The sequence below is a fragment of the Triturus cristatus genome, chromosome 2_1, assembly GCF_964204655.1.
Source record: "Triturus cristatus chromosome 2_1, aTriCri1.1, whole genome shotgun sequence".
Lineage (NCBI taxonomy): Eukaryota > Metazoa > Chordata > Amphibia > Caudata > Salamandridae > Triturus > Triturus cristatus.
The window spans coordinates 549,633,516-549,705,604 of record NC_140581.1 but is presented as its reverse complement, the minus strand read 5'-3'; positions in this window follow the sequence as shown (position 1 = coordinate 549,705,604).

Genomic DNA, 72,089 nt, shown 5'->3' with positions numbered 1-72,089 from the left:
TGCCAAGCCATGTCTTCACTGGACCAGAATCAAGCATCCTAGGACCAGTTTCTGGCTATCAGCCGTCATCAGCCAGGATAGCTTGACTCCAGTGGCGTAGGGAGCACGGGTCCCACGTCTGGGAATACCCATCCCACTTAGGGCAAAAAGCGTTACAACAAACAATTGATGGACGGAATGCTGACAATGCAGACATTCTCCCCCAGTCAAGAGATCTGGGTTAAATCCATCGTTCTTTTGCCCACTACACCACCCCAGTTTAGACATGGCCATATGCAAATCAGTCTTGACCCTGTGCCTCATGGGAACAGTCCAGCCCGAACTGCCAAGCTATGTCTTCACTGGACCAGAATCAAGCATCCTAGGACCGGTTTCTGGCTATCAGCCGTCATCAGCCAGGATAGCTTGACTCCAGTGGCGTAGTGAGCACGGGTCCCACGTCTGGGAATACCCATCCCACTTAGGGCGAAAAGCGTTACAACAAACAATTGATGGATGGAATTCTGACAATGCAGACATTCTCCCCCAGTCAAGAGATCTGGGTTAAATCCATCGTTCTTTTGCCCACTACACCACCCCAGTTTAGACATGGCCATATGCAAATCAGTCTTGACCCTGTGCCTCATGGGAACAGTCCAGCCCGAACTGCCAAGCCATGTCTTCACTGGACCAGAATCAAGCATCCTAGGACCGGTTTCTGGCTATCAGCCGTCATCAGCCAGGATAGCTTGACTCCAGTGGCGTAGTGAGCACGGGTCCCACGTCTGGGAATACCCATCCCACTTAGGGCGAAAAGCGTTACAACAAACAATTGATGGACGGAATGCTGACAATGCAGACATTCTCACCCAGTCAAGAGATCTGGGTTAAATCCATCGTTCTTTTGCCCACTACACCACCCCAGTTTAGACATGGCCATATGCAAATCAGTCTTGACCCTGTGCCTCATGGGAACAGTCCAGCCCGAACTGCCAAGCCATGTCTTCACTGGACCAGAATCAAGCATCCTAGGACCGGTTTCTGGCTATCAGCCGTCATCAGCCAGGATAGCTTGACTCCAGTGGCGTAGTGAGCACGGGTCCCACGTCTGGGAATACCCATCCCACTTAGGGCGAAAAGCGTTACAACAAACAATTGATGGACGGAATGCTGACAATGCAGACATTCTCCCCCAGTCAAGAGATCTGGGTTAAATCCATCGTTCTTTTGCCCACTACACCACCCCAGTTTAGACATGGCCATATGCAAATCAGTCTTGAACCTGTGCCTCATGGGAACAGTCCAGCCCGAACTGCCAAGCCATGTCTTCACTGGACCAGAATCAAGCATCCTAGGACCGGTTTCTGGCTATCAGCCGTCATCAGCCAGGATAGCTTGACTCCAGTGGCGTAGTGAGCACGGGTCCCACGTCTGGGAATACCCATCCCACTTAGGGCGAAAAGCGTTACAACAAACAATTGATGGACGGAATGCTGACAATGCAGACATTCTCCCCCAGTCAAGAGATCTGGGTTAAATCCATTGTTCTTTTGCCCACTACACCACCCCAGTTTAGACATGGCCATATGCAAATCAGTCTTGACCCTGTGCCTCATGGGAACAGTCCAGCCCGAACTGCCAAGCCATGTCTTCACTGGACCAGAATCAAGCATCCTAGGACCGGTTTCTGGCTATCAGCCGTCATCAGCCAGGATAGCTTGACTCCAGTGGCGTAGTGAGCACGGGTCCCACGTCTGGGAATACCCATCCCACTTAGGGCGAAAAGCGTTACAACAAACAATTGATGGACGGAATGCTGACAATGCAGACATTCTCCCCCAGTCAAGAGATCTGGGTTAAATCCATCGTTCTTTTGCCCACTACACCACCCCAGTTTAGACATGGCCATATGCAAATCAGTCTTGACCCTGTGCCAGAAACCAGTCCTAGGATGCTTGATTCCGGTCCAGGGAAGACATGGCTTGGCAGTTCGGGCTGGACTGTTCCCATGAGGCACAGGGTCAAGACTGATTTGCATATGGCCATGTCTAAACTGGGGTGGTGTACTGGGCAAAAGAACGATGGATTTAACCCAGATCTCTTGACTGGGGGAGAATGTCTGCATTGTCAGCATTCCGTCCATCATTTGTTTGTTGTAACGCTTTTCGCCCTAAGTGGGATGGGTATTCCCAGACATGGGACCCGTGCTCACTACGCCACTGGAGTCAAGCTATCCTGGCTGATGACGGCTGATAGCCAGAAACCGGTCCTAGGATGCTTGATTCCGGTCCAGGGAAGACATGGCTTGGCAGTTCGGGCTGGACTGTTCCCATGAGGCACAGGGTCAAGACTGATTTGCATATGGCCATGTCTAAACTGGGGTGGTGTACTGGGCAAAAGAACGATGGATTTAACCCAGATCTCTTGACTGGGGGAGAATGTCTGCATTGTCAGCATTCCGTCCATCATTTGTTTGTTGTAACGCTTTTCGCCCTAAGTGGGATGGGTATTCCCAGACGTGGGACCCGTGCTCACTACGCCACTGGAGTCAAGCTATCCTGGCTGATGACGGCTGATAGCCAGAAACCGGTCCTAGGATGCTTGATTCCGGTCCAGGGAAGACATGGCTTGGCAGTTCGGGCTGGACTGTTCCCATGAGGCACAGGGTCAAGACTGATTTGCATATGGCCATGTCTAAACTGGGGTGGTGTACTGGGCAAAAGAACGATGGATTTAACCCAGATCTCTTGACTGGGGGAGAATGTCTGCATTGTCAGCATTCCGTCCATCATTTGTTTGTTGTAACGCTTTTCGCCCTAAGTGGGATGGGTATTCCCAGACGTGGGACCCGTGCTCACTACGCCACTGGAGTCAAGCTATCCTGGCTGATGACGGCTGATAGCCAGAAACCGGTCCTAGGATGCTTGATTCCGGTCCAGGGAAGACATGGCTTGGCAGTTCGGGCTGGACTGTTCCCATGAGGCACAGGGTCAAGACTGATTTGCATATGGCCATGTCTAAACTGGGGTGGTGTACTGGGCAAAAGAACGATGGATTTAACCCAGATCTCTTGACTGGGGGAGAATGTCTGCATTGTCAGCATTCCATCCATCATTTGTTTGTTGTAACGCTTTTCGCCCTAAGTGGGATGGGTATTCCCAGACGTGGGACCCGTGCTCACTACGCCACTGGAGTCAAGCTATCCTGGCTGATGACGGCTGATAGCCAGAAACCGGTCCTAGGATGCTTGATTCCGGTCCAGGGAAGACATGGCTTGGCAGTTCGGGCTGGACTGTTCCCATGAGGCACAGGGTCAAGACTGATTTGCATATGGCCATGTCTAAACTGGGGTGGTGTACTGGGCAAAAGAACAATGGATTTAACCCAGATCTCTTGACTGGGGGAGAATGTCTGCATTGTCAGCATTCCGTCCATCATTTGTTTGTTGTAACGCTTTTCGCCCTAAGTGGGATGGGTATTCCCAGACGTGGGACCCGTGCTCACTACGCCACTGGAGTCAAGCTATCCTGGCTGATGACGGCTGATAGCCAGAAACCGGTCCTAGGATGCTTGATTCCGGTCCAGGGAAGACATGGCTTGGCAGTTCGGGCTGGACTGTTCCCATGAGGCACAGGGTCAAGAATGATTTGCATATGGCCATGTCTAAACTGGGGTGGTGTACTGGGCAAAAGAACGATGGATTTAACCCAGATCTCTTGACTGGGGGAGAATGTCTAAATTGTCAGCATTCCGTCCAACATTTGTTTGTTGTAACGCTTTTCGCCCTAAGTGGGATGGGTATTCCCAGACGTGGGACCCGTGCTCACTACGCCACTGGAGTCAAGCTATCCTGGCTGATGACGGCTGATAGCCAGAAACCGGTCCTAAGATGCTTGATTCCGGTCCAGGGAAGACATGGCTTGGCAGTTCGGGCTGGACTGTTCCCATGAGGCACAGGGTCAAGACTGATTTGCATATGGCCATGTCTAAACTGGGGTGGTGTACTGGGCAAAAGAACGATGGATTTAACCCAGATCTCTTGACTGGGGGAGAATGTCTAAATTGTCAGCATTCCGTCCATCATTTGTTTGTTGTAACAATGATGTGATATGACTCACAGGGACAGCATCTAAAAATCACAGAAACAGCATCCAGACAAAGGCCCACAACAGCAATACCAATGCACTGGTGTAGATGCACAAACACAAACAGGCAAACTCACACTGCACATCTGACACAGCATGTGTGTGTGTGTGTGTCACAGTATCCCCAGGCAACTACACAACACATGAGAGGGGCAGAACCACAGTGACACAGATGTGGACACAGTGCCATACAAAAGTAAACCATCATTGGGACACCCTTAGTGGGCAATCAGGCATTGGGAGATGAGAGGGAGCACAACAGACACATGTGACACAAGCTGGAATGAACACCAACTAACACAGCAAGAGACTGACACACAACAGCACTACCCCCAGGGACCAGACATTGGGGGGACACAAGCATGCATGACACCTCCACTGTGATGACAAAGGCAGATGTCGTACAAACTGGGAAACCCAGACATGTGTCCTGTTCCACAAACGTACATCACACATACACAAACACAAATCACTCAGCATGGCCCCTCATCCATGGACAAACGGGAGCTAGGGGACCATCCATGCAAACATTCACATCAGTCCACCCTCAACACCACACACCCTGAACTGCAACAATGTGTATCTGTGAAGCCCACATGGGCAGGTGACATTGCACATGCACCCATGACAAACACAGGAATGTTGGGAGGAACTAAGTTGCACAGACACATCACACAAGAACAGTTTACAACCCTGGGTAATGACAGACATACTGCACAGTATGCAGTACATGGCCATGACTTGAAAGCTCACGTAACCTCCAGAATCCGTGCCACAGTCCCAGGACAATGCAGAAGCCAAGGAGAACCACAAGGCACACATGCTGACACCTGCCAGCATTGCAGCCATGAACCCGACAAGTGGGAGTAGTCACACACACATACAAATGTCTCAGTCACTGAAAGGTACCACCTAGGGACAACTACATGATTTAGCAAATAAACAGGTGCCTTGAGGAACCCTGGCTGTGTCCCATTTGTGCCTGACAACATCATCACCACTCAGAACTGACAAATCCCAATGATGATACACCAATTAACAGTAGTGTTTCATGCACCCACACATCTGGTAGCCCATTCGAAAAGTAGTGGGATGAACCCAGTACCACTCTGCAAGCATCAACAATAGGAACATATCAAGGGAACACTGTCTGTGTATGAACAGGGATGTGGACACACACACATGCTCATACAACACACACCATGGACCCAGGCCATGTCACTGGACAACACACTTACTTGAGGGGTCCCAACTCCTGTGGAAGCCCCGCTGTGCCAAACATATTCACCGCAAGTCTCACTCATGTCTGCAGAACACTTGGTCAGTCAGCCATCAGTTACCACACAATGAAGGCTCTGGTCAGAACAGCCTGGGTACGTGAGTCTCCCCTAAGTCATCTGCACATACCCAAAACATATGTCTAGCAAGTTGCACAGAGGACCCAGTTGCTCCTATTACAATGATGCCCACACCTGTAGGTCCAGTGTTGATGAATACAAAGTATGTGGAAGTGACAAATTGGACAATGGGAAGCACATCATATGTGCATGGGTGCAAGCCAGAGATGTGACCATGCAAATTAAATGCTCACAGAGAGATGTCCACAAATAGTTGATCCTGACACACCCAGGTAGCTGCAAAGGATGACATGGATACCCACCAGAATAGGATACATATCTCATGGACCACAGGGAGTACCTTACAGCAACATATCAGTATTCAACATTGTAAACAAAGCATCACAGGTGCAAGGGCATGTTAAACATCATCAACATAATGTACAGCTAAATCTAGTTCACAGGGAGAAAGAAAAAAGCTTTATTCAGCATTTTAAAAGTTAAACGCCTGTGCAAACAAAAGGCCAATGGCCAGTCCATGTCCAAATGCCAAGGAGTGAAGTAGAGTGACAACTATCACACCTTGCTTGCCTGCACTGCTAAGGACCGGGGTTACCCCTTCGGAGGGGCATACATGGGACAGGATCAGGGCGCAGCAGAAGGAGACAGTGAAGAGGTGGTGGATGCAGGTGAGACATTTGCAACTGCAGAGGAGCTGACTGAAGTGGTGGGTGCTGTCACAACTGTGGGGCACAAGTCAGATGGTGTAGGTGCCGGCACAACTCCAGTGGGCAGGTCAGATGGAGTGGATTGGCTCACCACTGCAGTGCCCAAGTCAGACGGGGTGGTGGTGGTGGACTCCAAAGCAGTGCCTACATCCATGGGAGTGGAATGGGGGACAGGTGAGGTCAGCAGGGCAGGGGGGGGACACGGTCCCCACATCAGTGGCACTAACTGTCTGACCAGGTGTGGAGGAGCAAGCGCTAGGGGGGGATGGCCTTAGCATTTTGGGGATGGTGTATCTGTGGGTGAGGGAACCCAGGGCAGAAAGTGGAGGGGGAACCTCTGGAGTGGGGCCTGGGGGATGGAGGACGGAGACTTTGCCTTGGAGCTGCATGGTGGCGGGGGGTTCTTTCTCTTCTTGCGCCGGGGAGACTTGCGGGTGGGGGTCTCTGTCTGACTGTGCCTGGGGGAGGGTGTCCGGGTGTGAGGGGCACTCCCCTCTGTGTGTTGGGACTTCCTCTTCCCCTTGAAATCAGGATCTGCAGGGTCGGTGGGGAAGAGGCCAAGGTCACAGAGGAAGAGCTTCTGGGGGGATGGGTTTGCAGGTGAGGCAAGGGAAGGGGGCTGGGAGGGAGAGGTCTCGGAGGACTGCAGAGTGGTTGTGGATGACTGTGTGTGTGTCTGCAAACCAGCCCCTGTGAGTGTGGGATCAGTCCCCTGAGCTTGCTTGTGTGCATGTCTAGACCTTGGTTTGGGGGTTTCTGTGCTTGGGACATGTAGGGTGCTAGGAATCGTGGGTGGTGCAGGGGTAGGAGGGGTGCGGGACTGTTGGAGGAGGGACACTGCTGCTGTCAGGGAGGAGGCCACGGACTGATTGGTCCTCTGTAGGGCAGACATGCCCGAGGAAATGTCCTCCATGAATGACACCAGTTGTGTCAACAGACCTGTGTGTGCATGGAGGACCTTCAGCATCAACGTCTGCCCTATATGGATCTATCTAAGTAAGTCCACAGACTCCTCACTCAGGGCAGCAGAGGACACAGTTGCAGGGGGTGTGGTGCCTGGCACAAAGGAGACATTCTCACAAACACGGGAGCCCACAGGGACCTCTGGGATGGGAGCCGATGGGAGGGTAGTAGTGGTGGCGGTGGCAGGGACAGCCTCACTAGCTGGGGTTTGGTGGCTGCTAACACCCGCCTCCACAAGGGAGTCATCCTCAGAGCTGCTGTGACCCTCAGCTGGGGGTGATGGTGCTGACGACTCCTCTGTGTGGCTCCACTCGCCCTCTGTGCCACTGAGTCCACCCGACTCCTCTCCTTCTGTCCCTGTCACGCTCTGTGGCTCCTCCTGGTCCATGGAACTGTCCCCTCCTCTGGCCGTGGATGTATCTGGATAGGAATAGGAAGTAAGAGAACAACATCAGTCACCTGCACCGACTGCATATACCACAGTGAGTACATCACATCACAGGGCAAGCCCTGGCATCATCAGCTGAACACAGCTCAAAGTGCCAACACTGTTTAGAATAAGACAATTGTCATTCTCAACATCAACCATGGCAAACATATCCCTCCTTGACTTTTACACATATGTCCATTGCATGTTGGATGCAAACACCCCAATGTGCCAACATGCACCACCCACACATTAGTTGTACATACAAGTGAACATGTAGGAGTATGTCACTATACACACAGCACATCTCTTGCTACTGACTCAGTACAGGTGTCCGGATGAAGGGATGGGCAGAGACTTATTTCACATGCTTGTGATGCATGACAGCAACACACACTATGATGTACCCATGTCCTGATGGGCAATGCCACAATGGGGTGCATGGTGCACACCTGAACACAATGCAGGATCACTCATAGCAAGTTCAAGGCCATGGCACTGGGATGCCCTGAAAGTCAGTAAACACTGTCTCCTGTCACAGGGGCAGGGCATCCAGACAACAACAATATGCACTGACTCACAATCCTAGCTCAGGGGTAAAGCTAGCTCTGCAGATGATTGGCGCACTTGCCCATCCCCTGCAAACAACATATCCAGGACCCAAAAGACCCCACATCATGCAAATCATACATATGAGTCTCTGCATACACAAATCCCTGTACACTAACACATCACAGTCTGCCATGCATGTAACCCAGCTGCATGAAGGACACAGTTGCATACACCATTGTGCGCTGTCAGATGATCACACACCTATATGTCACACAGGTCTTGTCTCTCACAGTCTCATCTCAAATGTCATGCTGACACTCTGAATCGAATCATGGACACCCTAGTTGTACATAACAACAAGCCACACCCTAATGACACAGAGGCAGACACCTGAGGACACATGTCACTAAGCACAACCTGCAATTTCATACACAGGAGTGGGGTTAGAGAGTGTTTCTAAAGGCCCTTGAAGAGCCATGGCTGGCCAGGTGTACATGAAACAGTGTTTGGCCCTGGACAGTAGTCAGGTGGCTAAGCAAGTGTGACATACTTGATATACATACTCCTGAGGCCCCAAAATTGGAGTCCCCTGCTGCATGGGTTTGTTTGGAATACCCCAGCCACATGTTGCGAGTCAGACCAGCAATTGGTACACATCTCAAGGGCACACACAGATCACATGTCAGATCTCAGGCATTGTGTAAACAATTGACCCACCCATGTAACACAGAACAGAGTCACGGGACCAGATGCTGACCGGTAGCTGAAGCATAGCTTCACAAGAGAATCACCTTCCGACTCCTCACCCACGCACACAAAGCCCTACACAACCAAGGCCCAGGATACCTCAACAGCCGCCTCAACTTCTACGCTCCCAAACGCCAGCTTCGATCGACCGGCCACGCCCTCGCCGCCGTCCCCCGCATCCGAAGAGCCACCACAGGGGGACGGTCCTTCTCCTACCTCGCCGCCAAGACATGGAACTCCCTCCCGACCCACCTCCGCCTGACCCAGGACCATCTCGCCTTCAGGAAGCAACTCAAGACCTGGCTGTTCGAGCAGTAGCGGACCCCCCTCCCCCAGCGCCTTGAGACCCTCTGGGTGAGTAGTGCGCTATATAAATGCTTTGATTGATTGATTTATTGATAGCTGACTGCAGGGACACAGCGCTCTAGTGACACAAGCAACAGACTGTAGGGGCCACACCTGTGGAACAGATGAGGAGGGTGCATCACACAATTGATGGACCTGAGTATTGGACTACAAGACCTACGTAATGTGGAAATGTGACCAGGTCAAAAGACTGCAATTAGCATGTCAGACATAGTACACAGATTAGGCATGGACTTACCCCCTTCCTGCTGCTGTCTGGCCTTCAGCCTATCCAGGTCTGGGAAGACCACTGCCAGTATCCGGAGCATGTGGGGAGTCAGGGTCTGGTGTCCGCCCCTCCTGCGTGGAGGTGACAGCTTCAGCTGGACTCTAGCTATCCTCCAGGTCCAGCCCCGAAGGTCCTGCCACCTCTTCTGGCAGTTGCGGATCCGGCACTTGTAGACCCCCACAGAACAATGGTCAGCCAGACCTCCTGCTTCTGGTGGGCATCAACCTGTGAGGATGACAAAGTGAAAAGTACATTAACACACATGCCCCATATTTGTGCAGCACACATTTGGATATACATGTCATCATCATAAAGGGAAATTAATTACACAGGTTGTGCAACCATGGGGAAGGAGTAATCACCTACATGTCTGACATGTTAACCATGCCTGGATAGTTTAAGCTTGCAATAATGCACTTTAGCAGCAGGAAACCTATTTATTACATGTACCCACACACTTTGGGGGATGAAAGTAGTCATTGAGAATGCTTGCCACTGGTGTACACACTGCTAGTACTGCTAGTCAGCCAACATGCATAAATAGGAAGTCAGTAGACTGCACACTCACCTGCTCCCCTGGTTTCCCATAGAGCTTGCTGTACTGTGGAAGGAGCCCGTCCAGCAGGGCCTGGTTCTCCTCCTCAGTGAAGGCTGGGGCCCTCTACAGAGTACGTGCCATAGCAGGAGCCAGAGGATGCAGAGACAGCAGCAGTGGTAGCAGGGATGTGGTCCAGGAGCATGTAGTGCAGGCAAGTGAGGTCCCTGGGGGACAGCCAGCCTTATATCTGTTCTGTAGAGGCAGAATCTGTGCCACGTGTCCCAAGTGATAGGTCCAACATGGTTGCATTCTATGAATCTGGCCAATCCATTTAAAAGTACGACTCGTACACGTCTTCCGCATCGTTCAAATCTTCACCTTCATGGAACACTTGAAATTGCAACATTGTTGTAGGCATCCAAATGAATTTCCAGTGCTCAACTCGTACAAGTTTTGAATCTGCATCCATCTCCATGACAGTCCGGAGCCAATGGGTGCACCCGGCTCGTTCAACTGACTGTACAACGCGTATTTTGAATATACACATGCACCCGTCTCCATACGATTCAATGGCCAAGGCGTATGCCTGTCTCGGACCATGCCTGTCCGACGCGTATGCATGAAAGTCACCCGCGTCGAACCTCATTGCATTCAATGACAAAGCGTACGCACGGCTCGGACATGACACGTGCAATGCGTACGCATTGTCACCTGCGTCGGACCTGATTGCATTCAATTACAAAGCGTACGCACGGCTCGGACATGACCCGTGCAATGCGTACGCATTGTCACCCGCATCGAACCTCATTGCATTCAATGACAAAGCGTACGCACGGCTCGGACATGGCCCGTGCAATGCGTACGCATTGTTACCCGCGTCGGACCTCATTAGTGTGACTATTATATGGATGCAACACACATATACTGGCCAGGGACACCTGTGCACACCTACCACACCACAGCATTGGCCACACAGTGTTCCATGGCATGTAAGGCTGCATTCCCTAGGTGTTTGGGGGGCCACATCTGTTTTTTGGCTGGCACTTTGTGCAGCCACTCCCAGGCTGTGCACGTGTATATGGGGGCAGAATCCTCTGTGTGTTGTGCACATTACCACTGTGATGTGCAATTAGACAGTAATGGGCATGAGTCACGGACACAGTGTCAGGTTGGATATGTTTAGGACAGGTCACTCACATACACCCTGAGTCCTGGGGGTGATGGCATGTACGTCACAGTGATACCTGTAGCCACAATACTGATGTGCACCCACAGTCTGTGTGCATGTTGTGTCTCAGATGTGTCTGATCAAATGTTCCCAATGGGTGACAGTCTCCATATCCATGTGGAATATGCATCAACCTTGATGGGGTGTGTGTCTAAGAGACGCCACGCGATTATGCCGGCAAATAGAAACGGAAAAATAGATACCTACTGACTGAGGGATGGCTGATATTGACTAACCTAACGAACCGGGAAAATAAATGAAACTGAATCTTCTAATCGCCATATCACTCCGTCAGATATCGTAAGAGTACACACAAAAATTAGACTGCAAAGACAAGAATACTGCAATCTTAACGATAGAGCACAGACCACAGAAAAACAAAGTTACTAATCAATGCCCTGAAGAAGTCCGCGAGGATGAAACGCGTTGGCTATGGTCTGTTTTAACATGTTGAAAGAAAATTTCTGAATAAAGGATCAAAAAAGAAAAAAATCAACTCTGCTGAAAGTCCATGGTTTTTATTTGAAAGATAAACTGCCGACAATTACTTATGTCACAACAAATGTTTAATACTTGTTGCATTTTGGGTGCTGGACCATTGGATTGTGTTATGGTTGTTTGAAGCGTGGAGCTTCAGGAGATTTAGAGGCTTTGGATCTCCGGTCAATAGCACCATACCTTTATATAATTTCACTAGGGATAGGTGCGGTTGTGCTTTGCCCCAAATCCTCTCTTTTTGCTCAAACACAGTGTGTCTAAGAGACGTACATGTCGTGCTGGCAGGAACAACAGTGGCCACTACCTGTGGGACTTACGCTTGCCTTGTGGTGTGTACGTGCTACGCCATGTCCATTGCTGTGTTGATGTGGCAATACAGGGAGCCTGGGTTTCTGCATGGCAAAGATCTGTGATGCCTGGGAGACATGAGGCCTCAATTGTCACTGTGGTGTGTGTTTAGAACGTTGCAGCAGCACATAGGTTGGGTGACACAGCCAAATGATTGACCATTGCACTACATAGGACTCATGTGGACATGTGGAATTGAGATGTGAGGTGGTGGTCTTGTAGGTGACATACGTGTCCATGACCAACAGCACACACCTCAGTACATTGTGTAACGTCATGAACTAGCATGTGATATTGATCGTGGTAATGGCCACATGGGTGGATGAACTGACAATCTTCCTTTGTGCATCTCTGTACTGCAGGGCATCAGCTGTCCATCGGCCATTCCCAGACCTTGCAACCATGTAGGAACGTGACTGCATCAGACGGTACCGCTTCACCAGGCCACTGATTGCGGAGTTGGCGGAGCAGTTCGCGCCATATCTGCTACCTGGCCGGACATACCCTACAGCACTGACCCCAGAGGTAAAGGTGATGGCAGCCCTGCACTTCTTTGCTACTGGTACCTTCCAGTACACTGTGGTTACTGCTGGTGGGATGTCGCAAACGATGTTTAGTCGGGTGCTACGCGATGTCTTGGAGGAGATGTTGCAATTCCTCGACCTGTATATCAAGTTCCCGGGCCCAGCGGAACTTCCTGAAATAAAGTATGCCTTTTATACACTGGGGAGGATGCCGAACGTCATCGGATCTATTGATGGGACACATGTTGCCCTGATATCACCACAGGCACATAAGCAGGCATACCGTAACAGGAAGCACTACCATTCAATCAATGCTCTGGTGGTCTGTCTTGCTGACATGTCAATCACACATGTGTGTGCACTGTTCCCTGGTTCTGCACACTATGCCTACATTATGAGGAGTAGTCGCATTGCAACGCTGATGTCACAGATGCCAGCTCAGCATGCCTGGCTTGTCGGTGTGTACTGACGGTTTCTCATTGTGTGTGTTTGTCAATGTTGTATTCTGCACTCCTACAAACCTCAGCTACTTGTTAATTGTTGTGTGTGTTGGTGACTCCGGATACCCCAACATGCCGTGGTTGCTGACACCCCTCAGGAACCCTGTGACACCAGGCGAGCAGCGCTACAATGAGGCACATGGTCAGAGTAGGAGGGTGATTGAGCGGACATTCGGCCTCCTGAAAAACCGCTTTCGCTGCCTGGACAAGACCGGAGGGGCCCTCCCATATGAGCCTGCAAAGGTGTGCAAAATAATCCTTGTCTGCTGCATGCTACACAACATGTCGGTGCTTAAGGAGGTGCCTCTCATCCAGGATGACGATGACCAACGTCCGGCACCTGTGGAGGATCCCAGCCTGGGCCAAGATGCCAGTGATGATAAAGATGATGGTGACGTCCGCTCACAGCTCATCAACAACTTCTTCACCTGAATGTGAGTTTCCATGGCTGTTATGTGAATGTATGGAGGTAGCCTGGAATGTGTTGTGCCAGCTCTGTTGCTGTCTGAGTGTGTCTGTGTGCCACTTGACTGGATGCGTGCTGTGATATGTCGATTCAGGTGGTGTGTACTCCACAATAGGGTAGTACTGCTAACTAGTGTTTGTGTAGGTGTCTTGCAACATGTTTTGTGCATGTGTATTGCATTTCTCTCCTGTTCTTCTGTGCTTTTGACTGTATCTTGTCTGTCCTTCCCAGGGTACTTTGCCTGTTGTGTGGTCAACACTGACCCCCAACACCCAGAAGACAACACCAGTGTGGAAGTTGACAATTCCCATCAACTGATGTACCACACATCCCTGGACTTCCATCCTCCAACACATTGGGAGCGTGTGTCTACTGTTACGTAGAATTACCGTGCAACTAGTGAGGAATAAACGTGTTGCTGATGTGTGATGAACCTGTGATAAACTTTGTTATGTGCGTTGTCTGTCTTCCCACATCTGAGTGACATCTGCTTACCTCACCTGTGGACTTGTTACCACTGACTGGGGTTGGTGTGCATGCCAATGCGTTTCAGGTCAACATCATTGTGTGTGATGAGTAACATGGCCATGGTGAGTATGTTTTGTGTTGCCATAGTGGTGTATCTCCCTCACATGTGTCACACCCCCATGACTTACCTTACGTTGGTCACATTGTTGCAGTATTTGGCATGCACTGTGTTGTGTAGCAGATCGACATCTCCCTGAACATGACAAGTTGGAATCACAGCAGAGGCAAGTATGGTGTACTGGTGAGTTTATTTACAAACATGTGTGAGTGAAGTGCACAGGATGGTGAGTGCTGTACAATGGTTTGAGAATCCAAAGTTCACATTGGAGTTGGAAGTGCTGGTAGATGAAATGTCCAGAGTAAAGTCCACAGTCATCTGATACATTGGCCCAACATGAACCCTCCATGTCATGTGGGTGAGTTGTTTGCGATTGGACAAGATGAAAGGGTTGCGCACAAAGAACATTGTCCAGAACAGGTTTAGAGTAGGCCTGGGCGAAGCACTACGCTACGCTCGCGTAGTTTGTGAAGTTCGCGCTACTTCGCGCTACGCGAACTGCACGTAGCACAGTGCGAACACGCGTAGCGTAGTGTTGCGTAGTGCTGCGGTCATTTTTTGCTTGCTCGCGACCGCGAGCAAGCAAAATGACATCCTGGCGAGACTTTTTCCTTGTTTGCGATCGCGAACATGGAAAATAAACCTCCCGGCGAGATTCCCAACGCGAGGAGGTCAGGTTTCTCATTGCGAGGGGTCGCGTATGCTCGCGACCGCTCGCGATGAGAAACTACCAGTTCGCGTTGAGAAAGCTGCAGCTCGAGTAAAAATCTACTCGAGCAGCAGAAAACTACAGCTCGCACTGTGCAAGATGCCATTTTCAATGATTGCACAGTGCCGGTTGCTTGTCCGCACTGTGCAATCATTGAAAACAACATCTTGCACAGTGCGAACATGTTACTACGCAGTTCGCGAAGTGCTACGCGTAGCTCGCGTAGTGCGAACTTCACTTTGCGTAGCTTCGCGAAGCGCTACTTCGCGAACTACGCCCACCCTTAGTTTAGAGGCCCTGGGGATGTGCTGAGACATATGCCTCTCACATGTCCTTCTTCGGACGACCCCTCTTCTTCCGGGGGGGATCCTCATGTGCAGGCCCCTGCAGTGCAGGGGACTCTCCGCCAGAGTCTTCCTCCCTCCCTGTGGCACTGGCAGATGGTGTTGCGACAGATGTTGTCGGCACAGAAGGGTGTGTGGACAGGTTGGTGTTGATCTGGCGGAGGCATTGTAGTATGTCACGATGCACCGCAGTAATGTCATCCCACTTGGCCTCCATGCGGGCATGGTGGGTGACCTGCTCGTGTTGCATGTCCTTGAGGATCCCCACTACCTGGCCAAATCCTCCGGTGCTATCCTGGTATGCATCTAAGATGCGTGCCAGGTGGGGGTCATCATGCAGTCCAGACCCCTCTGCAAGGTGTGCCCTGTGCCTCCCACCCCTCCCAGCACACCTCTCCACACGGGCAGGACCAGCAGCGGGACAAACAGGTGACACTGGGACCCCTTGGGTGGTGTTGCTGGTGGTGTTTGCTGTAGCTTCCGGGGGGTCCTGTGTCCCTGTGCTGTGGGTGTTGATTGGCCTTGGTCTGTCCGTGTTGGCGGGTGTGCCCTGTCAGTGTCCAGATGCTGGAGGCGTGGGTACAGGGGGGGGCAGATGTTGATGCTGCTGGTGCTGCATGATGGCTCACACCGGAGGGGCTAGGTTGGTCGTTGTCATCCGAAGAGGACAGTGAGAGAGTCAGACCAGAGAGCTCAGTGTCCACCAGAGTCTGGGACTGGGTATCCTCATCAGTTGGTGCTGGGTGCACAGCACCACCTGTGTTTGGAGGAGACACACAATGTGATTTATGTTTCTACATGCATCGTTGGTTCACAAACATGACATTTTCTACTTTTTCGAACAGATGCCTGCCTGTACACTGCTTTTTCCCAGCTTGTCACGGACAGAGTTTGATATTGTTGGTGGCCATTTCCCAGCATGGCCTTGTGCTCCCGATGACAGAGACCAGTGTCAGACATCTTGTCAGTCCCTTCCCACTCCCTGTGAGGCGAGCATGTTTCAGTTTGATCTTGCTGGGCCATGTGGGTGGATGTAGGCTGTCTGTGACTGCGAGTCCCATCATACTCTTGGCTACACCCCCCCTTCCTTGCATGCCCATACTTCTTCCCTCTTGACTCTGCTTCTCTGTGAGGGGGTGTGACAACAATGGCAAGATGGCTGACTGTGAAGTCCTGATGTTTGTTGTTGGACATTTCCCAGCATGGCCTTGTGCTCACCACAATAGAGCCCAGTGTCAGACATCTTGTCAGTCCCTTCCCACTCCCTGTGAGGCGAGTATGGTTTAGTTTGATCTTACTGGGCCATGTGGGTGGGTGTAGGTTGTCTGTGACTGTGAGTCCCATCATACTCTTGGCTATACCCCCCTTCCCAGCATGCCCATACTTCCTCCCTCTTGACTCTGCTTCCCTGTGAGGGGGTGTGACAGCAATGGCAAGATGGCTGACTGTGAAGTCCTGATGTTTGTTGTTGGCCATTTTCCAGCATGGCCTTGTGCTCACCACAACAGAGCCCAGTGTCAGACATCTTGTCAGTCCCTTCCCACTCCCTGTGAGGCGAGTATGGTTCAGTTTGATCTTGCTGGGCCATGTGGGTGGGTGTAGGTTGTCTGTGACTGCGAGTCCCATCATACATTTGGCTACACCCCCCTTTCCAGCATGCCCATACTTCCTCCCTCTTGACTCTGCTTCCCTGTGAGGGGGTGTGACAGCAATGGCAAGATGTCTGACTGTGAAATCCTGATGTTTGTTTGGCTACAAGTCCAAAGTGAGCCCCTGTGCTTCTCACAGCAGCACCCAGTACGGGGTATCTTTTGCTGATAGTTCAATGAGGTGTGTGTTAATGCATTGTACCCGGTGAGTTGTGTGGAGTTTGTGTTGAGGGGGGTGTCTCCCCATGCTGATAAGTATGGTCAGGGCTGTCAGTCCTCCTTCTCCTCATGAAATGTGCTTCCATTGTAGGGCGTGCATGTTGTCTTTCAGGATGTCATTCAGTGGTGTCCTGCTTCTGATTTCCACACAAGCCCTAGCAGGGCCTTGTGCTCCCCACAGCAGGAGCCAGTGTCAGCCATCTTGTCAGTCATTTTCCACTCCCTGTGATGTGGGCATGTTTCTGAGAGGGCTTGATGGGCCAATCAGGAGGGGGAGCATTATCTGTGACTACAGGCACCATCATGCTTTTGGCTACACTCACTTCACCTGCATCCCCACTATTCCTTCCTGACAGTCAGCTGCACTGTGAGGTGGTGTGTTTGTGGTGGCAAACTGTCTGGCAGGGTCTATTTGGCTTTGTGCCACTGGCTTGCTCTATTTGTTTGTAGGTTGGTGCATGTCATGGCACAGTTCCCAGTCACTCTGAGATGGTAGGTATTGTGTTTGTCTGACTGGCATACACATCTTGGGCTGATTATCTATTGGTAAGTGTATCTTTGCTTGCGGTGCATGGTTTCACAGTCCCCTTGCCACACAATCTTGGGTATGTTGTTTATGTACTCACCAGGCTCTGGGATGTCTGTTAGGCCATGGACGCTCTCTGGTGGTAGGATGTCCTGCACCTTCTCCTCCCAGGTCCTGAAGTAGACTGGTTTGGCAGGAGGGCCACCGCTGGTGCACTGACTCAGGGCGTGATCTTTTTTGATGAGTTTCTTGACCCTCCTTCGCACGTAATACCACCTGTTCTGGATATCGTCCTTTGTGCACCTTGCTGGTGCTTGGGCGTTCACCTTGTCCACAATCCTTGCCCACATCTTGGTTTTTTGTGAGAAGGGGGTCCTCCGGACCAATGTACCAAACAAATGTGCCTCTACTCTGATGATCTCGTCTACCAGCACTTCTAACTCACTATCTGTGAACTTTGGATTCTTCTTTGGGGGCATGGCGATGGGTGGTGGTGGTGAGGGATGTGTGTGTGAGGGTGCAAGTGATGGTGGGTTGGTGTTGGTTTTGCTGGGTGTATATGTGTGTGCTTTTGTATGATGTGCTGATGATGTGTGAGTTGTGTGATGGGTGAGTTGTGAGGGTGTCTGTGGTTGCTGGGTAATGGTGTTTGCTGCTGGCTGTGTCTCCTGTTTGCAAGGGAGGATGGTAGTGATTGTAGTCCTTTATATAGTTGGAGTGGTGGGTGTGTCTTTGTCCCATGTTTTTTTTGGTATTTATTGGCTTTGTCATTGCTTGTTTGGTCATTTTTTTGTCTTTTTTCCTTTGTGTTTTGTAGGCATGAAGGAGACGTTCATGTGACGGAAACGGACGCTGCTGTTCTCTTGTGCGGGCTTCTCCGCCTCGTTCATGCTGCCTATCTTCTGTGTTTGGTACGCGTCGGTCGCGGCAGTCTCTATTGCTTGTGTGCCGGGTTGTCTGTGCGTGTCGGTAGTGCGGCTTGGTCTCCGTGCAAGTCGGTCTGGTTTTACACGCATTGCATCGTACTGCGCAAATCGTACATCACGGGTACGGGTAGGTCGGGTTCATTCCGGGTTCGTGTCGGTCGGTGAAAATCGCGTCGGTTTTCCGGCCGGACCACTATTTTCCCTACGGCTCGGTCGTACGGCTTGTACTCCGTATGTGTCGGTTGTAATTCACACGCATTGCATCGTACTGCACAGGTCGTACGACACTGGTCCGTGTCGGTCGGTATTCGGTCCGGGTCCGTGTCAGTCGGTTCGTTTTGCGGCCTGAATCGGAATCGGCCCCTTAATGGTGTTCCAACATAGAGTCGGAAAATATGTCAAGAGTTAGTAGATGTCACCAAAGTTCAAAAGGCTACGTTTTATCTCATAAAAAACAATCTTTATTACAAAAAGGTATATCTGGAAGAAGAAGAAATAGCCTTAGGAGATGATAGCGAAATTTCAAGTGGACAAATCGAAAAAGTGGACATCTCCAGGACTGAAGAAATTTATGCACATTATAGTGTACATCCTTTACATTCAAAGGAAGTGATTGGAAATACTATTGAATTATTCCAAATGAAGAAAGCGAAGGGAACTCCTATGAGTGTTTGGGAAAGAAGTTTAGAAGCCCATTGATTTCCACAGATCTTACCAACTGGAAAAGGTGGACAATATGATGAACGACCCGTGCAGATTCCAGCTTCAGAATATTATACTACAAGACTGTACTAAGATGATCCAAGATTTCAACAATGTATTCAATATATATTTCATCTTCTGTTTGAAAGTGACTTGACTTCATATGCAGTGAACCACATATTAGAAACAGGAGTTCATCTTACACATATTTCTGCAAAGGAATTCATGGACAAGGTACAACAAAGAGATGATCATTTAGAATCTCAATTGATTAATTTGATGGCGTGTCAACGTGGTACTAATGAGTATTGGTATCTTCGTCACAGATAACTTAAATGTATGTTAAGGAACTTAGGAACCCCTACATGGTTTGTTACGCCTAGCTGTGCTGAATACGAATTTGATGATTTCCTTGAATTTCTTCGAGAAGCAAATTCAGATATTAAAACATTGAATTCAAGACAGCTGGAGAACTGTGTTTCTTGGATCCTGTAAATGTGTGCAGATATTTTAATCATAGGTTTCAAGCTATGATGTATTTTTTCTGCAATAAAAACAACCCACCTCTTGGAGAAGTTATTGATTTATTTTGGAGACAGGGGTACCAAGTTAGAGGTGCTACTCATATACATATGCTTTTATGGATTAAGGATGCACCTAAATTTGGAACTGACTTTGATGAGACTGTTTTATCTTTCATTGAAGACTATGTTACATGTGGTATTCCAAAAACAGGAGAAGAAAATATCTTAAGACAACAAGTTTTACGGTTTCAAACTCATCGATGTGGGAAATATTGTCGACAGAAATACAAGTCAAAGGAAACTTTTTATACAAAATGTTGTTTTGGATTCCCACGTCCAGTAATTTCCAAAGGAAGAGTAAACAGTTTCATGAAAGCAGTGAGGCATAATATAACTCGAAAATCTCCAAAGAATACTTACAATATAAAAAGAAGTGAAGATTCAAAGTATATTAATGATTATAATACAGTGATTTTGACGATGTGGAATGCAAATATGGATATCCAGTATGTTGCAGATAATTCGATTGCTGTTGCTCGCTATGTTATGTCATACATAACAAAATCTAAAAAGACAGAGTTAAAAGAAATGTGGGAAGAAATTTCACACCAGAAGACTCTTAGTAACAAATTGTACAGCTTTAGTTTGAAGATGCTTTCCCATCAAGTGATTGGATCCTATGAATGTTTGGATCGGTTGACATCTGCAAGTTTATATTCAAAGTCAAGAGGAATAATTTGGGTAAGTCTAGGTCTTGCTGCAATAAGAAATCGAGTATTGAAATCTGTACAAGAAATTGAATACTTAGCATTAAATGAACCAGAAAGTACAGATAATGTAAAAACAAACATGTTGGATATGTACTATCCTAAAAGAAGTCCACATCTGGAAAACATATGTCTCTATGAAATACTGCAATATTACGGCTTTAAGAGAAATGTTACAGAAAATATAAATGAAGAAAAATATGCAGTGATTGGAGGTGGTGGATGTTTAGTAAAACATGCCAAATGAAATCTTAATAATCACAGGAAACTCAGTTGTGATACTACAGAGAAAAGGGAATTTTTCTATTTAGCACTTCTGTAACTCTTCAAGCCTTGGCGTACTGAAATGAAATTACTTGGAGATTCTGAGTGCTATGAAGATTCTTTTAACGCATGTAAAGAAAGCATTCCATGCAGAAAAGAAATCTATAATTTGCCTAATGCCAACACTGCAAGAGTGTTCTACATTCAATGAAGAACTTTTGAAGCTGGAAAAACAACAAATAATGAAAATGGAAGCCATTGATGAGATAGAACATGAAGGAATTACCATTATTTTATCTGAAAAATTAAAAACACAATTGGATTATTTGGAAAAGTCTATATCTAAGACTGCTGGTTTAGAAAATAATTTATATGTACGTGAAAACTGTTGGGTAATTTTACGGCATAATTTGGATGTAGAAAAAGGCTTAGTAAATGGAGCAAAGGGGAAAGTTGTTGATTTTGTTAATTATTCAAATAGAGATGGAAATACATTTTTGAAGATTTGATCAGATTGAAGAGGTGAAACAGATTGAACGTTGTGCTGTTCGTTTTTTGCTTGTTAAAGACTTGTATGTTCATAGAAAACAGTTTCCTCTTTCTTTGGCATATGCAGTGACCATTCATAAATCTCAAGGTTTAAGTGTAGATAATGATTTGGTAAACATTGGAAGTACAGTGTTTAAAGAGGGAATGGCATATATTGCATTGTCTCGAGTAAGAACATTATCTGGATTGTATTTGATTGATTTTGATGAGAGAAAGATTAGTGCAGATGCAAATTGAGTAAGGGAGTATAATCGGTTAAGAAGACTGTATGCTCCCAACTTAGGTGAATATCCCGTATCTGAAAAACGTGTAGTATGTCCAAAATGAACATATGAGAAACACTGTAGTGAGGTTGGAAAGAAGAAAGAAAATCAAGAAAATGTTGAGGCTCCAAAGAAAATGGAAATGGACACTGTTGATGATAATATAGGATACCAGTTAGAAAATAGTTCAGGTATCAACTGCTAAGCTAATGTAATTGTGAACATCGTGTTTTTTCTAGAAAATCTTTATCATCAAATTATGGAGAATTGAGAAAAAAGATTTTGTTCTTTTTTGCATAATATTTTTTAAAAATTGACAGCTGACAGAACTAAAATCCAAACTGCTCTGGCACTTGACGTCTTTTGGACATATGTTCTGCTTCTTCACAATTAACACTTAATGTGCTCAAGAATTTCTTATGTTTATGCTTGCAGTATTAGAAGATGAAGGAATACAAATTGAAAATCTGTTTGGACTACGTTACAGATGGGATCATAAATGTGATAGCTGTTCTTTTTCTTCTACCACTGAAATAGACTCTGAATGATTCACATATTTGACAATACCAGATTGTAAAACAGTGTCTTTTAACAAATTAGTAAAAACAGCTAATCAAGATATGAATTGTGCAAATCAGAAATGTTGTCAACATTATTTATAGAAAGATTTGAACAATGTCATTTTAATGCTACAACGTTATAGAGCAGATGGAACAAAATTGGAAACCAAAATTAAAACTTTTGTGGCAAGTCAAGTGTCAATTTCAGGAAGAACTTTTAAAGCAGTGGCTATTATTTTCCATGATGGGCCTAGTACAACATCTGGACACTATACTGTGTATTTAAAATGCAATAAAGGATGAACACATTGTAATGACACCCATTTAGAACTCAAATGTCGGTTGCCTTATGAATTACCATATTCATATCTACTATTTTTGATGCCAAAGTTTTGAAAACATCATTCGGCCTATTGGGAAGATGTCAACATGAATTAATGAGTTTGTTTTGGATTTTTTCAATGCAAATGAATTTGTTAACATCATTTGGCCTATTGGGAAGATGTCAATATGAATTAAGAAGTTTATTTTGGATATTTTCAATGCAAATGAATTCAGAACTATCCTTCGGCCTATTGGGAAGATGTCAACATGAATTAATGAGTTTATATTGGATATTTTCAATGCAAACAGTTATGGAAACATCATTCAGCCTATTGAGTAGATGTGAGCAATTAGTGTTTTTTTTATTTTCGTTTCAGTTCATCGATATTGCATTTGAAAAATTGTGATAGAAAGAAGTAGTTCTTATATTTGATGTTTGTATCACATGCAATGAAAATGAGAGTGTTTATTTTTGAAATTATAATGAGATAGATGAAGTTGTTGTAAATATTTTGAATATAGATTTTGATTTTTTTACAATCTTATTGATTGTATATTTGTGCCCGCTGTTTCATGATGATCAACATTGAAATCACTGTGTATGGTGAAATTCAATTGAATCTGAAAACAGCAAAATAGAAAACCTGATTATGTTATGTAATTCTAAGATTATGTTGTGTTCTTAATGTATAATATTATTTGAAATAATAGTGTTTTTTCTTGTCTTTTACAGAGAGTAAAACTAAAGTATGGAAATATTTTAAATTTAATTTACAATGAAACAATTACAAAACACTTTCAATGAGTTTGATATCTACTTCAATACGAATGTAAGATGAAATAATGTAATATGCATGAATTAATGTTTACAGTCAGTTTTATCGCAGTTATTACTTTTTTCAAACTCAATCATGTCACTCCTCAAATCACCTCAGCAGTACTCATGCACTCTTTCAAGTACTGAAGCATAAACTATGTACTTTGAAAATCATCCAGGCATGACTAGTCCATACCTTTAATCATTCTGGTACTACCCATACACTTCTGCAATCATCCACAAATTAGGTCTACAGTCTTCCAATCACCCAAGTATTATCTGTGCATTTCTTGAATAATCTAACATTACTATTCCACTGATGGAATCATCCAAGCAGTAACCACGCACTCATGCAACCACCCAAGCATTACATATAGAGTTACAAAATCATTGACACAATACATATTCACTTATAAAATCAACCAGGCACTACCAATGCACTTCTGGAATAACCTAGGCACTACTCATGCTCTCGTGCAATAACACAGACAGTATCTATACAGTGCTTGAATCACCCATGCACTACCTATGCATTCTTGTAATCACCCAGGCACTACTCATGCACTCCTCTGATCACCAAGGCACTACTCATCCACTCATAGAATAACCCAGGTACTACCTATGCACAGTTTCAATCACACAAGCACTACCCGTACACTTCTATAATCACCTAGACACTACTCATTCAATCGTTCAATTACCCTGCCAATAGCCATGCAGTTCTCCAATCATCCAGGCACTACACATCCACTCATGCAAGCACCCAGGCACTACCCATACACTTATTAAATTACCCAGGTACTACCCATGCACTCTTCCAATCACCCACAAACTACCCGTGTACTCATGCAGTCACCCATGCAGTACCCATGCAATCCTCCAATCAACCAGTTAGTACCCAAGCACTCATGTAATCACTCCATCACTATCGAAGCACTTATAAAATCACCCAAGCACTACCCATGCACTCATCCAATCACCCAGGTACTACTCATGCATTCATACAATCACCCAGGCACTAGTTATACACTAATACAATTATCCACGTATTGCCTATAAACTCATGCAATCACCCAAGCATTACATATGCATTTAGAAAATCACCAAGACATTACAAAAGCACTTCTCCGATCACCCACACACTACTCATCTACTAATAAAATTATGCGGCCAATACCTATGCACTGATGCAATAAGCCATGCACTACCCATGCACTTCTGCAATCAACCAGCTAGTAACCATAGACTTATCCAATCACTCCACTAATACCCAAGCACTTATAAAATCACCACACACTACTCTTCCACTTGTGAAATCACCTTGACACAACCCATGCACACATGCAATCATACACACATTACACATAAACTAATGCAATCAGTCAAGCATTACTCATGTACTCTTCTAATCTTGCATACATTACCTCTCCACTCATGCAATCACCAAGGCACTAACACAGTCGTTTTAAAATCACCCAAGTGCTACCCATACACTCCTCCAATCACTCAGGCACTACTCATCCACTCATGCAATAACCCAGGCACTACTCATGTACTGCTTCAAACAACCATGCACTACCCATGCATTCTTCTAATCCTCCACACACTACTCATTCACTCCTTCAATTAGCCAGACAGTTCACATGCACTCTTCCAATCACCCAGTCACTACCCAGGCACTTATAAAATCGCTATGCACTATCCTTGCACTCTTCCAATCTCCCAGGCACTACTCATCGACTCATGGAATACCCAAGGCACTATCCATTCACTGCTCCTATCACCTATACACTACCCATGCACTCCTCCAATCACCCAGTCATTAGCCATGCACTTATAAAATCACCATACACTATGTTTGTACTGCTCCAATTAGCCAGGCACTACATATGCACTCCTGCAATCCCCCAGGAACTACCCATGCACTTCTCCAACCAATAAAGCATTACCCATGCTCTCATGCAATCACTCAGGCATTACCAATGCACTCCTCCAATCACTCAGGCACTACTCATCAACTCTTGGAATACCCCAGGCACTATCCCTTCACTGCTCTAATCAACTATACACTACCCATGCACTCCTCCAATCACCCAGTCATTATCCATGCACTAATAAAATCACCATACATAACTTCGAAATTCACTGAAAAAGCCATACGTTTCAGGGACGATATAGTTAGAAATTATCCTTTAAAAAAACAATCATCCAGGCACTACATATGCACTCATGCAATCACACAGGAACTACCCATGCACTTCTCCAATCACTCAGGCATTACCCATGCTCTCATGCAATCACCCAGGCATTACCCATGCACTCCTCCAATCACTCAGGCACCACTCATCGACTCATGGAATAACCCAGGCACTTCCCATGCATTACTCAAATCACCCAACCACTATCCATGCACTCTCTCAATCACCCAAGAACTACCCATGTACTCATGCAGTCACCATGCAGTACCCATGCAATCCTCCAATCACCCAGTTAGTACCCAAGACCACATGTAATTAGTCTGCCACTATCCAAGCACCTATAAAATCAACCAGGCACTACACATGCACCAGTCCAATCACCCAGGCATTAACCAAGAACTTACACAATTACCCAGACACTAGTCATTCACTCCTTCTATTACCCAGGCAGTAGCCATGCAGGGCTCAAATCACCCAGGCACTACACATGCACTAATGCAATCACCCAGCCATTATCTGTGACTACAGGCACCATCATGCTTTTGGCTACACTCACTTCACCTGCATCCCCACTATTCCTTCCTGACAGTCAGCTGCACTGTGAGGTGGTGTGTTTGTGGTGGCAAACTGTCTGGCAGGGTCTATTTGGCTTTGTGCCACTGGCTTGCTCTATTTGTTTGTAGGTTGGTGCATGTTATGGCACAGTTCCCAGTCACTCTGAGATGGTAGGTATTGTGTTTGTCTGACTGGCATACACATCTTGGGCTGATTATCTATTGGTAAGTGTATCTTTGCTTGCGGTGCATGGTTTCACAGTCCCCTTGCCACACAATCTTGGGTATGTTGTTTATGTACTCACCAGGCTCTGGGATGTCTGTTAGGCCATGGACGCTCTCTGGTGGTAGGATGTCCTGCACCTTCTCCTCCCAGGTCCTGAAGTAGACTGGTTTGGCAGGAGGGCCACCGCTGGTGCACTGACTCAGGGCGTGATCTTTTTTGATGAGTTTCTTGACCCTCCTTCGCACGTAATACCACCTGTTCTGGATATCGTCCTTTGTGCACCTTGCTGGTGCTTGGGCGTTCACCTTGTCCACAATCCTTGCCCACATCTTGGTTTTTTGTGAGAAGGGGGTCCTCTGGACCAATGTACCAAACAAATGTGGCTCTACTCTGATGATCTCGTCTACCAGCACTTCTAACTCACTATCTGTGAACTTTGGATTCTTCTTTGGGGGCATGGCGATGGGTGGTGGTGGTGAGGGATGTGTGTGTGAGGGTGCAAGTGATGGTGGGTTGGTGTTGGTTTTGCTGGGTGTATATGTGTGTGCTTTTGTATGATGTGCTGATGATGTGTGAGTTGTGTGATGGGTGAGTTGTGAGTGTGTCTGTGGTTGCTGGGTAATGGTGTTTGCTGCTGGCTGTGTCTCCTGTTTGCAAGGGAGGATGGTAGTGATTGTAGTCCTTTATATAGTTGGAGTGGTGGGTGTGTCTTTGTCCCATGTTTTTTTTGGTATTTATTGGCTTTGTCATTGCTTGTTTGGTCATTTTTTTGTCTTTTTTCCTTTGTGTTTTGTAGGCATGAAGGAGACGTTCATGTGACGGAAACGGACGCTGCTGTTCTCTTGTGCGGGCTTCTCTGCCTCGTTCATGCTGCCTATCTTCTGTGTTTGGTACGCGTCGGTCGCGGCAGTCTCTATTGCTTGTGTGCCGGGTTGTCTGTGCGTGTCGGTAGTGCGGCTTGGTCTCCGTGCAAGTCGGTCTGGTTTTACACGCATTGCATCGTACTGCGCAAATCGTACATCACGGGTACGGGTAGGTCGGGTTCATTCCGGATTCGTGTCGGTCGGTGAAAATCGCGTCGGTTTTCCGGCCGGACCACTATTTTCCCTACGGCTCGGTCGTACGGCTTGTACTCCGTATGTGTCGGTTGTAATTCACACGCATTGCATCGTACTGCACAGGTCGTACGACACTGGTCCGTGTCGGTCGGTATTCGGTCCGGGTCCGTGTCAGTCGGTTCGTTTTGCGGCCTGAATCAGAATCGGCCCCTTAATGGTGTTCCAACATAGAGTCGGAAAATATGTCAAGAGTTAGTAGATGTCACCAAAGTTCAAAAGGCTACGTTTTATCTCATAAAAAACAATCTTTATTACAAAAAGGTATATCTGGAAGAAGAAGAAATAGCCTTAGGAGATGATAGCGAAATTTCAAGTGGACAAATCGAAAAAGTGGACATCTCCAGGACTGAAGAAATTTATGCACATTATAGTGTACATCCTTTACATTCAAAGGAAGTGATTGGAAATACTATTGAATTATTCCAAATGAAGAAAGCGAAGGGAACTCCTATGAGTGTTTGGGAAAGAAGTTTAGAAGCCCATTGATTTCCACAGATCTTACCAACTGGAAAACGTGGACAATATGATGAACGACCCGTGCAGATTCCAGCTTCAGAATATTATACTACAAGACTGTACTAAGATGATCCAAGATTTCAACAATGTATTCAATATATATTTCATCTTCTGTTTGAAAGTGACTTGACTTCATATGCTGTGAACCACATATTAGAAACAGGAGTTCATCTTACACATATTTCTGCAAAGGAATTCATGGACAAGGTACAACAAAGAGATGATCATTTAGAATCTCAATTGATTAATTTGATGGCGTGTCAACGTGGTACTAATGAGTATTGGTATCTTCGTCACAGATAACTTAAATGTATGTTAAGGAACTTAGGAACCCCTACATGGTTTGTTACGCCTAGCTGTGCTGAATACGAATTTGATGATTTCCTTGAATTTCTTCGAGAAGCAAATTCAGATATTAAAACATTGAATTCAAGACAGCTGGAGAACTGTGTTTCTTGGATCCTGTAAATGTGTGCAGATATTTTAATCATAGGTTTCAAGCTATGATGTATTTTTTCTGCAATAAAAACAACCCACCTCTTGGAGAAGTTATTGATTTCTTTTGGAGACAGGGGTACCAAGTTAGAGGTGCTACTCATATACATATGCTTTTATGGATTAAGGATGCACCTAAATTTGGAACTGACTTTGATGAGACTGTTTTATCTTTCATTGAAGACTATGTTACATGTGGTATTCCAAAAACAGGAGAAGAAAATACCTTAAGACAACAAGTTTTACGGTTTCAAACTCATCGATGTGGGAAATATTGTCGACAGAAATACAAGTCAAAGGAAATTTTTTATACAAAATGTTGTTTTGGATTCCCACGTCCAGTAATTTCCAAAGGAAGAGTAAACAGTCTCATGAAAGCAGTGAGGCATAATATAACTCGAAAATCTCCAAAGAATACTTACAATATAAAAAGAAGTGAAGATTCAAAGTATATTAATGATTATAATACAGTGATTTTGACGATGTGGAATGCAAATATGGATATCCAGTATGTTGCAGATAATTCGATTGCTGTTGCTCGCTATGTTATGTCATACATAACAAAATCTAAAAAGACAGAGTTAAAAGAAATGTGGGAAGAAATTTCACACCAGAAGACTCTTAGTAACAAATTGTACAGCTTTAGTTTGAAGATGCTTTCCTATCAAGAGATTGGATCCTATGAATGTTTGGATCGGTTGACATCTGCAAGTTTATATTCAAAGTCAAGAGGAATAATTTGGGTAAGTCTAGGTCTTGCTGCAATAAGAAATCGAGTATTGAAATCTGTACAAGAAATTGAATACTTAGCATTAAATGAACCAGAAAGTACAGATATTGTAAAAACAAACATGTTGGATACGTACTATCCTAAAAGAAGTCCACATCTGGAAAACATATGTCTCTATGAAATACTGCAATATTACGGCTTTAAGAGAAATGTTACAGAAAATATAAATGAAGAAAAATATGCAGTGATTGGAGGTGATGGATGTTTAGTAAAACATGCCAAATGAAATCTTAGTAATCACAGGAAACTCAGTTGTGATACTACAGAGAAAAGGGAATTTTTCTATTTAGCACTTCTAACGCATGTAAAGAAAGCATTCAATGCAGAAAAGAAATCTATAATTTGCCTAATGCCAACACTGCAAGAGTGTTCTACATTCAATGAAGAACTTTTGAAGCTGGAAAAACAACAAATAATGAAAATGGAAGCCATTGATGAAATAGAACATGAAGGAATTACCATTATTTTATCTGAAAAATTAAAAACACAATTGGATTATTTGGAAAAGTCTATATCTAAGACTGCTGGTTTAGAAAAGAATTTATATGTACGTGAAAACTGTTGGGTAATTTTACGGCATCATTTGGATGTAGAAAAAGGCTTAGTAAATGGAGCAAAGGGGAAAGTTGTTGATTTTGTTAATTATTCAAATAGAGATGGAAATACATTTTTGAAGATTTGATCAGATTGAAGAGGTGAAACAGATTGAACGTTGTGCTGTTCGTTTTTTGCTTGTTAAAGACTTGTATGTTCATAGAAAACAGTTTCCTCTTTCTTTGGCATATGCAGTGACCATTCATAAATCTCAAGGTTTAAGTGTAGATAATGATTTGGTAAACATTGGAAGTACAGTGTTTAAAGAGGGAATGGCATATATTGCATTGTCTCGAGTAAGAACATTATCTGGATTGTATTTGATTGATTTTGATGAGAGAAAGATTAGTGCAGATGCAAATTGAATAAGGGAGTATAATCGGTTAAGAAGACTGTATGCTCCCAACTTAGGTGAATATCCCGTATCTGAAAAACGTGTAGTATGTCCAAAATGAACATATGAGAAACACTGTAGTGAGGTTGGAAAGAAGAAAGAAAATCAAGAAAATGTTGAGGCTCCAAAGAAAATGGAAATGGACACTGTTGATGATAATATAGGATACCAGTTAGAAAATAGTTCAGGTATCAACTGCTAAGCTAATGTAATTGTGAACATTGTGTTTTTTCTAGAAAATCTTTATCATCAAATTATGGAGAATTGAGAAAAAAGATTTTGTTCTTTTTTGCATAATATTTTTTAAAAATTGACAGCTGACAGAACTAAAATCCAAACTGCTCTGGCACTCGACGTCTTTTGGACATATGTTCTGCTTCTTCACAATTAACACTTAATGTGCTCAAGAATTTCTTATGTTTATGCTTGCAGTATTAGAAGATGAAGGAATACAAATTGAAAATCTGTTTGGACTACGTTACAGATGGGATCATAAATGTGATAGCTGTTCTTTTTCTTCTACCACTGAAATAGACTCTGAATGATTCACATATTTGACAATACCAGATTGTAAAACAGTGTCTTTTAACAAATTAGTAAAAACAGCTAATCAAGATATGAATTGTGCAAATCAGAAATGTTGTCAACATTATTTATAGAAAGATTTGAACAATGTCATTTTAATGCTACAACGTTATAGAGCAGATGGAACAAAATTGGAAACCAAAATTAAAACTTTTGTGGCAAGTCAAGTGTCAATTTCAGGAAGAACTTTTAAAGCTGTGGCTATTATTTTCCATGATGGGCCTAGTACAACATCTGGACACTATACTGTGTATTTAAAATGCAATAAAGGATGAACACATTGTAATGACACCCATTTAGAACTCAAATGTCGGTTGCCTTATGAATTACCAAATTCATATCTACTATTTTTGATGCCAAAGTTTTGAAAACATCATTCGGCCTATTGGGAAGATGTCAACATGAATTAATGAGTTTGTTTTGGATATTTTCAATGCAAATGAATTTGTTAACATCATTTGGCCTATTGGGAAGATGTCAATATGAATTAAGAAGTTTATTTTGGATATTTTCAATGCAAATGAATTCAGAACTATCCTTCGGCCTATTGGGAAGATGTCAACATGAATTAATGAGTTTATATTGGATATTTTCAATGCAAACAGTTATGGAAACATCATTCAGCCTATTGAGTAGATGTGAGTAATTAGTGTTTTTTTTAATTTTCGTTTCAGTTCATCGATATTGCATTTGAAAAATTGTGATAGAAAGAAGTAGTTCATATATTTGATGTTTGTATCACATGCAATGAAAATGAGAGTGTTTATTTTTGAAAACGTAATGAGATAGATGAAGTTGTTGTAAATATTTTGAATATAGATTTTGATTTTTTTACAATCTTATTGATTGTATTTTTTTGCCCGCTGTTTCATGATGATCAACATTGAAATCACTGTGTATGGTGAAATTCAATTGAATCTGAAAACAGCAAAATAGAAAACCTGATTATGTTATGTAATTCTAAGATTATGTTGTGTTCTTAATGTATAATATTATTTGAAATAATAGTGTTTTTTCTTGTCTTTTACAGAGAGTAAAACTAAAGTATGGAAATATTTTAAATTTAATTTACAATGAAACAATTACAAAACACTTTCAATGAGTTTGATATCTACTTCAATACAGAATGTAAGATGACATAATGTAATATGCATGAATTAATGTTTACAGTCAGTTTTATCGCGGTTATTACTTTTTTCAAACTCAATCATGTCACTCCTCAAATCACCTCAGCAGTACTCATGCACTCTTTCAAGTACTGAAGCATAAACTATGTACTTTGAAAATCATCCAGGCATGACTAGTCCATACCTTTAATCATTCTGGTACTACCCATACACTTCTGCAATCATCCACAAATTAGGTCTACAGTCTTCCAATCACCCAAGTATTATCTGTGCATTTCTTGAATCATCTAACATTACTATTCCACTGATGGAATCATCCAAGCAGTAACCACGCACTCATGCAACCACCCAAGCATTACATATAGAGTTACAAAATCATTGAAACAATACATATTCACTTATAAAATCAACCAGGCACTACCAATGCACTTCTGGAATAACCTAGGCACTACTCATGCTCTCGTGCAATAACACAGACAGTATCTATACAGTGCTTGAATCACCCATGCACTACCTATGCATTCTTGTAATCACCCAGGCACGACTCATGCACTCCTCTGATCACCAAGGCACTACTCATCCACTCATAGAATAACCCAGGTACTACCTATGCACAGTTTCAATCACACAAGCACTACCCGTACACTTCTATAATCACCTAGACACTACTCATTCAATCGTTCAATTACCCAGCCAATAGCCATGCAGTTTTCCAATCATCCAGGCACTACACATCCACTCATGCAAGAACCCAGGCACTACCCATACACTTATTAAATTACCCAGGTACTACCCATGCACTCTTCCAATCACCCACAAACTACCCGTGTACTTATGCAGTCACCCATGCAGTACCCATGCAATCCTCCAATCAACCAGTTAGTACCCAAGCACTCATGTAATCACTCCATCACTATCCAAGCACTTATAAAATCACCCAAGCACTACCCATGCACTCATCCAATCACCCAGGTACTACTCATGAATTCATACAATCACCCAGGCACTAGTTATACACTAATACAATTATCCACGTATTGCCTATAAACTCATGCAATCACCCAAGCATTACATATGCATTTAGAAAATCACCAAGACATTACAAAAGCACTTCTCCAATCACCCACACACTACCCATCCACTGATAAAATTATGCGGCCAATACCTATGCACTGATGCAATAAGCCATGCACTACCCATGCACTTCTGCAATCAACCAGCTAGTAACCCTAGACTTATCCAATCACTCCACTAATACCCAAGCACTTATAAAATCACCACACACTACTCTTCCACTTGTGAAATCACCTTGACACAACCCATGCACACATGCAATCATACACACATTACACATAAACTAATGCAATCAGTCAAGCATTACTCATATACTCTTCTAATCTTGCATACATTACCTCTCCACTCATGCAATCACCAAGGCACTAACACAGTCGTTTTAAAATCACCCAAGTGCTACCCATACACTCCTCCAATCACTCAGGCACTACTCATCCACTCATGCAATAACCCAGGCACTACTCATGTACTGCTTCAAACAACCATGCACTACCCATGCATTCTTCTAATCCTCCACACACTGCTCATTCACTCCTTCAATTAGCCAGACAGTTCACATGCACTCTTCCAATCACCCAGTCACTACCCAGGCACTTATAAAATCGCTATGCACTATCCTTGCACTCTTCTAATCTCCCAGGCACTACTCATCGACTCATGGAATACCCCAGGCACTATCCATTCACTGCTCCTATCACCTATACACTACCCATGCACTCCTCCAATCACCCAGTCATTAGCCATGCACTTATAAAATCACCATACACTATGTTTGTACTGCTCCAATTAGCCAGGCACTACATATGCACTCCTGCAATCCCCCAGGAACTACCCATGCACTTCTCCAACCAATAAAGCATTACCCATGCTCTCATGCAATCACTCAGGCATTACCAATGCACTACTCCAATCACTCAGGCACTACTCATCAACTCTTGGAATACCCCAGGCACTATCCCTTCACTGCTCCAATCAACTATACACTACCCATGCACTCCTCCAATCACCCAGTCATTATCCATGCACTAATAAAATCACCATACATACCTTCGAAATTCACTGAAAAAGCCATACGTTTCAGGGACGTTATAGTTAGAAATTATCCTTTAAAAAAACAATCATCCAGGCACTACATATGCACTCATGCAATCACACAGGAACTACCCATGCACTTCTCCAATCACTCAGGCATTACCCATGCTCTCATGCAATCACCCAGGCATTACCCATGCACTCCTCCAATCACTCAGGCACCACTCATCGACTCATGGAATAACCCAGGCACTTCCCATGCATTACTCAAATCACCCAACCACTTTCCATGCACTCTCCCAATCACCCAAGAACTACCCATGTACTCATGCAGTCACCATGCAGTACCCATGCAATCCTCCAATCACCCAGTTAGTACCCAAGACCACATGTAATTAGTCTGCCACTATCCAAGCACCTATAAAATCAACCAGGCACTACACATGCACCAGTCCAATCACCCAGGCATTAACCAAGAACTTACACAATTACCCAGACACTAGTCATTCACTCCTTCTATTACCCAGGCAGTAGCCATGCAGGGCTCAAATCACCCAGGCACTACACATGCACTAATGCAATCACCCAGCCATTACCCATGCACTCATGCAATCACCCAAGCACTACCCATGCACTCATGCAATCACCCAAGCACTACCCATGCACTCTTCCAATTACCCAAGCACTACCTATATACTCATTCAATCACCCAGGCATTATACATGTACTCATGCAATCACCCATGCACTACCCATGCAATCCTCCAATCACCCAGTAAGTACCCAAGCACTTATCAAATCCCTCCGTCACTTCCTAAGCACTTCTCCAATCATCCAGGCAGTACTCATGCACCCATGTAATCATGCAGATATTATCCATACACTACATACAGCACATACACATTTATCTTTTTTTAACAGAATATGTACTTCTAACATGGACTGTTTTTTTTCCTTCTTTTTTGTTTTATATTTCTTTGTGTTTTTCTAACTAATGTTTGAATTTTTTTGGTGTTTAAAAAATAAAGTAACAGAACTGTTGTCAAAACTTTTGTAATTTAAACAACATTGCAAATCAAAAAATGAACAATGATAACTTCGAGCAGCAAAAACTATGGCGTTGATGGACTGTTCGCCATAACACAAAATCTTTGTGCATTTGATGCATAACTGTTCTAGACCTGCAAATTCGGGCCTTATATCTGATCCTCCATCAACGATCCAGGACCAGAGGAAGTGCTTGGTCCTGATTTCTTTGCTCTCGTGCCAGCTGCCGAGGATGGATCGTCTGCAGTGGTTTTAACATCGAAGAAGTACCACAGCAGTACTTCTTCTCAGAGCCCCGAGATAAAACATGTTTGAAAATGCTGCAGGTGACCTTTCGAATGTTCACTTTTTTTTCCCTCTGGGAACGTAAAGAAGGCCCAGACAATACTCTCCTTTTTTTTGAGTGGGGGTTCCTCCAAGTCATCATCTTCTTTATGGATGTTCACCGGTGCATTTGAAGATGCCATCTTTCTAGATTTCTCAAAAAAAGCAACAAAAAAGATCAAGAAGAGTGAGAAAAGAAAACCAGAACAAGTGTGTCTCCTGACAAGGTTATTGAAGGAATGACAAAATTGGGTGGGGTCTTGTAACTTCTAGAATGAAAAGGTTCTTAACCAATCAAAATTTTTTTTTTAAAGTCACATGGATTCACGCAGCGTGCACGCACACAGCGTGTGCTGGTCAGGAATCCGTAAAAATATATTTACCAAAAGTGTATTTTTATTCCAGTTACAAATATATAATTTTTATAAATTAATTAAATAATCTCTTGTTTCAATGTACATATTAAACTTATAAATATATAGTTCACATGCACTCTTCCAATCACCCAGTCACTACCCAGGCACTTATAAAATCGCTATGCACTATCCTTGCACTCTTCTAATCTCCCAGGCACTACTCATCGACTCATGGAATACCCCAGGCACTATCCATTCACTGCTCCTATCACCTATACACTACCCATGCACTCCTCCAATCACCCAGTCATTAGCCATGCACTTATAAAATCACCATACACTATGTTTGTACTGCTCCAATTAGCCAGGCACTACATATGCACTCCTGCAATCCCCCAGGAACTACCCATGCACTTCTCCAACCAATAAAGCATTACCCATGCTCTCATGCAATCACTCAGGCATTACCAATGCACTACTCCAATCACTCAGGCACTACTCATCAACTCTTGGAATACCCCAGGCACTATCCCTTCACTGCTCCAATCAACTATACACTACCCATGCACTCCTCCAATCACCCAGTCATTATCCATGCACTAATAAAATCACCATACATACCTTCGAAATTCACTGAAAAAGCCATACGTTTCAGGGACGTTATAGTTAGAAATTATCCTTTAAAAAAACAATCATCCAGGCACTACATATGCACTCATGCAATCACACAGGAACTACCCATGCACTTCTCCAATCACTCAGGCATTACCCATGCTCTCATGCAATCACCCAGGCATTACCCATGCACTCCTCCAATCAAATCACTCAGGCACCACTCATCGACTCATGGAATAACCCAGGCACTTCCCATGCATTACTCAAATCACCCAACCACTTTCCATGCACTCTCCCAATCACCCAAGAACTACCCATGTACTCATGCAGTCACCATGCAGTACCCATGCAATCCTCCAATCATCCAGGCAGTACTCATGCACCCATGTAATCATGCAGATATTATCCATACACTACATACAGCACATACACATTTATCTTTTTTTAACAGAATATGTACTTCTAACATGGACTGTTTTTTTTCCTTCTTTTTTGTTTTATATTTCTTTGTGTTTTTCTAACTAATGTTTGAATTTTTTTGGTGTTTAAAAAATAAAGTAACAGAACTGTTGTCAAAACTTTTGTAATTTAAACAACATTGCAAATCAAAAAATGAACAATGATAACTTCGAGCAGCAAAAACTATGGCGTTGATGGACTGTTCGCCATAACACAAAATCTTTGTGCATTTGATGCATAACTGTTCTAGACCTGCAAATTCGGGCCTTATATCTGATCCTCCATCAACGATCCAGGACCAGAGGAAGTGCTTGGTCCTGATTTCTTTGCTCTCGTGCCAGCTGCCGAGGATGGATCGTCTGCAGTTGTTTTAACATCGAAGAAGTACCACAGCAGTACTTCTTCTCAGAGCCCCGAGATAAAACATGTTTGAAAATGCTGCAGGTGACCTTTCGAATGTTCACTTTTTTTTCCCTCTGGGAACGTAAAGAAGGCCCAGACAATACTCTCCTTTTTTTTGAGTGGGGGTTCCTCCAAGTCATCATCTTCTTTATGGATGTTCACCGGTGCATTTGAAGATGCCATCTTTCTAGATTTCTCAAAAAAAGCAACAAAAAAGATCAAGAAGAGTGAGAAAAGAAAACCAGAACAAGTGTGTCTCCTGACAAGGTTATTGAAGGAATGACAAAATTGGGTGGGGTCTTGTAACTTCTAGAATGAAAAGGTTCTTAACCAATCAAAATTTTTTTTTTAAAGTCACATGGATTCACGCAGCGTGCACGCACACAGCGTGTGCTGGTCAGGAATCCGTAAAAATATATTTACCAAAAGTGTATTTTTATTCCAGTTACAAATATATAATTTTTATAAATTAATTAATTAATCTCTTGTTTCAATGTACATATTAAACTTATTAATATATAGTTATAAAACATAACATTTTGCAGGGGATTCGTGCACCCAGTGCGACCTCCGCAACTACGTATGTAACTTTATGTGGGGTCATAATTTGCACACCTGTCGCTTACAAACCACACATCCTACACAAATTTACCAATATGGCAGCTTGGATTCGCGCCCCGACCGAGACAGGTACACGATGGGTGCGCAAATCCACTTTCTTATAAAAAATAAATACAAATATACATTTACTCCTTAATAATTAGAAAATAATATATTATATTTATAACAATTAAAAGAATAAGAAAAAATAATTTTGGGACATTATAGTGACAAATTTCAATTTAAAAAAAACCTTATATATTCACTGAAAAAACCATAAGTTTCAGGGATGTTAAAGGTAGAAATTATCATTTAAAAAACCATTGAAATTCACTGAAAAAAACATGGGTTCCAGGGAAGTTAAAGTTAGAAATTAGCATTTAAAAAAACTTTGAAATTCAGTGAAAAAAGTATAGGTTTCAAGGACATTATAGTTAGAAATTATTATTTAAGAAACCTCGAAATTCACTGAAAAAGCCATACGTTTCAGGGACGTTATAGTTAGAAATTATCCTTTAAAAAAACATAGAAATTCACTGTAACAACCATAGGTTTCAAGGGTCGTTATAGTTAGTTGGACATTTCACACGTACAAAACCACAGAAATTCTGCTGTTATAGTTAGTTGAGCTAACTATAACTCAGGCCCCCTCAATGCACTGCTGATGACTTCACATATTACATCATTCATGACATGGTCAGTGAAATCACTGATTACATCACTGATGACATCTCAAATGACATCACTGATGACATCACTGATTTACATCATCCACGTGATAATATGCTGCACTTCTTCACACCCTAATATAACCTTTGATACACCCACTCTAAAATACATCGGTAATTTAGATGATTACCCCTTATTCGGAAGAAGCTAATCATCTAAAAAACATGCTTAAAAAGAACTGGCATATATTAAAAACTGACAGCATTATATGTGAAGACATTCCTCCATTTCCACTAGTGATGTTTAGAAAAGCAAGGTCACTTCGTGATATGCTGGTTAGAAGCCACTTAGATAAACAACCACAGAAAGGGGGCACCTTGAGAGAAACGATGGGCTTCTATCCATGCAGCAGATGCAAAGCCTGCACCAATAGTAAAACAGTCTTAACATACACTATCCCTGACATAGGACTGACAAAGAGGATCACTAAATTCATAACATGCATCACTCCATATGCTGTTTACTGTCTGGTATGCCCATGTGGGCTACGGTATATAGGTAGCACAATTCATCAATTCAAGATTAGAATTCTACAACACCTGAGGGTAATTGATAAGAATGACCAGATGTATCCTGTGGCACGTCATTTTGCTGAAAAACATCAAAGTAATCGCAACTTGCTACAGTTTTATGGATTGGATTGTGTTCCTCTTAACATCCGTGGGGGGGACAGAGTAAGGAAATTACGTAGACTCGAGTCACGCTTCATCATAGATTTACTCACAAAGTCTCCCCGTGGTCTAAATAGTGGAGAGGAATTATCTGTACACATAGGTCCATGATCAGGATGTCTTGGTGGCACATCAAAGAAGTATTTATTAGGTATCTAAATTGATATTTACTCACATTTGGTATTGAAGCCCAGCCCAATCAGCTCCGAAAATTGTGAAAATTGTGAAAATTGTGTAAATAGTATCGTAGTAAAGACTGTAGGTGACTACATTATTGGATGAGAAGAAATAATGTTGCATTGTTGAAATATGCCTGAGATATGAACTGTAATAACGCGACAAGTGATAAGAAATTTGAAAAGTTGAACAAAATGACAATTTGCATGAAACACATGTATAGAAAGGATATGGGACGATCCACGGCAAAATGAAATTAATATATTATGATATTGTGTCCTCAAAAAACTGATATAAACAGTGAATGTGCAAAAGAGTGCTTATATAGACCATGTACATTTGAGTAAAATATCGCCGAATCATCTACAAATGCATTGTAAGATGTGAGAGATCAGTATGTGTATCCATTACAAAATGGCGCTGATGTTAGAGCGATTACGTTAGTCCTTTCTTCATGTTGTTGATGAGGATAATGTTGAAAAACATGGCGTTTCTGATGTGCTAGTGACATCGAGAAAGGCATCTCGCCGAAACGCGTCTGTTGCTGGTCATTTGGTTATCTGATTAAAATTGTGTTGAAAACGCTCCGCGAGTGCGACATTTTCCTTTGGACAAAAAGAAGGAGTGGAGCGAGATATATAAATATATATATATATATATATATATATATATATATATATATTACCTACTGGCGGTCGCCAGTAGGTAGTTATAGTTAGGACCACGTTTCCATAGGAAAACCTCAACATTCTATTTTGAATAACTTTGGCGCCGGTCGACGAATCCTCACGAATTTCTCAAAATAGGTGGGGCGCTACGCTCCGCTCCTACCCTGAAAGTCTCGGGGGCATCCGTCAAGCGGGGGCTGAGATAAAAGGGGGGTCCCAAAACGCGTTTTTCCCATGCATTTTTCCATAGGACTTTTAGAACGAGCTACAGCCCGAACGGCTGAACAGAATTACTCAAAATTTGGCAGAGAGGTAGTCCCTAGGTCAAGGAAGTGCCTTTTGTAGGTTTGGTGTAAATCTGTTCAGTAGATTCTGAGAAAATAGCCTTTAAATCAATATATATATCTGAGCCCGCTTACGGTACGCTTACCGTACGCTTACGGTAAGCGTATGGTGGCGTGCGCGAGCGCGATTCTGATTGGCTCTTAGATCTTAGTAAACATTCGAATCGGCCGAAACCAGGAAGCGGCGGCCGCCATTTTGTGTATTTCACTCTGAAAAAAAAGAGTGAAAACAAGGAAAGGGGGCAATGAGGAGAGTTACAGACCCCCTAACATTTGTAAGGGGGTCAAAGAAGGACAGAAAAGTACAAAGAAAACATTTATTGATTTTAAAAAAAATCACGGGGTACGCGTACGGTAAGCTTACGGTAAGCGTACGGTAGGAAAAAAAAAAAATGAAAATCAGATTTAAGTGTTTAGATATTAGGGGGCTCTAAAAAGAGCCGTTGTGTTTATGAAATGATTTTTTAGTGGTACCTACAAGTAAGTACCGATGCAGAGTCTAAGGTTCAAGAGGAAGACTCTGTTCCCTTCATCATTGAAGTGCACACCATCTCCTCTATAAATGTCTTGCATGTCATAACGCAAGTTGTTGTGGTAAATGGCACCCATACCATAGTCACGGAGGAAAGCAGAAACAGATTTGTTGACGTGCTTTCTTGCTTTGTCATCGCACCGCGTGCCCACCGTGCGTGCACGGCACTAACTGCGTAAAGTGGGCGCGCGGTGCGCGAAGCGCACCGTGCGCGCACGGAACGAACTGCGTTAAGTGGGCGCGCACGCCACGAATGGCGTAAAGTAACTTAGCATTTAAAAAACCGTACAAATTCACTGAAAAAACCATAGGTTTCACACACGTTATAGTTAGGAATTAGCATTTAAAAAACCTTGCAAATTCACTGAAAAAACCATAGGTTTCACACATGTTATAGTTAGCGGAAATTTTACTGATAAAAAACCAATGAAATTCCCCCGTTATAGTTAGTGCAGGCAACTATAACTCACGCGACCGCAATCTTCTGCTGATGACATATGTGTCTTTATGAAAAAAAAATATTTGTAATATATGTATAGCTAAAAATGTATGGAAGAAGACATGGGCAAATAAGTGTCTAAATACAGTATTAGCATCAGCAGAGGATTGCGGTCGCGTGAGTTATAGTTGCCTGCACTAACTATAACGGGGGAATTTCATTGGTTTTTTATCAGTAAAATTTCCGCTAACTATAACATGTGTGAAACCTATGGTTTTTTCAGTGAATATATATATATATATATATATATTACCTACGTAGGTAGTTATAGTTAGGAACTAGTTTCCATAGGAAAAGCGTTTTTTGTTTTTCCAATAACTTTGGTGCCGGCTGATAAATCTTTGCGAAATTTTCAAAACTAGTGGGGTGCTACGGTCATCTCCAGTCTTGAAAGTTTCGGGGAGATTCGGCAAGCAGGGACAGAGAAAAAAGGGTGTCCCAAAACATGTTTTTTCCATGTTATTTCCCGTAGGAAATTTTAGACAGACTACAGTCTGAACTGCTGAACTGAATTACACCAAATCCGGCAAAAAGGTAGCTCTTGGTTCAGAAAGAGACCTTTTTTTTAAATGGTGTAAATCTGTTGAGTAGTTCCTGAGAAATTCAAAAAATAGAGGTCGGAAAATCAATTACTCATAGGCAACTTTGGACACGGCTAAAGATGGAACTGCTGAATGGAACTACACCAAATTTGGCAAAAAGGTAGTGCTTGGTTCATAAAGCGACCTTTTTTTTTTAGATGGTGTAAATCCGTTCAGTAGTTTTCGAGATATTAAAGGAAAAAAATCTTTATATATCTGGGCGGGACCTAACTACACAAGCATGAGCTTGGCTCTAATTGGCTGCCAACACTTCAATCCAGGAAGTATTGGCAGCAATATTGGTGCAATGCTTTTTAGGTCTCTCATAGCGACGCAGTGCATGCGCTGCACACTACACAAACACCACTGCACTGCCCTAAACCCTAAAACACTACCCCAGCACAACCCCCTATACTGCCCTAACACCACTGTACTGCCCTAAACCCTAAAACACCACCCCCAGCACAACCCCCTACACTGCCCGAAACCCCCTGCACTACACTAAACCCTAAAACACTAGCCCAGCACGACCCCCTACACTACCCAAAGACCACTGCACTACCCTAAACCCTAAAACACTACCCCCGCACGACCCCCTACACTACCCAAAGACCACTGCACTACCCTAAACCCTAAAACACTACACCCAGCACGAACCCCTACACTACCCAAACTCCAATGCACTACCCTAAACCCTTAATCACTACTCCAGCACGACCCCCTACGCTACGCAAAGATAACTGCACTACCCTAAACCCTAAACACTACCCCCACATGACCCCCTACACTACCCAAAGACCACTGCACTACCCTAAACCCTAAATCACGACCCCCTACACTACACAAACATTGCTGCACTACCCTAAACTCTAAAACACTACCCCCAGCGAATCCCGCTACACTACACAAACACCACTGCACTACCCTAAACCCTAAAACACGGCCCCATACAGTACACAAACACCACTAAACTACCCTACACCCTAAAACACTATCTCCAGCAGTGCCTCCAACACTACCCAAACACCACTACACTACCCTAAACCCTAAAACACTACCCCCAGCAGGACCCCCTACACTACCCAAATACCACTGCACTACACTAAACCCTAAACCACTACCCCAGCACGACCCCCTACACTACCCAAACACCACTGCACTACCCTAAACCCTAAAACACTACTCCCAGCACGACCCTCTACACTATCCGAACACCACTGCACTACCCTAAACCCTAAATCTACCCCAGAATGACCCCAACAGTACCCGAACACCCCTGCACTGCCCTCAACCCTAAAACACTACCACAGCACAACCCCCTACACTATCCGAAGACCACTGCACTACCCTAAACCCTAAAACACTACCCCCAGCATGACCCCAACACTACCCAAAGACCAAAGCACTACCCTAAACCCTAAAACACGACCCCCTACACTACCCAAACACCACTGCACTACCCTAAACCCTAAAACACTACTCCCAGCACGACCCTCTACACTATCCGAACACCACTGCACTGCCCTAAACCTTAAAACACTATCCCCAGCACGACCCCTACAGTACCCGAACACCACTGCACTGCCCTCAACCCTAAAACACTACCACAGCACAACCCCCTACACTACCCAAAGACCACTGCACTACCCTAAACCCTAAAACACTACCCCCAGCATGACCCCAACACTACCCAAAGACAAAAGCACTACCCTAAACCCTAAAACAGGACCCCCTACACTTCAAAAACACCACTGCACTACCCTAAACCCTAAAACACCACCCCCAGCACAACCCCCTACACTGCCCGAACAGCGCTGCACTGCCCTAAACCCTAAAACACCACCCCCAACACCACCCCCTACACTGCCCGAACACCGCGGCACTGCCCTAAACCCTAAAACACCAGCCCCAGCACCACCCCCTACACTGCCCGAACACAGCTGCACTGCCCTAAACCCTAAAACACCACCCCCAGAATGACCCTTACGCTGCCCGAACACCACTGCACTGAACCTTAAAATACTACCCCCAGCACAACCCCCTACTCTGCCCAAACACCACTGCACTGCCCTAAACACTAAAACACTACCCCAAGCATGACCCCCTACACTGCCCGAACACTACTGCACTGCCCTAAACCCTAAAACTCTACCCCCAGCACGACCCCCTCCACTACCCGAACACCACTGCACTGCCCTAAACCCTAAAACACCACCCCCAGCACGACCCCATACACTGCCCAAACACCACTGCACTGCCCTAAACCCTAAAACACCACCCCCAACATGACCCCCTACATTGCCCAAACACCACTGCACTGCCCTAAACCATGAAACACCACCCCCAGCACGACCCCCTCCACTACCCGAACACCACTACACTGCCCTAAACCCTAAAACACCACCCCCAGCACGACCCCATACACTGCCCAAACACCACTGCACTGCCCTAAACCCTAAAACACCACCCCCAACAGGACCCCCACCATTGCCCAAACACCACTGCACTGCCCTAAACCATGAAACACTACCCCCACACGACCCCCTACACTACCCAAAGACCACTGCACTACCCTAAACCCTAAATCACGACCCCCTACACTACACAAACATTGCTGCACTACCCTAAACTCTAAAACACTACCCCCAGTGAATCCCGCTACACTACACAAACACCACTGCACTACCCTAAACCCTAAAACACGGCCCCATACAGTACACAAACACCACTAAACTACCCTACACCCTAAAACACTATTTCCAGCAGTGCCTCCAACACTACCCAAACACCACTACACTACCCTAAACCCTAAAACACTACCCCCAGCAGGACCCCCTACACTACCCAAATACCACTGCACTATACTAAACCCTAAACCACTACCCCCAGCACGACCCCCTACACTACCCAAACACCACTGCACTACCCTAAACCCTAAAACACTACTCCCAGCACGACCCTCCACACTATCCGAACACCACTGCACTACCCTAAACCCTAAATCTACCCCAGAATGACCCCTACAGTACCCGAACACCACTGCACTGCCCTCAACCCTAAAACACTACCACAGCACAACCCCCTACACTACCCAAAGACCACTGCACTACCCTAAACCCTAAAACACTACCCCCAGCATGACCCCAACACTACCCAAAGACCAAAGCACTACCCTAAACCCTAAAACACGACCCCTACACTACCCAAACACCACTGCACTACCCTAAACCCTAAAACACTACTCCCAGCACGACCCTCCACACTATCTGAACACCACTGCACTGCCCTAAACCTTAAAACACTATCCCCAGCACGACCCCTACAGTACCCGAACACCACTGCACTGCCCTCAACCCTAAAACACTACCACAGCACAACCCCCTACACTACCCAAAGACCACTGCACTACCCTAAACCCTAAAACACTACCCCCAGCATGACCCCAACACTACCCAAAGACCAAAGCACTACCCTAAACCCTAAAACACGACCCCCTACACTTCACAAACACCACTGCACTACCCTAAACCCTAAAACACCACCCCCAGCACAACCCCCTACACTGCCCGAACAGCGCTGCACTGCCCTCAACCCTAAAACACCACCCCCAGCACCACCCCCTACACTGCCCGAACACCGCGGCACTGCCCTAAACCCTAAAACACCAGCCCCAGCACCACCCCCTACACTGCCCGAACACAGCTGCACTGCCCTAAACCCTAAAACACCACCCCCAGAATGACCCCTACGCTGCCCGAACACCACTGCACTGAACCTTAAAATACTACCCCCAGCACAACCCCCTACTCTGCCCAAACACCACTGCACTGCCCTAAACACTAAAACACTACCCCAAGCATGACCCCCTACACTGCCCGAACACTACTGCACTGCCCTAAACCCTAAAACTCTACCCCCAGCACGACCCCCTCCACTACCCGAACACCACTGCACTGCCCTAAACCCTAAAACACCACCCCCAGCACGACCCCATACACTGCCCAAACACCACTGCACTGCCCTAAACCCTAAAACACCACCCCCAACATGACCCCCTACATTGCCCAAACACCACTGCACTGCCCTAAACCATGAAACACCACCCTCAGCACGACCCCCTACACTGCCTGAACACCACTGCACTGACCTAAACCCTGAAACACGATCCCCAGCACAACCCCCTACACTGCCCGAAAACCACTGCACTGCCCTAAATCCTGAAACACCACCCCCAGAATGACACCCTACATTGCCCAAACACCACTCCACTGCCCTAAACCATGAACCACCACCCTCAGCAAGACCTCCTACATTGCCCAAACACCACTGCACTGCCCTAAACCCTGACACACCACCCCCATCATGACCCCTACACTGCCCGAACACCACTGCACTGCCCTAAACCCTAAAACACTACCTCCAGCACGAGCCCTACGCTGCCCGAACACCACTGCAATACACCTTAAAACACCACCCCCAGCACGACCCCCTACACTGCACAAACACCACTGCACTGCCCTAAACCCTAAAATACTACCCCAAGCATGACCCCCTACACTACCTGAATACCACTGCACTGCCCTAAACCCTAAAACACTATCCCAGCACGATCCCCTACACTACCTGAACACCACTGCACTGCCCTAAACCCTAAAACTCTACCCCCAGCACGACCCCCTCCACTACTCAAACACCACTCCACAGCCCTAAACCCTAAAACACTAACCCCAGCACCACCCCCGACACTACCCGAACACCACTGCACTGCCCTCAACTCTAAAACACTACCACAGCACAACCCCCTACACTACCGAAAGACCACTGCACTACCCTAAACCCTAAAACACTAACCCCAGCATGGCCCCCTACACTACCCAAAGACCACTGCACTACCCTAAACCCTAAAACACGACCCCCTACACTACACAAACACCACTGCTGTACCCTAAACCCTAAAATACCACCGACAGCACAACCCCCTACACTGCCCGAACACCGCTGCACTGCCCTAAACCCTAAAACACCACCCCCAGCACAACACCCTACACTGCCCAAACACCACGGCACTGCCCTAAACCCTAAAACACTACCCCAGCACTACCCCTACACTGCCCGAACACAGCTGCACTGCCCTAAACCCTAAAACACCACCCCCAGCATGACCCCCTACACTGCCCGAACACAGCTGCACTGCCCTAAACCCTAAAACACCACCCCCAGCACCACACCCTACACTGCCCGAACACCACGGCACTGCCCTAAACCCTAAAACACTACCCCAGCACTACCCCTACACTGCCCGAACACAGCTGCACTGCCCTAAACCCTAAAACACCAGCCCCAGCACCACCCCCTACACTGCCCGAACACAGCTGCACTGCCCTAAACCCTAAAACACCACCCCCAGAATGACCCCTACGCTGCCCGAACACCACTGCACTGAACCTTAAAATACTACCCCCAGCACAACCCCCTACTCTGCCCAAACACCACTGCACTGCCCTAAACACTAAAACACTACCCCAAGCATGACCCCCTACACTGCCCGAACACTACTGCACTGCCCTAAACCCTAAAACTCTACCCCCAGCACGACCCCCTCCACTACCCGAACACCACTGCACTGCCCTAAACCCTAAAACACCACCCCCAGCACGACCCCATACAATGCCCAAACACCACTGCACTGCCCTAAACCCTAAAACACCACCCCCAACATGACCCCCTACATTGCCCAAACACCACTGCACTGCCCTAAACCATGAAACACCACCCTCAGCACGACCCCCTACACTGCCTGAACACCACTGCACTGACCTAAACCCTGAAACACGATCCCCAGCACAACCCCCTACACTGCCCGAAAACCACTGCACTGCCCTAAATCCTGAAACACCACCCCCAGCATGACACCCTACATTGCCCAAACACCACTCCACTGCCCTAAACCATGAACCACCACCCTCAGCAAGACCTCCTACATTGCCCAAACACCACTGCACTGCCCTAAACCCTGACACACCACCCCCATCATGACCCCCTACACTGCCCGAACACCACTGCACTGCCCTAAACCCTAAAACACTACCCCCAGCACGAGCCCTACGCTGCCCGAACACCACTGCAATACACCTTAAAACACCACCCCCAACACGACCCCCTACACTGCACAAACACCACTGCACTGCCCTAAACCCTAAAATACTACCCCAAGCATGACCCCCTACACTACCCGAATACCACTGCACTGCCCTAAACCCTAAAACACTATCCCAGCACGATCCCCTACACTACCTGAACACCACTGCACTGCCCTAAACCCTAAAACTCTACCCCCAGCACGACCCCCTCAACTACTCAAACACCACTCCACAGCCCTAAACCCTAAAACACTAACCCCAGCACCACCCCTGACACTACCCGAACACCACTGCACTGCCCTCAACTCTAAAACACTACCACAGCACAACCCCCTACACTACCCAAAGACCACTGCACTACCCTAAACCCTAAAACACTAACCCCAGCATGACCCCTACACTACCCAAAGACCACTGCACTACCCTAAACCCTAAAACACGACCCCCTACACTACACAAACACCACTGCTGTACCCTAAACCCTAAAATACCACCGACAGCACAACCCCCTACACTGCCCGAACACCGCTGCACTGCCCTAAACCCTAAAACACCACCCCCAGCACCACACCCTACACTGCCCGAACACCACGGCACTGCCCTAAACCCTAAAACACTACCCGAGCACTACCCCTACACTGCCCGAACACAGCTGCACTGCCCTAAACCCTAAAACACCACCCCCAGCATGACCCCCTACACTGCCCGAACACCACTGCACTAAACCTTAAAACACCACCCCCAGCACGACCCCCTACACTGCCCAAACACCACTGCACTGCCCTAAACCCGAAAATTCTACCCCAGAACGACCCCCTACACTTCCCAAACACCACTGCACTGCCCTAAACCCTAAAACACTACCTCAAGCATGACCCCATACACGGTCCGAACACCACTGCATTGCCCTAAACCCTAAAATACTACCCCAGCACAATCCCCTACACTACCTGAACACCACTGCACTGCCCTAAACCCTAAAACTCTACCCCCAGCACGACCCCCTCCACTACCCGAATACCACTGCACTGCCCTAAACCCTAAAACACTACCCCCAGCATGACACCCTACACTTCCCGAACACCACTGCACTGCCCTCAACCCTAAAACACTACCACAGCACGACCCCCTACACTGCCCAAACACCACTGCACTGCCCTAAAACCTAAAACACTACCCCAAGCATGACCCCCTACACTGCCCAAACACCACTGCACTGCCCTAAACCCTAAAATACTACCCCCAGCACGTTCCCCTACACTACCCGAACACCACTGCACTGCCCTAAACCCTAAAACTCTACCCCAGCACGACCCCCTCCACTACCCGAACACCACTGCACTGCCCTAAACCTTAAAACACCACCCCCAGCACGACCCCCTACACTGCCCAAACACCGCTCCACTGCCCTAAACCCTAAAACACTACCCCAAGCAGGACCCTCTACACTGCCCGAACACTACTGCACTGCCCTAAACCCTAAAATACTACCCCAGCACGATCCCCTACACTACCCGAACACCACTGCACTGCCCTAAACCCTAAAACTCTACCCCCAGCATGACCCCCTCTACTACCCAAACACCACTGCACTACCCTAAACCCTAAAACACTACCCCCAGCACAACCCCCTACACTACCTGAACACCACTGCACTGCCCTCAACCCTAAAACACTACCACAGCATGACCCCCTACACTACCCAAAGACCGCTGCACTGCCCTAAACCCTGAAACGCAATCCCCAGCATGACCCCCTACACTGCCCGAACACCACTGCACTGCCCTAAACCCTGAAACACCACCCCCAGCATGACCCCCTACATTGCCCAAACACCACTGCACTGCTCAAAACCATGAGACACCACCCTCAGCACGACCCCCTACACCACCCAAACACCATTGCACTGCCCTAAACCCTGAAACACCACCCCATCACAACCCCCTACACTGCCCGAACAACACTGCACAGCCCTAAACCCTGAAACACTACCCCCAGCATGACCCCTATACTGCCCGAAAACCAGTGCACTGCCCTAAACCCTGAAACACCACCCCCAGCACGGCCCCCTACATTTCCCGCACACCACTGCACTGCCCTAAACCCTGAAACACCACTCCCAGCATTACCCCCTACACTGCCCGAACACCATTGCACTGCCCTAAACCTTAAAACACCACCCCACCACGACTCCCTACACTTCCCGAACACCACTGTAGTGAACTTAAAACACCACCTGCAGCACGACCCCCTACACTGCCCAAACACCACTGCCCTGCCCTAAACCCTAAAAAAAAACCACCCACAGCACCACCCCCTACACTGCCCGAACACCGCTGCACTGTCCTAAACTCTAAAACACCAACCCCAGCATGACCCCCTACATTGCCCAAACACCACTGCACTGCCCTAAACCATGAAACACTACCCTCAGCATGACCCCCTATACTGCCCAAGCACCACTGCACTGCACTAAACCCTGAAACACCACCCCCATCACAACCCCCTACATTGCCCGAACAACACTGCACTGCCCTAAACCCTGAAACACCAACCCCAGCACGACCCTCTATGCTGCCTGAACAAAACCCAACCCCAGCACGACCCCCTACACTGCCCGAACACCACTGCACTGCCCTAAACCCTGAAACACCACCCACAGCACGACCCCCTAAGCTGCCTGAACACCACTGCACTGCCCTAAACCCTGAAACACTAACCCCAGCACGACCCCCTACACTGCCCGAACACCACTGCACTGCCCTAAACCCTGAAACACCACCCCCAGCACGACCCCCATCTCTGCCTGAACACTACTGCACTAAACCCTGAAACACCACCCTAGCATGACCCCCTACACTGCCCGAAAACCACTACACTGCCCTAAAAACCCTGAAACACCACCCCCAGCATGACCCCCTACACTTCCCGAACACCACTGCACTGCCCTAAACCCTGAAACACCACCCCCAGCATGACCCCCTACACTGCCCGAACACCACTGCACTGCCCTCAAGCATAAAACACCACCCCCCGCATGACCCCCTACACTACCCGAACACCACTGCACTGCCCTAAACCTTAAAACACCACCCCCACCACGACCCCCTACACTGCCCGAACATCACTGCCCTGAACCCTAAAATACCACCCCCAGCATGACCCCTACACTGCCTGAACACCACTGCACTAAACCTCAAAACACCACCCGCAGCATGACCCCCTACACTGCCCAAACACCACTGCACTGCCCTAAACCCTAAAACATTACCCCAGCACGACCTCCTACAGTGGCCGAACACCACTGCACTGCCCTAAACTCTAAAACACTACCCCCAGCACGACCCCCTATACTACCCGAACACCACTGCACTGCCCTAAACCCTAAAACACTACCCCAGCACGACCCCCTATACTACCCAAAGATTACTGTACTACCCTAAACCCTAAAACACTACCCCCAGCACAACCCCTACACTACCCAAAGACCACTGCACTACCCTAAACTCTAAAACACGACCCCCTACACTACACAAACACCACTGCACTCCCCTAAACCCTAAAACACTACCCCAGCACGACCCCCTATACTACACAAACACCACTGCACTACCCTAAACCCTAAAACACTTCCCCAGCACCGCTCCCTACACTACCCAAACACCATTGCACTACGCTAAACCCTAAAACACTACCCCAAAATGACCCCCTACACTACCCGAACACCGTTGCACTACCCTAAACTCTAAAACACTACCCTAGCACGATCCCTTACACTACCCAAACACCACTTCACTACCCTAAACCCTAAAACACTATCCCCAGCATGACCCCCTATACTACACAAACACACTGCACTACCCTAAATTCTAAAACACTATGCCCAGCACGACCCCCTACACTACCCAAAAATCACTGCACTACCCTAAGCCCTAAAACACTACCCCAGCATGACCCCCTACACTACCCAAACACCACTGCACTTCCTAAACCCTAAAACATTACCCCCAGTACAACCCCTTACACTACCCAAACACCACTGCACTACCCTAAACCCTAAAACACTATCCCAGCATGAACCCCTACACTACCGAAAGACCACTGCACTACCCTAAACCCTAAAACACTACCCCCCACACGACCCCCTACACTACCCAAACACCACTGCACTACCCTAAACCCTAAAACACTACCCCAGCATGACCGCCTACACTACCCAGACCACTGCACTACCCTAAACCCTGAAACACTACCCCCAGCACGACCCCCTACACTTCCCGAACACCACTTGAAGAACCAAGATTTAAGGCTTGGCGGCACAGGGTACGCCTTAATCTCCTGAGTTCACCTGCTTTGTCAAACAGAGACATGGGACACTCCGTTAGGCGTAGAAGATAAGGTTTATTAGCTGCAGCTAAGTACAGTTGTCCCAGAAGTACACTCGGTATGTTCTCAGGAGACTGCCACTTTACTTTGTGGCGCACAATCTTTTATAATACACATATTCACCAAGAACACTCCCAATGCATACAGGGTTAACCAATCAGAAGAATGTGAAAACAAGATATTAAGTAACTCAAATAAGCCTCTTTTCCATCTGTGTTTGTCATCCTTCTCCACAAGTTAATCAGTGGTAGTGTTTACAAGCCGATTTGCACGTGGCGGGACACATTTGTATGCCCCGGAGGACAGTTGTGAAATCAGAGAACATGGGTAAAGAATAGCGAAGGCCAGAGGATAAGATAAAGTCAGGAAAGAATGGTGCGAACCAACAGATAGTTGAAACAGGGATCAGTCAACCAGACGAGGATTAGTGGAGTCGGCCGGAACCTGACACCCGCTTAAACAGAGGCAGGAGGTTATTTGACACGTTGCAGAAGGAAAGAGGAAAACAACACCTCGTTCACCGTGCTGCCTGAGTGAGGGCAACGCAAAATGGCGGAAAGACACAAAATGGTGGCTAAATATGCACGGGATCGGAAAACTGAATTACCTCAGACCCTCCTTTTGCCATTACTCAGGCAAGACACACAGACTCATTTTTAATCTGAGTCGACGTCAATGGCCATGAGGTCATCAAGCTGTTGCTGCAACATCATTTTAATGCTCTCCGTCTTCCGTGGCACAGGCCTTGGGACACATATAGTGGTACAAAGACCACAGATGGCGGGGCCACACTGCATACAGAGACAACAGGAAAAAATGATGGCCAAAATCATTCCAAGGAATGTTAATACCTTCCATCCCCATTTGGACAGTAGTCCCCAAAACCACTCCAATAAGGACCAATCTCCTTCGTCCTGATGAATCGACTCGGAGATCACATGTAATTTGGAGATGGCTTGGTATACCGTAGGGGCGTCGTCAGGTATATAAATGCAACAGCTAGATCCGATCAATTTACAAACTCCACCACAATCCGCAAGAATAACATCCAAAGCAATCCGGTTCTGCAATGTCATGAGACGATCCGCCTGAAGTTCAGCTGTGAGATTACTCAAGGCTCCCACAGTGACATCTATGGTAGTCTCAACAACACGAACCAATTGTCTCATGTTTCTACTGTTGGCGATTGGGCCCCAGAATGGGAGAAATCCTTTAAGGAAATCACCTCCCTCTTGTCCTGCCGTGTCTTTAGAATCAATAATCCCTCTGCCATATCTGTTTCTGTGATGTCCCGAAGGAGCAGTGTATGTAGGAGGGAGAAGAAAGGCATTATAGCTTGTTCCTGAAAAATCCGTTGGTAGCTATGTGTAGGCTCTATCGTGGCAGACAAAATACGTGCCCTGGGATGGCACTAACGGTGGTGAATTCTGAGAGGTGTGAATGTATGTATGGGAACAAAAACTCTTTCCTTGTCCAGTGTCAGTAGCCTGGCCATTCATTTGTAAACAAAAGTTACCTCGATGAGGCACAGTCCAAATTGGTGGAGATTTTCCCTGTTTAACTCTATCTGTAAGGCTAGTAGCGTAACGAGTCACGTTCCAACCATCGTATGCCCGTTTCTCATCAACAGGAACCCTACTATTCTCCACAATTCTAGCCATAGCCACTATTCCTTTTATCAGAGAACTATGACTAAAATCTTGTCCACTACCATATGAACCAGCTGGACGTCTAAATCGGTTCTGATATGCATTTGAAAACATCACAAAATAGGCCCAAGCGGAACCTTCATAAGAAAATGGAAGGGCTAAATATGGCATCCCTTTGTCTGTGGTATGAGGCATAAGTCCACACACCCAACAGTCGGTTGTGTTGACTACCAATTGGTGTTGATGCAACAACTGGACAAATGAATTGTTAAAGTATTCTGTTCTCCTGATTAGTTCGTGTTGGGGAAGCGTATATAATTGATGTGGGGAGATAGTAGAATGAAGAGGCAAGGAAATAGAAGTAGGGACAGATTTGTGCTGCATAGCATGAACAATCCAACCTATACAAGCCAATAAGATACTAAAAAACATAAGAACACACAATGTTATGCCACATTGACTGTACACTAATTTACAATATTTCTTTCTCATCTCTTCCTTCTTATTATTCTTTCCTAATTTGACATCCATCCTCTAAAATTGTTGCTCACGGCAATCTTCCTTACTCACTTGGCTGGGATTATTAGCCGTCCTATGACACTGCAAGTCCAGGGGGCCTAGCCACTATACAGGTCACAAACCAAGACTCCTACCGTGACCCTGCAACCTGGACAGATGGTACATGTCACGAAAGAGATGAAAATCTCAGGTGTCCTTGACCAGTCTAGGCCTTAAATTATATCGAGTTCTGTTCAGTACAGTTTGGTCCTGAAATAGTGTCTGTGGATCTGTCGTGTTCAATCGGAGATGTGGCGGTACGGCTTCTTGTAAAATGTCGTCATCTTCTTTCTCCGACCGAGCTCCTTCTAGGTGTGCACTACTGAAAGGTACAAATCGGGGGACCCTTTCGCCTTCAAAATCACCTACACCCTTACGGACCCACTGGTCAAAAGGCAAGGGCAAGGGTACCTTTTTGCAGTGCACGCCATGAATCCAGTTCTTTTTCCCCTCGACTTTTACTGCAGTACGTGTCACCAGAAGAACCTGTCGAGGCGCCTTCCAACGAGGCTCCAAATTCCTTGTCCTCTGGCAATTTTTCTCACAGACCCAGTCTCCCGGTTGGATAGAATAACCTGGGTCTGTGCAGGCCTCTGATAAAGCGTTTTGAACCTGTTGGTGGAGAACACGTAATTTAGTGGTGAGGTCATGCAAGTAGTTAATCAGCATTGGATACTGTATGTCAGAATACTTTTTAGGGCGAGGGACTCCCCAAACATTAGCCGGGCGCCCAAAAACAACCTCGTATGGGCTGAGTCCCAAACGAGAATGTACAGCTGTTCTAGTGGATAGGAGAGCCAAAGGTAAAGCATCAGGCCAGGCAAGTCCCGTGCTAGCCTGTACCTTTGCAAGCTTAAGTTTGAGAGTGCCGTTATAGCACTCTACCAAACCCGCTGATTGGGGATGGTTCGCCGCGTGGAATTTCTGCCTGATACCGAGACCGGTACACACTTTTTTCATAATTTGGCCCACAAATTCACTTCCATTGTCACTCCAGACAATGCGCGGCAAACCAAACCTAGGGAAGAACTCTTTCAGAAGAACTTTGGCAGTGGACAAAGCAGTGTTGTCTTTCAGGGGGTAGGCCTCTATCCATCTGGAGAAGGCACACACCACCACCAAAACATATTTGAGATTGTTGCATCGTTCCATGTGAATATAATCAACTTGCAACACCTCAAAAGGATATGTTGGGGGAGCAAAATGACCTGCGGGAGTTGGGGTTCCCTTTCCTGGATTATGCATCAAGCAAACGATACAATGCTTCACTAAATTATCTACACATTTTGGAATTCCTTCGTTCAGCCACACTGGAGCCAGAAGCCTGCATATTCCTTTCGCACTGATGTGGGTTGGACCATGCGCCATTGCAACTACAGGCAGGTCATAGGCATCTGGTAACAGCCAACGCTGATGTTCTGACAATTCTATCCAACATCCCTTTGCGTCTAACATTCCTGTACTCTCTTCCCACTTACTCAACTCTTTCTCTGTAGCCTCTCCTTGAATCGATTTCACACTTTCTATTGTATCCTCACACATTCCTTTTTTCTTGACCCAATTTGCAGGACCCGCAACATACATGCGACTTATAGCATCTCTGGCTGTGTCTTTCGCTACCTCATCCGCAAAAGCATTCCCACGACCAAAATCATCAGTAATCTTCTTATGCGCACTACACTTTATGATTGCTATCTGGGTAGGCAAAGCAAGTGACTCAAGAAGATCAGTTACCAACTGACCATGCTGTATTTTAGTACCGTGGGAGGTAAAGAATCCTCTTTCCTTCAACAAACGACCAAAACTATGTGCCACACCAAACACATACTGGCTGTCGGTATACACATTGACTCTCTTTCCCTTAGATAACACACACGCTCTGGTCAAAGCTATCAGTTCAGCTGCCTGAGCTGAATTATGTCTGATGGGTGCTGTCTCTACGATTGTATGCAAGGTGGTAACAGCATAAGGTGAAGTTGTTTCACCATTAGGGAGTTTAAAACAAGAACCATCCACCCATAGGATCCCATCCGGGTCCATTAGTGGTGTATCTTTCAAGTCAATCCTACCTTTTGTCTCCTCCTCAGTACGGAGAAAATAATCATGTTGTTCCCGAATACCTTTCTCTTCTGGAAGAGGTAACAATGTGGCTGGATTTAAAGTGTTACATCGTTTGATGTGCAAATGACTAGCCAAGAGCGTCAGCTCATACCCAGACAAGCGAGCGCTTGTAAGATGTTGCGTTTTTGTCCTATTTAGCAAGGTATCCACTGCATGTGGTACCATAACAATAAGAGTGTTATCTAGCACCACTCCAGCAGACTGACGAATAGAGTTTGCTGCTGCTGCTGTAGCTTTGAGACAACTAGGCAATGCCCTTGTCTACTGGATATAATGTAGCTGAAAAGTAGGCACATGGCCGCTGCTTGTCTCCAAATCAATGTGTTAAGACTGACAACGCACAACCCTCTCTTTCATGGACATAGAGCGTGAAGGGCTTACTGTAATCCGGAGTACCCAACACAGGAGCAGAGCACAGAGCAGCACGTAAATCAGAAAAACTCTTCTGACATTTGTCAGTCCAAGGAAGGGGTTGGGGTGTGTCTTTCAACGTGAGTGCCAACAAAGATTTAGCCAACAAAGAAAAATTTGGAATCCACTGTCTACAATAAGAGGTAATGCCCAGAAAGGCACGCACTTCTCTTTGTGTGGATGGCACAGACATTTGTGCAATTGCTTGAATACGTTCTGGGGTCAGTCGCCTTCCCTCCTTCGACAAGAGATGACCTAAATAGGTAACCTCTTGGCGGGCATATTGTAATTTAGAAGGTGAAACCTTATGGTGAAGGTCAGACAAGTGACGCAATAGTCACGCTCTTGCAAATATCCTCTGAATCAGCAGCAATCAATAAATCATCTACATACTGAATAAGGGTAGCACCTGGCGGCAAAGGAAAAGCATCAAGCAGGCATTTCAGAGCTTGGCTATAGATGGAGGGACTTTCACAATAGCCTTGGGGTGCGCGCTTGAACCGGAATCTTCGGCCTCCTAAAGAGAAGCCAAAAATATCCCTACTCTCTTCAGCAATGGGGATGCTGAAGAAAGCATTTTTCAGATCAATAACAGAAAACCAAGCTGCCGAGGCAGGTATCATAGTTAACAGGGCAGTAATATCTGGAACAACAGGAAACTGTGGTACAACAATTTTATTAACCTCCCGGAGATCAATAACAAAGCGATGAACAGGAGGCTGAGAAGGATCAGTGCGTTTAAGAACCGGGAGAACAGGACTATAGCATACATTTCCCCTCGTCTCCTCAACCACACCCTTCTGGACCAAATCATAAATAATAGCAAAAAGTGCTTTTTCACCATCATTGGGAATTTTGTATTGCGGGAAGAGTGGCAATTTAGCATTGGGCTTGAGGGTAACGACATAGGGTGGGATCTCAAGACAACCAACATAATTTGGACCCGTAGCCCAAAGTGTTGCGGGGAGAGAGAGCAATTCAGGTGGAAATTGATCTTTAGACAAATACATTGGAGAAGTCAGTTTCTGCCCCAAAGCCAGATGTACACCAGAAGGAGAACAATATATTGTTGCATGCAATCTTTTCAATAAATCCAAACCCAACAGATTTTCGCCGCAACCAGTCGTTAAAAGAAGCGGAGCTTCCAAATCATAAGAACCAATTGAAATAGGCAGAGGACAAGAGACCGGGCTATGAACTGGGGCGCCAGAAAATCCTACGGATACGTTTGTTAAGCCAGACAAAGGTGCCCCAGGGAGTTTGGAGTGAATAATAGAACTTCTCATCGCACCAGTATCTAAAAGAAATGGCTCTGAAACACCCATTGTAGTGACATTAACATATGGCCCATTCTGATCTACTGGAATCGATACAACTCCCTCACTTTGTCTATGGCTGTCCTAGTTAGCGTGAAGACCGTCATTCTCACCTTCAACATAGTAATCATCATTGTAATACTGTGTAGACTGAGTACTTTGCTGATCAAAGTAGTTCATAGAATGTGGAGGTGGAAGGGAATGCTGTGTCTGGGGCGGCATACCTCGACCTCTACCCCTGGGCGCTAACTGGGAACCACCACGACCTCGTGGAGTAGACAGTCCTCCATTACACTAATAAAACCGGGCAGCCATTCTTAAAATGGCCTTCCTCCCTACAATAGGCGCATTGGTTAGGACCTAACAAAGGCCGCGGAATATAGGGCTCAGTCTTTTGAAACACCCTCTGAAACTGGGGAGGCTGTTGAAACTGGTGCTGAGCAGAGCGAGGAGGATAAGCTTGTTGCAGAAGAACCTTTGTTTTTAATTCTTTAGTCTTTTTCTCTTGCTTATCTTTTTCCTCTTTGTCCCTGTTCTCATAATATTGTGTAGTAGCCAATATCTGAGCAGAAGAAGAAACAGCCCATGAACTTTCAGAGTCTTTTAATTTATGTGACAACTCGGGGAGCAAATTAAATACGAATTTATCTACAAATAATTGCTGTCCACCCTCCGTAGTCATATCCTGACCACTGTGATCAATAAACGCCTCCTCAAAATGAGTGAAGAAATCGGAGAAACTCTCATCTTTCTTCTGTTTACACGCAGCTAATTTATCCCAATTAACTCGTAAGGCGGGCATCATTGTTTTCATTAAAGTAATAATCCTACCAGGGAGTTCTGTGATCAAAACATCAGGCTTAGCACCACCCACTTGTGCTCTATCCGAGGCAGTTATAGCATTCCATGTACCACCCAATTCTTGAACGTGATCCTTTCTACGAATCCGAGCCCATAACGCTTGTGGGACTACATTTCCCATCAACATGTCGATATCGGCTAAATTCATAATACAGGCATCAACAGTCTGGGACAATTCTTTATAGTAACCAGCCGGGTTTTTACGGGGATCCGGTAAAGATTGTTTGAGGGCCAAAACATCAGACCTCTTCCAGGGGACATGTACCCATATACGCTGGAAGTGAGCGGGAATAGCTGGATTAATACCTGCTTGCGCAACCTCTTCCCTCCATATCGGAGGAACCTCTCTCATTGGGTAATGTTTTAATGTCTGCCGAACAGCAGGATCAGAATCAAGAAAAGTTTGTGAAGAAAATAAAGGCCTAAAAGTAACAAGTGTCCTTACGGCGTCCTCAACCTTCGAACCCACAATGAGTCCTTTATCGAAATTAGCCTGAACATCCAGCAGACCCTGGGGAAGTAAACCCAAATCCATATCCTCCCATCCTTTAGCAAGAGTGTCACACATAACATTAAATACATATCTCTGCGTGGGTGCATCCCACTGACGAAAGGTGATCATGATATCTTTCACACTATACTGGTGACCCTTCTCGATCCATTTGCGAGCGAGAGAGTCCAACACCACTCGTTCGTCGGAACCTGGAAGTTGACTACGAGACTGTCTTCGAGAGAAAGCCGGAGACATGTTTAGCGTCCCAAAGAAAGGGGACAAGAAACCAGAGACAGTATCTGTTATTCATTTGCGCACAGTAGCAGAATTAGACATAAGAACAGGGGACAAGGTATTAGGCGATACAGGAGAAGAACTGACAGTTATAAGGGGAGCCGAAGGCAAAGGAGATTGGTGTTCAGGAGATGGAGACAAAGGAATTGGTGGCACAGGAGGTGGGAGTGGCAATACCGTAAGGGGCAAATGTGGAAGAACCGGAACAGGTGGGGGAACAACAGGCAACTGAACAGGTTGTAACAACGGGGTTCATTAGCACCTTATACATAGGGTGGAGGCAATCTCAATAGGTGAGACATCAAAGGGTCCTCCTCCAGATCCTTACTTTTATCAGAAGGGGAATTAGACAACACCGGATAGCATCTATCTATTGCCATACGATGCCGTCTCTCTGAAATTTCCATTGCATTATCAATCTCATTATCTTTAAACTGCTGGGCAGCCTGTATAATCGTCATATTTTGTGCTTTCTTATCTCGTTTTGCCTGTTTAATTTCTTTCTGTTTGGCTTCCTTACGCCAGAGGTGGAAAGAGTCAAACATTGCCGGCCGGGCTTGTCTTTTGAACAATATCGCTTCCAAATTGTCTAATATGTCAGGCTCAAAACTACCATTTTGTGGCCACTGCAGAATGCCATCGTTCTTTGTGTATCGGATCCATGCCTTATTAAAGGCAATGGGGCCGACACCATGTTTTGAATAAAGCTTATAGGTGGGAGTTCCAACCGGAGGAATCGGACAAGAGTCCTCCAGCCGGGAATCCCTATTACAATCAAGGCAACAAAACTTCCTAAACTTACTCAGACCAGGCATCGTTATTTCACTGGACTGTTCACAAACATCAAGGGGTTAAATCAAATAATACAGCACAAACGTACTCATCCCTCGGCTTCGGCTTTTGCAATAGCCGAATCAAAGACCCAAATCAAAACAAAATAGTGGGAGCTACCCACCAATACTTAACTAAGTGTCTTCTTACGCCAACAGAGGCCCGTCAAATGTCTCGCGATACCAAACATCATTAAAGGGACCAAAGCAGGGCGGCAGTCAAGGCAGCAGTCGTTAGCAGCCGTCGGAAAGGAGAAACCTCGCTGAAAAAGACCTTCGGACCCCTTCGACATACAGGGGTCGCTTCACGTGGTTCGCAATTCCTCCAGAATTTTCTTGCGGGGCTCCTCACGATCCTTGGGCAGAACTGCTACCTCTGAAGCCGCCCCACATTGGGCGCCAATTGAAGAACCAAGATTTAAGGCTTCGCGGCGCAGGGTAAGCCTTAATCTCCTGAGGTCACCTGCTTTGTCGAACAGAGACACGGGACACTCCGTTAGGCGTAGAAGATAAGGTTTATTAGCTGCAGCTAAGTACAGTTGTCCCAGAAGTACACTCGGTATGTTCTCAGGAGACTGCCACTTTACTTCGTGGCGCACAATATTTTATAATACACATATTCACCAAGAACACTCCCAATCCATACAGGGTTAACCAATCAGAAGAATGTGAAAACAAGATATTAAGTAACTCAAATAAGCCTCTCTTCCATCTGTGTTTGTCATCCTTCTCCACAAGTTAATCAGTGGTAGTGTTTACAAGCCGATTTGCACGTGGCGGGACACATTTGTATGTCCCGGAGTACAGTTGTGAAATCAGAGAATATGGGTAAAGAATAGCGAAGGCCAGAGGATAAGTTAAAGTCAGGAAAGAATGGTGCGAACCAACAGATAGTTGAAACAGGGATCAGTCAACCAGATGAGGATTAGCGGAGTCGGCCGGACCCTGACACCAGCTTAAACAGAGGCAGGAGGTTATTTGACACGTTGCAGAACGAAAGAGGAAAACAACACCTCGTTCACCGTGCTGCCTGAGTGAGGGCAACGCAAAATGGCGGACAGAAACAAAATGGTGGCTAAATATGCACAGGATCGGAAAACTGAATTATCTTACACTGCACTGCCCTAAACCCTGAAACACCACCCCCAGCATGACCCCCGACACTGCCTGAACACCACTGCACTAAACCCTGAAACACCACCCCAGCACGACCCCCTACACTTCCTGCACACCACTGCACTGCCCTAAACCCTGAAACACCACCCCCAACATGACTCCCTACACTACCCGAACACCACTGCACTGCCCTAAACCTTAAAACACCACCACCACCACGACCCCCTAACTGCCCAAACATCACTGCCCTAAACCCTAAACCACCCCCAGCACCACCCCTACACTTCCCGAACACCACTGCACTAAACCTTAAGACACCACCCGCAGCACAACCCCCTATACTGCCCAAATACCACTGCACTGCCCTAAACCCTAAACACCACCCCCAGCACCACCCCCTACACTGCCCGAACACCGCGGCACTGCCCTAAACCCTAAAACACCACCCCCAGCACGACCCCCTACACTGCCTGAACACAGCTGCACTGCCCTAAACCCTAAAACACCACCCCCATCACGACCCCCTACATTGCCCAAACACCACTGCACTGCCCTAAACCATGAAGCACCACCCTCAGCACAACCCCCTACACTGCCCAAACACCACTGCACTGCCCTAAACCCTGAAACACCACCCCCAGCACGACCCCCTAAGCTGCCTGAGCACCACTGCACTGCCCTAAACCCTGAAACACTACCCCAGCACGACCCCCTACACTGCCTGAACACCACTGCACTGCCCTAAACCATGAAACACCACCCCCAGCACGACCTCCGACACTGCCTGAACACCACTGCACTAATCCCTGAAACACCACACTAGCACGACCCCCTACGCTGCCTGAAACCACTGCACTGCCCTAAACCCTGAAACACCACCCCCAGCATGACCCCTACACTTCCCGAACACCACTGCACTGCCCTAAACCCTGAAACACCACCCCCAGCACGACCCCCTACACTGCCCGAACACCACTGCACTGCCCTAAACCCTAAAACTCCACCCCCGGCATGACCCCTACACAACCCGAACACCACTGCCCTGCCCTAAACCTTAATACACCACCCCCACCATGACCCCTACACTACCCGAACACCACTGCACCGCCCTAAACCCTAAAACACTACCCCAGCATGACCCTCCACACTACAAAAAGACCACTGCACTACCCTAAACCTTAAAACACTACCCCCAGCACGACCCCCTACATTACGCAAACACCACTGCACTACCCTAAACCCTAAAACACTCCCCCAGCACCACTCCCTACATTACCCAAACACCAGTGCACTACCCTAAACCCTCAAACACAACCCCCACAATGACCCCCTACACTACCCGAACACCGTTGCACTACTCTAAACTCTAAAACACTACCCTGGCACAATCCCCTGCACTACCCAAACACCACTGCACTACCCTAAAACCTAAAACACTACCCCCAGCACGACCCCCTACACTACCCGAACACCACTGCACTACCCTAAACTCTAAAACACTATCCCCAGCATGACCCCCTACACTACCCGAAATACTCTGCACTACCCTAAACTGTAAAACACTACCCCGAGCACGACCCCCTACACTACCCAAACTCCACTGCACTACCATATGCCCTAAAACACTACCCCAGCATGACCCCTACACTACCCAAACACCACTGAACTTCCTAAACCCTAAAACACTACCCCCAGCACAACCCCCTACCCTACCCAAACACAACTGCACTACACTAAACCCTAAAACACTATCCCGGCACGACCCACTACACTACCCAAAGACCACTGCACTACCCTAAACCCTAAAACACTACCCCCCACACGACCCCCTACACTACCCAAACACCACTGCACTACCCTAAACTCTAAAACACTACCCCAGCATGACCGCCTACACTACCCAAAGACAACTGCACTACCCTAAACCCTAAAACACAACCCCCCACATGACCCCCTACACTACACAAAGACCACTGCACTACCCTAAACCCTAAAACACTATCCCAGCACGACCCCCTACACTACCCAAACACCACTGCAGTGCCCTAAACCCTAAAGCACTACCCCCAGCATGACCTCCTACACTACCCGAACACCACTGCACTGCCCTAAACCCTAAAACACTACCCCAGTATGACCCTCCACACTACAAAAAGACCACTGCACTACCCTAAACCCTAACACACTACCCCCAGCACGACCCCCTACATTATGCAAACACCACTGCACTACCCTAAACCCTAAAACACTCCCCCAGCACCACTCCCTACACTACCCAAACACCAGTGCACTACCCTAAACCCTCAAACACAACCCCACAATGACCCCCTACACTACCCGAACACCGTTGCACTACTCTAAACTCTAGAACACTATCCTGGCACAATCCCCTGCACTACCCAAACACCACTGCACTACCCTAAAACCTAAAACACTACCTTCAGCACGACCCCCTACACTACCCGAACACCACTGCACTACCCTAAACTCTAAAACACTATCCCCAGCATGACCCCCTACACTACCCGAAATACTCTACACTACCCTAAACTGTAAAACACTACCCCGAGCACGACCCCCTACACTACCCAAACTCCACTGCACTACCATATGCCCTAAAACACTACCCCAGCATGACCCCTACACTACCCAAACACCACTGAACTTCCTAAACCCTAAAACACTACCCCCAGCACAACCCCCTACCCTACCCAAACACAACCGCACTACACTAAACCCTAAAACACTATCCCGGCACAACCCCCTACACTACCCAAAGACCACTGCACTACCCTAAACCCTAAAACACTACCCCCCACACGACCCCCTACACTACCCAAACACCACTGCACTACCCTAAACTCTAAAACACTACCCCAGCATGACCGCCTACACTACCCAAAGACAACTGCACTACCCTAAACCCTAAAACACAACCCCCCACATGACCCCCTACACTACACAAACACCACAGCACTACCCTAAACCCTAAACCCTAAAACACTATCCCAGCACGACCCCCTACACTACCCAAAGACCACTGCACTACCCTAAACCCTAAAACACTACCCCCCACACGACCACCTACACTACCCAAACACCACTGCACTACCCTAAACTCTAAAACAATACCCCCAGCACGACACCCTACACTACCCAAACTCCACTGCACTACCCTACTCCCTAAAACACTACCCCAGCATGACCCCCTACACTACCCAAACACCACTGCACTTCCTAAACCCTAAAACACTATCCCCAGCACAACCCCCTACACTACCCAAACACCACTGCACAACCCTAAACCCTAAAACACTATCCCAGCACGACCCCCTACACTACCCAAAGACCACTGCACTACACTAAACCCTAAAACACTACCCCCAGCATGACCCCCTACACTACACAAACACCACTGCACTACCCTAAACCCTAAAACACTATCCCAGCACGACCCCCTACACTACCCAAAGACCACTGCACTACACTAAACCCTAAAACACTACCCCCCACATGACCCCCTACACTACCCAAACACCACTGCACTACCCTAAACTCTAAAACAATACCCCCAGCACGAACCCCTACACTACCCAAACTCCACTACACTACCCTATGCCCTAAAACACTACCCCAGCATGACCCCCTACACTACCCAAACACCACTGCACTTCCTAAATCCTAAAACACTACCCCCAGCACAACCCCCTACACTACCCAAAAACCACTGCACTACCCTAAACCCTAAAACACTATCCCAGCACGACCCCCTACACTACCCAAAGACCACTGCACTACCCTAAACCCTAAACGACTTCCCCCACATGACCCCTACACTACCCAAACACCACTGCACTACCCTAAACTCTAAAACACTACCCCAGCATGACCGCCTACACTACAGAAAGACCACTGCACTAACCTAAACCCTAAAATACAACCCCCCACATGACCCCCTACACTACACAAAGACCACTGCACTACCCTAAACCCTAAAACACTATCCCAGCATGACCCCCTACACTACCCAAAGACCACTGCACTACCTTAAACCCTGAAACACTACCCCCAGCACGACCCCCTATACTGCCCAAACACCACTGCACTGCCCTAGCCCCTAAAAAATTACCCCAGCACGACCTCCTACAGTGCCCGAACATCACTGCACTGCCCTAAACCCTAAAACACTACCGCCAGCACAACCCCCTAAACTGCCCAAACACCACTGCACTGCCCTAAACCCTAAAACACTACCAACAGCACAACTCCCTACACTACCCAAACACCACTGCAGTGCCCTAAACCCTAAAACACTACCCCCAGCATGATCTCCTACACTACCCGAACACCACTGCACTGCCCTAAACCCTAAAACACTACCCCAGCATGACCCTCCACACTACAAAAAGACCACTGCACTACCCTAAACCCTAAAACACTACCCCCAGCACGACCCCCTACATTACGCAAACACCACTGCACTACCCTAAACCCTAAAACACTCCCCCAGCACCACTCCCTACATTACCCAAACACCAGTGCACTACCCTAAACCCTCAAACACAACCCCCACAATGACCCCCTACACTACCCGAACACCGTTGCACTACTCTAAACTCTAAAACACTACCCTGGCACAATCCCCTGCACTACCCAAACACCACTGCACTACCCTAAAACCTAAAACACTACCCCCAGCACGACCCCCTACACTACCCGAACACCACTGCACTACCCTAAACTCTAAAACACTATCCCCAGCATGACCCCCTACACTACCCGAAATACTCTGCACTACCCTAAACTGTAAAACACTACCCCGAGCACAACCCCCTACACTACCCAAACTCCACTGCACTACCATATGCCCTAAAACACTACCCCAGCATGACCCCTACACTACCCAAACACCACTGAACTTCCTAAACCCTAAAACACTACCCCCAGCACAACCCCCTACCCTACCCAAACACAACTGCACTACACTAAACCCTAAAACACTATCCCGGCACGACCCCCTACACTACCCAAAGACCACTGCACTACCCTAAACCCTAAAACACTACCCCCCACACGACCCCCTACACTACCCAAACACCACTGCACTACCCTAAACTCTAAAACACTACCCCAGCATGACCGCCTACACTACCCAAAGACAACTGCACTACCCTAAACCCTAAAACACAACCCCCCACATGACCCCCTACACTACACAAAGACCACTGCACTACCCTAAACCCTAAAACACTATCCCAGCACGACCCCCTACACTACCCAAACACCACTGCAGTGCCCTAAACCCTAAAGCACTACCCCCAGCATGACCTCCTACACTACCCGAACACCACTGCACTGCCCTAAACCCTAAAACACTACCCCAGTATGACCCTCCACACTACAAAAAGACCACTGCACTACCCTAAACCCTAAAACATTACCCCCAGCACGACCCCCTACATTACGCAAACACCACTGCACTACCCTAAACCCTAAAACACTCCCCCAGCACCACTCCCTACACTACCCAAACACCAGTGCACTACCCTAAACCCTCAAACACAACCCCACAATGACCCCCTACACTACCCGAACACCGTTGCACTACTCTAAACTCTAGAACACTATCCTGGCACAATCCCCTGCACTACCCAAACACCACTGCACTACCCTAAAACCTAAAACACTACCTTCAGCACGACCCACTACACTACCCGAACACCACTGCACTACCCTAAACTCTAAAACACTATCCCCAGCATGACCCCCTACACTACCCGAAATACTCTGCACTACCCTAAACTGTAAAACACTACCCCGAGCACGACCCCCTACACTACCCAAACTCCACTGCACTACCATATGCCCTAAAACACTACCCCAGCATGACCCCTACACTACCCAAACACCACTGAACTTCCTAAACCCTAAAACACTACCCCCAGCACAACCCCCTACCCTACCCAAACACAACCGCACTACACTAAACCCTAAAACACTATCCCGGCACGACCCCCTACACTACCCAAAGACCACTGCACTACCCTAAACCCTAAAACACTACCCCCCACACAACCCCCTACACTACCCAAACACCACTGCACTACCCTAAACTCTAAAACACTACCCCAGCATGACCGCCTACACTACCCAAAGACAACTGCACTACCCTAAACCCTAAAACACAACCCCCCACATGACCCCCTACACTACACAAAGACCACTGCACTACCCTAAACCCTAAACCCTAAAACACTATCCCAGCACGACCCCCTACACTACCCAAAGACCACTGCACTACCCTAAACCCTAAAACACTACCCCCCACACGACCACCTACACTACCCAAACACCACTGCACTACCCTAAACTCTAAAACAATACCCCCAGCACGACCCCCTACACTACCCAAACTCCACTGCACTACCCTACTCCCTAAAACACTACCCCAGCATGACCCCCTACACTACCCAAACACCACTGCACTTCCTAAACCCTAAAACACTATCCCCAGCACAACCCCCTACACTACCCAAACACCACTGCACAACCCTAAACCCTAAAACACTATCCCAGCACGACCCCCTACACTACCCAAAGACCACTGCACTACACTAAACCCTAAAACACTACCCCCCACATGACCCCCTCGACTACCCAAACACCACTGCACTACCCTAAACTCTAAAACAATACCCCCAGCACGAACCCCTACACTACCCAAACTCCACTACACTACCCTATGCCCTAAAACACTACCCCAGCATGACCCCCTACACTACCCAAACACCACTGCACTTCCTAAACCCTAAAACACTATCCCCAGCACAACCCCCTACACTACCCAAACACCACTGCACAACCCTAAACCCTAAAACACTATCCCAGCACGACCCCCTACACTACCCAAAGACCACTGCACTACACTAAACCCTAAAACACTACCCCCCACATGACCCCCTACACTACCCAAACACCACTGCACTACCCTAAACTCTAAAACAATACCCCCAGCACGAACCCCTACACTACCCAAACTCCACTACACTACCCTATGCCCTAAAACACTACCCCAGCATGACCCCCGACACTACCCAAACACCACCGCACTTCCTAAATCCTAAAACACTACCCCCAGCACAACCCCCTACACTACCCAAAAACCACTGCACTACCCTAAACCCTAAAACACTATCCCAGCACGACCCCCTACACTACCCAAAGACCACTGCACTACCCTAAACCCTAAACGACTTCCCCCACATGACCCCTACACTACCCAAACACCACTGCACTACCCTAAACTCTAAAACACTACCCCAGCATGACCGCCTACACTACAGAAAGACCACTGCACTAACCTAAACCCTAAAATACAACCCCCCACATGACCCCCTACACTACACAAAGACCACTGCACTACCCTAAACACTAAAACACTATCCCAGCATGACCCCCTACACTACCCAAAGACCACTGCACTACCTTAAACCCTGAAACACTACCCCCAGCACGACCCCCTATACTGCCCAAACACCACTGCACTGCCCTAAACCCTGAAACACCACCCACAGCACGACCCCCGACACTGCCTGAACACCACTCCACTAAACCCTGAAACACCACTCCAGCATGAACCCCTCCACTGCCCGAAAACCACTGCACTGCCCTAAACCCTGAAACAGCATCCCCAGCACGACCCCCTACACTTCCCGCACACCACTGCACTGCCCTAAACCCTGAAACACCACCCCCAACATGACCACCTACACTACCCGAACACCACTGCACTGCCCTAAACCTTAAAACACCACCCCCACGATGACCCCCTACACTGCCCGAACATCACTGCCCTAAACCCTAAAACACCACCCGCAGCACAACCCCCTACACTGCTCAAAGACCACTGCACTGCCCTACACCTTAAAACACCACCCCCAGCACCACCCCCTACACTGCCCGAACACCACGGCACTGCCCTAAACCCTAAAACACCACCCCCAGCAAGACCCGCTACACTACCCGAACACCACTGCACTGCCCTAAACCTTAAAACACCACCCCCACGATGACCCCCTACACTGCCCGAACATCACTGCCCTAAACCCTAAAACACCACCCCAGCACGACCCCTACACTGCCCAAACACCACTGCACTAAACCTTAAAACACCATCCGCAGCACGACCCCCTACACTGCCCAAACACCACTGCACTGCCCTAAACCATAAAAAGTTACCCCAGCACGACCTCCTACAGAGCCCGAACACCACTGCACTGCCCTAAACCCTAAAACACTACCCCCAGCACAACCCTCTACACTGCCCAAACACCACTACACTGCCCTAAACCCTAAAACACTACCCCCAGCACGACTCCCTACACTATCTGAACACCACTGCACTGCCCTAAACCCTAAAACACTACCCCCAGCATGACCCCCTATACTACCCGAACACCACTGCACTGCCCTAAAACCTAAAACACTACACCAGCACGACCCTCCACACTACACAAAGACCACTGCACTACCCTAAACCCTGAAACACTACCCCAGCATGACCCCCTACACTGCCCAAACACCACTGCACTGCCCTAAACCCTGAAACACCACCCCCAGCACAACCCCTACACTTCCCGAACACCACTGCACTGCCCTAAACCCTGAAACACCACCCCCAGCATGACCCCCTACACTACCCGAACACCACTGCAGTGCCCTAAACCCTAAAACACCACCCCCACGATGACCCCCTACACTGCCCGAACATCACTGCCCTAAACCCTAAAACACCACCCCCAGCACGACCCCTACACTGCCCAAACACCACTGCACTAAACCTTAAAACACCATCCGCAGCACGACCCCCTACACTGCCCAAACACCACTGCACTGCCCTAAACCATAAAAAGTTACACCAGCACGACCTCCTACAGAGCCCGAACACCACTGCACTGCCCTAAACCCTAAAACACTACCACCAGCACAACCCCCTACACTGCCCAAACACCACTACACTGCCCTAAACCCTAAAACACTACCCCCAGCACGACTCCCTACACTATCTGAACACCACTGCACTGCCCTAAACCCTAAAACACTACCCCCAGCACAACCCCTATACTACCCAAACACCACTGCACTACCCTAAACTCTAAAACACGACCTCCTACACTACACAAACACCACTGCACTACCCTAAACCCTAAAACACAACCCCCACATGACCCCCTACACTACACAAAGACCACTGCACTACCCTAAACCCTAAAACACTCCCCCAGCATGACCGCCTACACTACCTAAAGGCCACTGCACTACCCTAAACCCTAAAACACAACCCCCCACATGACCCCCTACACTACACAAAGACCACTGCACTACCCTAAACCCTAAAACACTATCCCAGCATGACCCCCTATACTACCCAAAGACCACTGCACTACCCTAAACCCTAAAACACTACCCCCAGCACAACCCCCTACACTACACAAACACCACTGCACTACCCTAAACCCTAAAACACACCCCCAGCACCACTCCCTACACTACCCAAACACCATTGCACTACCCTAAACCCTCAAACACAACCCCCACAATGACCCTCTACACTACCCGAACACAGTTGCACTACCCTAAACTCTAAAACACTACCCTAGAACGATCCCCTACACTACCCAAACACCATGGCACTACCCTAAAACCTAAAACACTGCCCCCAGCATGACCCCCTACACTACCCGAACACCACTGCACTACCCTAAACTCTAAAACACCATCCCCAGCACGACCCCCTACACTACCCGAAAACCTCTGCACTACCCTAAACCATAAAACACTACCCCCAGCACAAACCCCTACACTA